Source organism: Panicum virgatum, chromosome 3K (assembly GCF_016808335.1).
Source record: "Panicum virgatum strain AP13 chromosome 3K, P.virgatum_v5, whole genome shotgun sequence".
NCBI classification, from domain to species: Eukaryota; Viridiplantae; Streptophyta; class Magnoliopsida; order Poales; family Poaceae; genus Panicum; species Panicum virgatum.
The window spans coordinates 6,537,997-6,609,204 of NC_053138.1; the positions used below are offsets into that span (position 1 = coordinate 6,537,997).

Here is a 71,208-nt window from a genome sequence, read left to right on the forward strand (position 1 = left end):
TTAGATCTATGGGCTAATACCCACCCTTTCTCTCCCATTTTCTTGTTTAGGTGTGTCTACCCATATTTTTTATAGAGATCATACAAAATTAGCCCCATTATCACCCCTTGGAGGGCTAAATATTTTGGGAGGAATAATTCACTTTAGCCCAAAATTATCCCACATGTTTAGATGCATGAGGAATAATTTAAACCTAAAAGATGAGGGATAATCATTATCCCCATATATCCAAACAGACCCTAGATATTCTAGGTCCGCCACTTCATCAAAAGCCAGCGATATCACCTCCCTTTGGAAGAGGCCTAATAGGTAGAGATTCACTGGGTGGATCTGCTCCTGTGTGGCCAGGATATACGGGTCCAGGCTCGAGCCAAAGGATATTCCCTGTTTAGGGTCCAGTCCAAGCTCGCAAGGGATACTCTCTGGCCTTGTTTGGTCTCTGCCAGTGAATGTTAGAAAATTTTAACAGCTAATTACGGTGTTAAATAAAATCAATTTACAAAACAAATTTCAGAACTCCTGCGCTAGAAACCCTGAAGAATCTAATGAGGCTTTTAACCGCGCGATTAGAGAATAGTTACTACAGCATCACTGTAATCAATAATCAATTAATTACCATCATTAGATTCGTCGCGAAAAATTATACCCATTTCTAAAAAAATTTGCAAATAGATTTCATTTAACACTCTATGCATGCGAAAATCTTTTCTCGGCTTGTGTGCCAAGCCCTAGAAGAACCAAACAAGACCCGTATTTAGGGTCCAGGCTCGCAAGCCAAGGGATATTCCCTGTTTCCACAAGGCCGTAGCCGATTCTGAATCGGCGACATAGGCCAAACAAGCACGCTCATCCCTCCTTGTTGAGAGTTTTGAGAGTGTTTCAGCAAATCAGCATACCAGTCTCAAGCAAAGCATAGAAGATTTTGTGGTACCCTATCGGAAACGACCTGCGACCAGAGGGAATATCATGTCAAACGGGTGCCAAACGGGAACACAAGACTCCCTGCCGATTCTTTGCCATTAATCATTTTCATCACAGAAAAAATGACTCAAATGCAGTATACTAGGTTAAAAGGCTTAACAAAAGCTTGACAGCCGGGGAAAATATCTGTATAAAACATGGTCCAGTTCCATTCAATGGCACGACTAGGTTGTATCCCATTCCCCTCTTCTTGTGGCTGCATCCCAGCCAACTAAAGCATCCCCCCACCCCCCAAAAAAATGCCCCCAATACAACAAATATTACGATTATTGCAGCAATAATAATTGGCATGTAAGCTAAGGTAAAAATTGGTCCCAGACTTGTCCCTACCAAAACCAACTACTACAGTGTCAAAGCAGCTGGAATGTTATTATGATAGGATGGAGTGATCAACCCCATTTTGATATGTTTGTCTTGTTAAGTCATATGCCAATCTTCTTCTCGAACTTCTGGATCTGATTCAAGAATATCCAGGTCATCTGCACAAACATCATCATTCTATGAGTATACCACAAGTCAACAGACTAGTAGATAGAAGACAATGTAAAACATGGACTGTCCAACAGAGCATCACCAAGCATTTTCGCTTACCATGACATGGGGCGCAATCCTGACACAGTACACCGGGAAGCCAGTGTAGAACTTGAATGGCCCACCACTCTTGAAGGTCTTCATGGCACAGTCCAAAGAACCTGCGTACGGGTACTTGCCATTGGCATCAGGTTGCATCTTCTGAATCTGTGTCTTCACGTAGTCAAAAGGCAAACTGCATGCTGAGGCGAAGAATCCAGAAACAGCACTGGCTCCTGTAAACAAATTCAATGATTGTATCAGGAAACTGACTGGCCTAACATATAGAAATGGATGGAAACAAACAAACATAAGTATTGTAAAGTGAGTAACATCAAAAGATTTTTGGGTAAAATATCATACGTGTAGGGCAAAATGTCAGTTGCATAAGGTAAGAAAATGGGCATTAGATTTCAGCAGCATAGCACAAAATGCACAAAGAATCAAGGATAGCAGGCACAAGAATCTTACCAATGACAGTCGAAATTTCTCCTGCACCGAATTTGTCCCTGAATAGCTCGACACTCTGGTCATAGGAAGCAAGCATACCCATGTTCAGTGCCATAGCTCTCACAACAGTAGGTCCTGCACCCTTCCAAAGGGCAAGGATTCCCTCATCAGCTGTAATACGGTACAGAGCATGGAAAGCATTCTTGTAGTTGCGCCTTTGTGCGGCAGGCAGGGTTGAATCAGCTTGCATCCTAATCAGTGCCAAATCAGCAGGGCTACCAACGCAAGCACCAATTGCTCCAGCAGTCAGACCAATAAAAGCTTTCTGAATTAGAGGCAACGGCTTTCCCTCATTCTTTTCAACTGCTTTGTTCGTTAGAACCCTGAAAAAGTGTATGTACAAGGTTCATAATCAAATATAGAACATTTGTTGCAAAGAAGGTAAAATTGTACTTCAAAACCAAGCTAAAAGAGCTCAAAAAATTCATAGCTGGTCTTAGATGTGCATGCATGACCTTTGGAGGAGGAGGAGGGGGGGGGGGGGGCTGGATGTGTTTGTTCACACTATATTGTATAGTGATCATATCCACACAATACAAACAATAGAGAAAAAAGTGAATTCATAGGCCTTTTTGTGGAAAAAAGAAATTTATATTAACATCAGGCAAAAAAATTTAATAGCACTATGCAAATTAACAAAAACCAACAATCTCACGGCACTCTACAAGGTCAAGTCAGATTTGACAACTGCACAGCTCATCAGACAAAGTTATATTTGCAATTATATATCTGATTAACCACAAAATGCTAGCAATATCTAGATGCAATCCCAATTGCAACTAGAGGCCGCTCTTCACATTCAAATGGGAATCATATGCAATAACAAGCAGATCTCGGTTCACGGATTTATGTCCAAGAAATAAAAAAGGATACCAAAGAACACAATATACAAACCTGAAGGATCCAAGACGAGCAGTCGTGTATGTCGCTTGCCTTAGCAAACCAGCGGACAGACCCTGCGAAGAAAAATATATAAGCAATTTAGCAATATGGCAATGAAAGGTACCAATTAATTGAAAATGTCAGATGGAACACAACCACACTTGCTCGATGTTCCATACTGTGCAAGATAGAATGCAATTGCCACATCTCGGATGCATATAAGGTCAAGCAAAAAATCCTAATCTTAAAGCATGCAACATCATGCACTGGACTAAAAATGTGCATTTGCATTATGAATATTTAAAATAAAGAAAAACATAATTTTCTAAAACCATAGGGTCAAATACTCAGATATAATACATTCTTTGGCTTCTCTTGAATAAACTATGCCAATTGTAGAAGCATTGGAACAGTAACCAAGAACATATACAAGGACTTTGTAAAAAGGAAAAGATAAAAAGCATCCAGAGAAACAAACCTTGTAGAAGGAACGGACCCCCTCATTAGCAAGCATGTTCTTCGTGACCTGACCAGCAGAGCCCTCACCCAACTGGATCCTGACCTGAAACAAGAAAAACAATAAGAATTACATGTTGGGCTGAATAGGACTCCACGTCCCAAGGGTGATATAGTATAAAGCTCCAAAAGACATGCCACCAAGACTTTGACAGTGACATGTACTAAGCCAATTTCAAGTTGAAATAGAAGTTGAAATATGTGGTTCCCTTTCATCATGACCTAAGGTTCTTTTTAGGTGCCAGTAACCATAAAACATGGCAGTGAATTGAAAGAATTTCAACAGGAGCGGATCTTCACGAATAAATTAATTGCCAATCACATTATGGTTCTATTTGATCAACCAAAGATCACAGGGAATCTAATAAACAACAAACTACTGATATCGCATTGGATGGTTAGTTAACCACTTCCATAGATACCCAGATCTTACCAAATGAGAATCGAGCAGGCATGCCCACCTCACATCAGTTCAGTCAGAGTACACTCGATCTCCATGGATCTAAGCGACCGGAGGAAGCTAATTCTACCATTTATTACCAACAGATCGCGCGGCCAACAAAACAAAACGTATAGCTTCAATCCCACCAACCAACCCACGCACCCACGATCCATTTCCGGCAATTCGTGCGGATCTAAGGCTAGCCGCACCGAAACACCCAGCAGCGAGGTCAGTTCCACTGCGCTGGCCGCAAGGCCACCACTCCGATCACCAGATCCGACCTCCAGAGCGCAAATTCCGCAGGCACGCGACCGACCCATGACTCCGAGCAGCAAGCATCCGCCGCCCCGGCAGATCTACGCCCGCTAACCCCCGATCCCGCCACCCCAGCTCACAGACACACTCACAACACCACTAGGAGGACGCCGAACGGGGGAGGGGCTAGGGAGCGGCGTAGTGCGGTGCGGTGCGGTACCTTGACCATGTCGATGGGCTGGATGACGCAGGTGGCGAGCATCCCGGAGGCGCCGCCGTTGACGAAGGGCTTGATCGTCTTCCAGACGCCGGTGGCCGCCACCGCCGTCTGCTGCTGCTGCTGCTTCGCGTCCGCCATCTCTCTCCCGGATCGGGGCTTGCGCTGCGCTCGGCTAGGCTCGGGGAGGAAGCGGAGCGGACGAGGCGGCGGGAGCGAGGGGAAGATGGGGGGAGCAGGGGAGGCGGCGGCCTAGATCACTGGGTGGCGTCGCGCTTTATTAACTCGATGGGGGAAAAAATAAAAAGAAAAATGGTTGCGGGTTGCGGCGAGCCAGCCAGCCGGGGGCCTCCGGCCTCCTGAGCGACGTCGCGTGTGGGATCGCCCGGTTCGGCGTGTGGGCGCGGCGCACGGACGGTGCGGGGTCGCTCGGTTGCCGCGTGTGGGGTCGGGAGTGGGTGGTGTGAGGTAGAGGCGTACAGGGCTCGGTCTATGGAGCAAGTGAGGTGCGATAGTGGGGGCCCAGTGGCAGATCCAACTTGCGGCTGCGGTGCGAGGCGAAGTCGGGGGTGGGCCAGGGAGGGCGCCCGTGTGGTACTCGTGCCCCAGGTTTACGCCTCCGGGGAAAGCGTATTTGTGCTTGCGCCGCTGTGGTTGGTTAGCGCGCTAGTACTCCCAATGCAGACTCTATTTATGAAAGCGTATTTAAGCCTTCTATTTATTGTGTTTTGCTAATGTGATAATATATTTATGAAAAAGAGATAAACCAAGACTCCAAGTCTTATTTAGACTCTAATTCTTCACACAAATCAAGAATGAATGTGAGAGAGACAAATATGCCATATAAACCAAAGTACTCCCGCCTTTCTCGTTTATAAGGCATGGTGGAACATGATACGGTCTTCTAAACAACACTTTGACTATTTATTTATCATATATTATATCACTTTTGATTATAAACTTATAATCATTGTAAACTATATTTGATTATGAATCCAATCATATGAAATTTGCATTATAAAAACAAAAAATTAATAGTCAAATTAAAGATGAGAAGATTTGAATCTTGATATACGTGTATGTCTTATAAACGGGGAAGGATGGAGTAATACATATAGTTTCTTATGATAGAGTCTTTGAGATTTAAGACTCTATAAGTGGAGTTTGCAATTAGGACTGCCCTAATAAAAAATGGTGTGCTTCGCTTTGGTTGGTCAGTATGTTTTGGGCCGGTAATCGAAGTCGTGTCTGTACAATGTTGAAAAGGCTACTTTTGATCCTTCAGGCTCCAAAAGACCAAATAGCCCCCTGATGTTAATACTTTGGCAAAAAAGAACCACACGCTTTTTGTATCACATGGTGTTTACCACTCCTTTAGTGTTGTTGCTCGTTAATCTTAGTCCGCATATTCCAGATCTGGTCCCTGGCACAGGTGACCACATCCCTCCACAACCCCCTATACCTTCGTTCCAAAAATAATACAACTCTCGTCCGAGTACTCAAATAAATTCAACTTTAATTAAATTTATACCAAATAATATTATATTATAAATAAGTATTATTAATAGCGAAATGACTTGTAGTCCAGTGGTTATAAAAGCCTCGGTAGCACCTGAGGTCCTGAGTTCGACTCCCATGGGAGCAAATATTTTGAAATTTAACGGTGTTTGCTCAATCTTGAAAGATTTGCCGGCTCAATCTTCGAAGATGCTCATAGGGATATGGTTGCTTATGTGTGTTCATAGGGGTGTGAGTTTGCGTGCGTTATAAGTGTCTCATATAATATATTTTTAGGCAACAATGTTTCGACACCCTTTTTATCTATCTACTGCTCATATCAGTCTTTTTAGTTATTTATATCTATATTAATCGAGCAACCACACGGTATATGCAGTAACTAGTTTAAAATATAGGGCGTTTGGAAAAAAGGATAATCATACAATATCAGATGAACCAAAGACATCATTAAACCCACAAATTAGTGTAAATGAATCTCAATTCATGTTTGGAAAAGCCTCACATGACTTAGTCCCAATAGTAAAGGTGTACACTTCTTTTGTTCCTAGATCATCGTTGAAGAAAAGTGACGGCAAGTTTTTCTTTTTGTTATGAGAGGATTGCATGCGAGATTATTACATTGCCTTTTGCGTAAAGAAAACTATGATCAATGTTTAAGCAAAGGAAAGACCTAATCTAGTAGAAACTAGGTGTATTTTCATTAAGAAAGAAAACTAGGTATAAAATTTGAGTTAAAGAATCTGTCTAACTGGCAAAGCCTTACCCTTAAAAAGAGCATGGTGGCTGGGGTATTCCTGATATTGGTAATATGAATCTTTGTTTGTTAGCCTCCTGGATTAATAGATATCATTTGAATGATAATGTGATTTGGAAAAAGATAGTTGATTACAAATATAATAACAACCCAAACATTTTCTGTTGCCCTGTGATTGGTGCTTCCCCTTTCTGGAAGGGAGTTCTTTGGACCTGCAAGGCTACCCAATTAGGTGTGAGGTGGAACGTAGGTGATGGGAAGTCTATTAGATTTTGGGAAGATTGCTGGTTTGGTAACTGTAGCCTAGCTAGCCAATTTTGGAATTTATATATCATTGCTGATCAAAAAAATGTGTGCATAGCAGATGTCTCTGGGATGGGTCAGATCTGAAAATCTCCTTTAGGAGAGGAGTTAACAATACTGTGATGCAAAGAATGGCTGAGCTTGGTTGCCATTGCAGAATCTATCACTTACACAAATGACTGCGATGCCATTGTCTGGACCTTTAACTCCAGTAGCAAGTTTTCTGTGCAATCTATGTACAACACAGTGAGTTTTAGAGGTATCCAACCTGTCTACACACTTGTGGTCTGGAACTTACATGTGCCACCAAGGATACACATTTTTCTTTGGCTTCTGGCCAACAATAAAACTTTGACTAGATATAACCTAGACAAGAGGCAAAATGTAGAAGATCTTTCTTTTCTTTCTTGTTCTATTCTGAACCTGAGACTGTTCAGCATTTATTCTTTGATTGCTGTGTGGCTAAAGTAAGTTAGAACCACCTATCTGAGATACTTGGCACTCAGATTGGAACAGATTTTGAATCTGTTGCTAGGTGGTGGGTGAGTGAGAAGAAATTTTAAACACTTGTAGTGCTGCTGTTCTTTGGAGCTTATGGAAACTGAGAAATGATCTATGTTTTCAGGGAAGGAAATGGAGGGACGAGAGAGTGGTGCTGAGCAAATTGGTGCAAACACTGAAGAATTGGCTGCCGTTGTGTCAGGCGGGAGGAGAAGAGAAACTCAAGTGGGTGGTCGGCGAGATGCTGACGAAAAGTCTTCAACCGCTACGTCCGATGGGAGAAAGCTGGGAGACGCCGAGAACTCATACACAATCAGCATCGGCTCCAATGTCGTCAGAATTGGACACATCGCGGGAGGTCTCCAGAGGCACTTCTGAAGCTGTTGAGCTGCTTCCTGTTTCTACTATGGCGTTTAGCTTAACTGATCTCTGTTCATTTAGCGGACGGGCTTCGAATACGTACCTTTGAACTGTAATAATTTTGAACCTCTGAATCTTGTATGCTTTGTTCTATGAAATAAAGCGGGGAAATCTTTCTTCAAAAAAAAAAATGAGTTAAAGAGGACCGGAGGTACAGTGCACAACCGTAACTTCTTGAGTTAACTCACTTCCTAACTTTGTGCCATCTGGATCTGCTGATCCACTAGATACATTGTTCAAGTATACAGAGAATATTATTCATACTTGAGCACTACCAACTTTAATTTTTACTACCAAACACACCAGGATCACGAGCTTTTTATTTGCCCCCTTTGCTTTTATGTCCACTAAAAAATGCCCACGAGAGCAGATTCCTCATCGAAATGTCGTTTTCTTTGTATAAACTAAAGCTGATGCTTTTTCCTGCCGACCTTTTAGATTTAGAGGGCCATACGAGGTCAAAAGTATCGCGCAAATACTGCAGCCACTCGTCATGTGAAGACAAATTAATGTGGAGACAAATCAAGTCCAGGCACTTGCAAGGTTTCGTCAGCTGACTCAAACACTTGAGCTATGGATTTTGTCACCTGTGCCTCTTCTGTTTTTGTCGCTTTGGGTGCATTTTCAATTCAGGGACTGAAGCCGCCAAGACGAGCTGAAAGAGGACGGGAATCGTGAGATACAATCTTTGTTGTGACCAAAAAGACATTTTGAACATGCATTAAGAGCGTGATACATCACGCAGCATATGCCTTGTTTTGACCCTTGCAAATTGATATTTTCAATGCATGCTGAGCTAATGAAAACGTACTGCGCCGTTAATAAGCATGCATGGTCACCACAAAATTGACCAAAACTAATTAGGCAGCAAACTAGCTGGCAGAAACCAGATGAGAAAGAAGTTTATCTTTTTATATAAAATAATCTTAGTACTACTATGCACCAAAATCAAGTTCTTACAAAAGTGCAGTCTACATCAATTCTTTCTCACTACAGATGAAGTTCAAAGCAATTGCCCAGAGTTCTCTTTGAGTGGCTGAAGGGGATTCCACCCACTATTTTTACCCCCCTCTAACTGCCGACAATATTTTAGCATCATAGGACTATTTCTCAAGAGTAAAGAGATAAACTGAATGCCCACAACCTGAGAAATGTTTTACATCTTGCTGTGACCTATACGTCTATATCACTTACAGAGAGTACAAAAATAGTACTGGGAAAGATTTACCTATTTAGCGTCCTGTATTATATAAGAGCAACGGGTAATAGAGTGTGGTACAACTGCAGTTAGTGCATAGCAGAGTTATACTAGACGCCAGAAATTCAGCTTTGCTTTTGATTTAATCCAGGTTTGTCAACCAACCTTTTTGGTCATTTGCCGTGCAAGCAATAGAGATGTCAGATTGCAAGGCACATCGCCAAACTGACATACGTAAGTAATCTTGGAGAAATAAAGTTGTTTGAGGCTTTGAGCCGTGCAGGTTGAGAAACCGTTGCTTTGCCTCATGAGCTGTGGACCATCTCCTTTTCGTTCATCAGAAAACGTGATACGAAAAGAGTGTGTCGATCACGGGATTTCGACAGGGCCAAGTCGTCACACATCGGATCTAGTATGTGTGTTGCCCTGAAGATGCTGGTTTGGTTTTGACTTTTGAGACTTTCAAGTTTTTACCATTTATTATTCTTTTGACTGTTAGATGCAATGCAACAGTTCAAATGCTCCAGCACACATTTCAAACGATTTAAGTAACAAAGAGGTTTTGTTTTTGACTTTCTTTTTCTGGTCGAAGTTTTTTCTTTGAAAAATTCAGGAGGAATAGGCTCTGTCGAACTTCAGGTATTCCTTTCTGCTCTGCTTCTGGTTCCCACCCGCTGACCGGTGGGCTCACTCTACTCCTCGCTGTCCTCGACCTCGGGTTCCGCGCGTAGAAAATGAGAGTCACCCCCCTGCGCCGGCAGTGATGAGCCCACTCCCAAACCCACCCAAAAACCCTCGTCGTCTTCCTCCAAATCACCCGCTTGATCTCCCCTTCCCCCCGCTCCCCGTCCCCGTCCCCAATCCCTCGACCCTAGGGTTCCGGCGACCGCCCGCAGCAAATGTCGGACGCCGGCGGCGGCGGCGGCGGCGAAGAGTACAAGCGCGAGGAGTCGGTGGCCCTGCTGGTCATCGTCTCCCTCGCCGCGCTCTCCCTCCTCTCCCTCATCGCCGCCTTCGCCTACTACTGCTACATCACCCGGAAGGTCTCCCGCCGCCTGCACTCGCTCCAGCCCCCCAAGCGCTCCGGCTCTCCTCCCACGCTGCCTCCGCCGCCGCCGCCGCCGCCGCCGCCGCCGCCGCTGCCGCAGCAGCAGCAGGGGAAGGAGAGCCCGTCCAGCAACTCCGCCAGCGATGGGGCTGGGGCAGCGGCGGCGGGGATGGCACTGGTGGTCGCCGGGGAGAGGGGCGTGCAGGTGTTCAGCTACCGACAGCTGCACGCGGCGACCGGCGGGTTCGGGAGGGCGCACATGGTCGGCCAGGGCAGCTTCGGGGCCGTGTACCGCGGGGTGCTCCCCGACGGGAGGAAGGTCGCGGTCAAGCTCATGGATCGCCCCGGGAAGCAGGGCGAGGAGGAGTTCGAGATGGAGGTAAAAAATAATTTTTTTGCGTTTCGATCGAGTCCTTGCTCCCCAGCGGCGAATGCGGGTGTTCCCTTGTGCTGGGATTGGGGCCAGGATAGAATCCAAATCCACCAAGTCTTCTAGTGTGCTTCCCCAGTTGGCAGATGCTGGATCTGGGCATTGCGCCTTGGTGAAGTTTCTGCGGTCCAAGCGGACGCATTGCGGGGTTTCCTTGGTGGAAATGGGGTCACTGTGCGTTGGGGCTTTCTGGGGTTGGTCGCATGTTTTAAAGATCATATTCGCTTTCTAAAAATGGAGCAGCCGGCCGTGAGTAAGTGCGAGTTAGTACTCTAGTTTCACTAATCGTGAAAAAATTTGGCGTGTTTCGGCCGGGTTACTTAGGATCTCGATTGTGACTTTCAGCACTTTGTGGCTTGTTTATTTAGTTAATAGTTTGTAAGTGACTAAGGTGGTGTCTCTTGCAGTATTTTTACGGAGCTGGTGGTATAAATCTTTTTTATTTCATATGGAGGTTGGTGAAATTGAAATAATTTTGGTATGGTGCGGGTAATATTGAAACTGCTGAGTCCTGAATCCTGATTCTGCCCCTGCTGGTTTGTTAGTGATACCTAACTGTACAATCACTTCGAGATCTTCATGTACACTGGACATTTGTCAGTGAACTGGGAATATGAACAGAAGGAACCACTCCCTGTTTGGTTCCACCAATGCTTCAAATGCCCCTGTTTTTTTCATGGGGATAGTAGTAAACCAACAACTATAGAAGAAGGAACTTACTGGGATAGTACACAGGCTCGACATCTGTTAAAAATAGCAGATTTGCCAAGAAGCAGCGTATTGAACTCAGTCACCAGCAATGAATACTTGCCAAGTAGGAAGGCGAACACATTTTTGATGTGCTAGCAGCTAGCTGACTATAGGAACAAAACTATATGTATAATTAGCATTAGAGAAATTTATGGATGTAATGCTGTTGTTTAGTCAGCTATGCTAACTAGGTAATGGAGTGAGAGGAGCTTTCGTGTATGACTGAAATGTGATTCATTGATTCTTCCATTTCGGATGGTTCACATATAGCTCGTGGACCGGAAATATTCCCTGTAAGTCTTGCAATATTTTCTGAACATTTGATGTTTTTGTAGGTGGAGCTGCTGAGTAGGCTCCGATCGCCATATCTGTTGGGCCTGATTGGCCATTGTTCTGAAGGTGGACAACGGCTACTTGTGTATGAGTTCATGGCCAATGGGGGTCTCCAGGAGCATCTCTATCCAAACAGAGGTAAACCCATTTTGTATCCGCCAGTTATATCTATGTTTTTGTCTGTTTGGTGTTGTGTACAGATCATTGGGAGCATTTCACTGCTTGTTCAGTCAATTAAGACTCCAAATTTACCTGGCTGATGATGCCCAAAAGCTGCATGCTTTAACAAACTGGTACAAGGCAACTGAATGCTAACTGCATTTATTGTATTGATGTGTTACTTCCTTGAGATTTGCACTATGGTCATTAAACTGCTTAGCATTTTGTGCGTATGGCTTAGCAAAAAAGAGAACACTTCGAGGTGTCATGATTTAGAAAATATCCAAAGTGAAATTCATTACTGGTGCTGACCCTGAACTTCTCGTGGCATGGCGGTATAGCGATGCCAGACCCTGGTTCAAAGCCGAGGGATATCTCTCCCTCTGGTCGATGACACTTAGCTTACATTTAGTTGGCATATCATAAAAGTGATTCAAGATAACTGTTACATTCAATTCTAGCTGTAGATAATATTCTTGTTTAGGATACTAGTCTATCAACCCGTGCTCCCGCACGGGCTAGTTAGAGATATCTAATAATTATCTATCTCACGCTCTTTTTAACCAATTAAATATTCTAATCCAGTATTATAAAGATACATATTTATCATTATATAACTGTAATAAATGTGATAGGTTTAGTTATTAACAATTTTTTCTCACTTTGCATTATACCTCCATATATATTTGATATGTATTTAATTGAACACTTTGTTTGAGCTATGTGAAGAACATGAAAATTGGTATTCTTATCTCTTCTCTTATACATGATTATATGGTTACACACACATTATGGTTAGTATTTTATATAAATAATAGCATAAATAATATACTAATAATGGTAGAAATAGTAATTTAGAATTTTTTATCGATGCACTTTAATATTTTATTATAATAATATAATTTTGATTCGGATTTGGGGTTTATTTTAATTTTTTTATTATGATACCATTGGATAATATATACGAAAATTAGGGGGTTATTTGATATTATTTTATAATGGCATAAGTAGGTGATTTACATGAAGATTAGGGGATTACTTTAGATTATTTTTTATAATGGCAGATGTGGGTAATTTAGATACATGTGTAGGGGATTACTTTAGTTTATTTTCATAATGGCAAAGTGGATAATTTATTAGAAAAAAAATAACAGATCCAATGGCTATTATGATTAGAGTTGCCGAATTGATGGCCAGATGTTTTTGATTTTTGTGAGAATTTGTAGAATTTCTCTATTTTTTAGACTGTCCACCTAGGATCCTAGGTGGCATCACCTGGAGACTTCAAAAGATATATAAATAATAACATAAATAATATACTAATAATGATAGAAATAGTAATTTAGAATTTTATATTGATGCGCTTTAAGATTTTATTATAATAATATAATTTTGATTCAGATTTGGGGTTTATTTTAATTTTTTATTATGATATCATTGGATAATATATACGGAAATTTAGGGGGTTATCTGATATTATTTTATAATGGCATTAGTAGGTAATTTACATGAAGATTAGGGGGTTACTTTCGATTATTTTTTATAATGGCAGATGTGAGTAATTTAGATACATGTGTAGGGTGTTACTTTAATTTATTTTTATAATGGCAAAAGTGGGTAATTTATTGGAAAAGATAACAGATCCGATGGCTATTATTATTAGAGTTGCCGAATTGATGACCAGATGTTTCTGATTTTTGTGAGAATTTATAGGATTTCTCTATTTTTTTAGACTGTCCACCTCGGAAATTAGGTGGCATCATCTGGAGGCTTCAAAAGGAGCCTCCAATTAGTAATAGTAAGATAAGATGGAAACCTGAAGTTGACTAAAATCACGGTTCAAAAAGGCGGAAGTAGGCGGGCGCCTAGGCGCGACTAGGCTCTAGGCGAGGGGTTCCCGCCTGGCCTATGGGGTAGGCGGACCCCTAGGCGGCGCCGGCGAGGGAGGAGGCAGAGCAGAGAGCGCCGCCGGCGGTGGCGGCGGAGGAGGAAGCAGGGACGAGCACCGGCGGTGGAGGAGAAAGCAGGCGGCGGGCGGCGGCGGCGACGGCGGCGGCGGCAGAGGCAGGGGCAGGCGCGGAGGAGGAGGAGGAAGGGCGGAAGCGAGGCAGGGGCGGCGGCGTCGGGAAGGAGAGGAGAGGCAGCCGGCAGGGGCGTCGGGAAGGGGAACAGAGGAGAGGAGGGAGGAGATAAGGTGGTTGTTGGGCTGTTGGGCCGCTTTGATGGGCCTATTTTTCAACTCAAGGCTTAGTGGGCCTCTATTTTTCTTTTCTTTTAGAGGTATATGATGTATATGACAAGGTATACGTGTGCATATGGCACCGCCTAGCAAATCGCCTTGAAACGCCTAATCCCGCTTAATCCCGCTTAGGCTCTAGGCGGTGGGTCACCGCCTAGATACCGCCTAGCGCTTTTTTTGAACATTGACTAAAATATTTGCCTACCACTTAAGACTGATAACTTTGGTCTTAACACTGTTAATTAATACAGCTTCTTTATGCGAACTGAGAGTTCTGAAACGTTGTTGCTTTAGGTTCATGTGGTGGGATCTCAAAATTGGACTGGGATACAAGAATGAGAATTGCACTTGAAGCAGCAAAAGGTTTGGAATATCTTCATGAGCGTGTTAATCCACCTGTCATACACAGAGACTTCAAGAGCAGCAATATTCTTCTGGACAAGGACTTCCATGCAAGAGTCTCAGACTTTGGTCTAGCCAAACTTGGATCTGATAGAGCTGGTGGTCATGTCTCAACTCGAGTTTTAGGAACACAAGGCTATGTTGCGCCCGAGTAAGACTAGTCTAATGCTCATTTAGCATTTTTTTAAACTTAACTATTTGCTAACCAGTTGTGCAAGATCATAAGTTTGATACTGGTTTACCATTTGTGCAATCACTTTCTTGTTCTAACTTCTAACCAACTCATTATACTGTCTCTAATATGATGCACATGCTACAAATCTATGTAGGTACGCATTGACTGGGCATTTGACTACCAAATCAGATGTGTACAGTTATGGTGTAGTCCTTTTGGAATTGCTTACTGGTAGGGTACCAGTTGATATGAAGAGGCCTCCAGGAGAAGGTGTTTTAGTGAATTGGGTAAGTATAAACATTAGATAATCAACCGAGTTACTGATTGATGTAGCTTTGCTTTGAGCTGTTTCTTCTTCCATCTCGGAGCATAATATTGATGCAGTACTGTTAAGTTAATCTAAAATGAGTATCAATGTACAACATTGTACCCTTAAACTGTAAAAGTTTAATGTTGTTCCCAAAGCAAATCGGGTGAACACACGTACTTCAATTTCTTTTAAGGAGTTTAGCTCATGGTTTTCTGTTCCTCAAGGCCAGTGGCTTCAAATCGTCTCTGCTCCTATACTTGACTTTTATGTACATTTCATGGTATGTCTTAATTAGAATCCACCTGTCTCTCATCCTTGTACCTGCCAGGTAGGAAAACGTCAGCTTTCATGGTTTATTTTTCAAGTACCAAGAGTGGTATTCAAATACTACATATATCTAACCTGTCACTTGTTGAATTAATGCAGGCATTGCCTATGCTCACTGACCGAGAGAAAGTTGTGCGGATCTTGGATCCAGCATTGGAAGGTCAATACTCCTTGAAAGATGCTGTCCAAGTTGCTGCCATTGCTGCAATGTGTGTTCAACCAGAGGCTGACTATAGGCCACTAATGGCCGATGTAGTGCAGTCATTGGTCCCTCTTGTCAAGAACCGTTCTGCTCAGAAAGTTTGCAACACCAACGTGCAAGCATCGAAGCCACTTGACTAGAAAAGCAAGTCTTTAATCTGCAGTTTGGTGCTCGTCTCTCTGGAACTCCTCTCGTCTATAACTAACTACCGCTGCTGAAACAATGGGACCAGCACCTTTCTTGACGTGGTCCTCTTGCTCTGCTGGTGATCTCCTGATTTTGTAAGGTGCGTCATGGGCTGGTAGGTTTCGAATTGAAAGGAATTTGGTTGGAGAGACCTGAGAGCTTATTTGAGTTTCAAGGGAGGTTCAGTCATGTGTAATTTAGTAGCCATGTTAGGTGGTTGGGAATTTGGGATCGGTACGTGTGGTTGTGGAGAGTTCATCATTAGATGGTAGTATTTGGTATGAGCTTGCAGTACTGTGTTGTAGAGTACTGCTTGACTTTCGTTTGGCCTGTCAGTTATTTTAGGAAATTAGCTTAGAAGATCCTTGTCCACTTGTACAGGGTCTGTTAAGCTAAATGCACTGTAATCGTCGTAACTATGAACTATTGTCCTTGGAGTTCATATATATGTAATGTATAGTATGTCTCTGCCACTCTGGAATTGGTTTCAAAATCTTTTGCTGTTTCATTACCTACTTTTTACCTAATCCTGGCGTATCTTTTTTTTACACTCTCTACTGATTCAGAGATTAGAACATAGGCAAAACAAAAAAAGGAAAAGAGTGGCGGAGCCGGGATTTTAGAGTTGGGTATTCTCGCTTTCCAAGCAAATGAACTCAAAGGTGAATCCGAATAATAAACACCGTTGATAAAAGTTGGATTAATCCATATCCGATAGAGTGGCACGGATATCATTAGGGATGTCGATCATGGCGACAGTTTTGGTATTGTGCGTTGAAGATCTAGGGTCAGAGGAGGAAGATTGTGACACTATGATCATCAAACAAAGAAAAAACAGTGGAAGGAGGGATCAAAGAATCTGTTTTGTCTGTTACTATATAGAAGCATATGCTAATAAGATGCAATTTTATTCATTTAAAGGATGTGTACATAAATGTACCAGAGGCCGTAGGTTGGATTATCGTGAGCAGTAGCAGATCACGCTCTTGTAATAGGAGTACATAGTTTTAAGAAGCCAGTAGAATGGGTAACTATAGCTAACCAACATGTTAACATTCATGAGTACCTAAACTTGTTCTCTTACAAAGGGGAGTGTGTCTCACATTGGGATGAAGCTCTGAGCTGCTGATCGAGAGCGTTTCTTTTATATAGTATAAAATATATATACATGTATGCAGCTCATATATGTCTAAGGTATTGCCCAGTGGCGAAGCTACAGCTTGCAATCGGGGTCAGCCGACCCCGACGGAATTCCGGCAGCTCTATATAAATTTACTGTTCATCCCTGTTTTCTACGTTGCTGACTCCGTTGCAAAAAGATGAAGACTCCGGTGACCATCATTGCTGGCTTCGCCCCTGGTATTGCCAAATTTGTTGGGTATTCCTGGGAATACCCAGGAATCTAGCTGGCTCCGCCCATCCGCCTGTACAGGAGAACATCACAATGTCGTTTAGGTTACCTGGGTTCAAGTGTGTTCAGTCACCAAACACTTTCCCTGCCAAGTGTGCTATGGACACTTTTGGTCTTTCCCTGCCAAGTGTGCTAAACTATAGGGTTAATTTGTTCTATGCTATTGTTAAATGTTAATATGCAAGTTCAGACTTCTAGCATTAAACTTCACCTAATTGAAATCGTGCTATTACAATTTGTGAGTACACAGAAGTAGCCATTTTCTACCATGCATGCAAAGGTGCCGTCTCCATCGCCCTTGGCCTCCGGTCCAAGAACCCAGAAATTAAGTTGGGCACTCCAACTTGGATGACAAAGAACAATTGGAAGAGAACGCGACCATTTGCAAATCTGCTAATGCATGTCCACACGAATAGAAAAGAGGTCATCGGTCCACCTCAAAAGTACAGAACCAAAGTGATCCAGTACTAATTCTAGCATCAGTACTGAGTCATCTTAGTTCTGATACTTTTGAGGTGGATCATGGAAAGCTCCAGGAACTCTTAAGTACCGGGTCGTAACATCATTCGGGTGGAAACACCACCCAGTACCATCGTCTATTCTTTTTGGTACCGGATACTCTACGAGTTACTTCAAAAGGAAAATATATCTCTCCCAATCACAATTGCTATGTGTAGGTGAGATGGTAAGGGAGCTACACACAAGGCAAGAGGTCGTGGGTTTGAATCCCAGCCACTATGCGCGCGTATTTCGTGACTTGCGACATGCGTGTGTGCGAGCCTCTTTTCGGATTTAATATATTTTTTTGACGAAAAATTCTTTGGTATCGGGTGGAACCTTCACCAGGTACTAAAGAGGATCTTACACGCCTGTTCTTTTACCCGTTGCTGAAGACCGAGATTTTTAGTCTCGATTTCAAATACCGGTTGGAAAACCAGTACCTGAATACCTTATCAACCGGTGCTTATAGCCTATTTTTTAGTAGTGCCATGTTCATGTGTAATACACACACGGGTGTTTCAGGGTTTGAGTAACTTGACCGCGGCTAAACTCATGTGGAGGAACTGGAATGTTTCGCCATTGCACTCACCTCCATGGTATATATATGTCTATCCTTTCTTATATTGAGCTCTCAATAGTGGACACCTCCTTTACACAGCAAGCTACTAGCACATGGCGAAGCCATCCTTACAAATAGTTGTGCACATTAGTGTGCCAGTGATGGAGGTATTTGAATCCTTACAAATAGCAAGCTACTCGTCAGACTTGAATCCTTGTAATATCTTGATCTATCGGCCTATCCGCCTCTGTCCTAGGAGAAAGTGAAAGGCAAAACTGAATTGAAGTATCATTTGTGGCTCCCTTTGATGAGAATAGCTCATTGGATGGATCAATCTTGATCTCATGCTCCTCAGCCTATGACGATACATTGGGTGGATCAAACATTCAAAAGTAAGGCTGTGTTTAGTTCGCGGAAAAGTTTAAATTTTGACACCGTAGAACATTTCATTGTTATTTAATAAATAATGTCCAATCAGAGACTAATTAGACTTAAAGGATTCATCTCGTATGAAATAATTAGTGCTGAGCGAGAGCGGCAACCGAAATTGATTGTGCTTGCTGCATTTTTTTTTGAAAGAGATACTCCAAGGGAGACCCCTGAAGTTTAAGGTGCCGCACCCAGAGTTCGAACCCTGGGCGGGAGCCTCCGGCCCAGTGGCCTTTGCCACTGCGCCATGAGTTCCTTGGCGCTTGTTGCATTGTCGGATCAACAAAGAAGATTGGTACTACCCAAACATGAATTACTATAAAGTGTTATACCCACACATGTATCACTCATAGTGTTTTACCCACAAATTACTGTAAATTAAAGTATTACACTATATATATGACTTAAATTATCTCGAGCTTCCCAAATTCATCCTTTTGGAGATAATCATTGACACAGAATTGTGTTCAAGCCGACCTTTTGTCCTCATAACAAAATGGGAATCTACAGGAAACAATCTACTACTACCTCTGTTCAAAATTGTAGTTCGTTTAACTTTTTGATCCTAAGTTTGACCACTCGTCTTATTCAAAAAATTTGGATGAGAGCATGGCAGCATGGGCAGAGTCTTTGCCTGTTTGGCATCAAACACAGTACTTGTTGGCTGCTAAAATTGGCAAACACCGAGGCCGATTGGTCTGACCGGTCGGGCCGACCAGTCAAGTCGGTCTAGGCCTGTTTAGTCCGAGTATGGTTAGAATTTGTAATTTACAGTTCTTTTGTAACCCGGTTTGGAAGGGGTACGACCTCCATGGCATATAAATATAAAGGCCGATCGAGGGTTTTTAACTACAATCGAATCAATACAATTTCTTTTACCCTTTTTTCCAAATCTTAACTTTTTCAACCTCTTTGTTGTTGTTCTTGCGTCTTCACGGCGTCTGAGGGCGTTCTAGGTAGCCTGCCGACCCTAAAACAACCTTAGATCATTGAGCTCAGACGGGGCCCTCCCGAGCTAGAGGTTTTTAGGTCTTCGCGTGCTCCTGCATCCAATCGGTCTGACCGGTTGGTTCGACCAGTCTGACCAGTCATCGTCTGAAGCCCGCTGGTGATTTGATCGTTGCGATCCGTGCGTTCTAGTGCTTGTGTGTTGACCAGTTTTGCGTCAACAGTACTACCTCTAATCACACTTTTGCAAATCTCTCTCCCACTCCCCCTACACATCCCTTGGATGTTGATCCGGTGGCCCTAGGGGTGGTAATAGGCCATGGCCCTAGTAGCCTCTTTACAGCCCAACAAGACCCTTAAATTATTTAGCTCAAAATTGTATAAGATTAGAGCCTGACCTTTTAGGGTCCGGCCCTTAGATTTTGTATTTCAAAATCTTGAGCCCTTTACCACCCCTAGGTGGTCCAGATTGAAGTTTGCACAATTTGCACGGAGGGGTTAGTTTGCACCTGCATATATATTACTATAAAGTGTTATACCCACACATGACACATGTATAACACATAGTGCTTTACCCACAAATTACTGTAACTTGTATCATATGACTTAAATTATCTTGTGCTTTCCAAATTCATCGATTAGGAGATAATAATTTCACTGACATGGGATTGTGCATGTTCACTCCAACATTTTGGTCCTACCAAAATGGGATTATACAGGGAAACAATCTATCAAACGAGCTTGGAATGCTTGAAGTTTCATTCATGTTCGTAAATGGGAATGCTTGGACAATCTTGAATTTGTGTTCCTTGGGTGACAATAATAGTTCAATGGATGGATCAGTGTAGTCTTGGTCTCATGCTCCTCGGCTGATGACGGTTTATTGTGTGGATCAAACACAATTCCTAATACCGAGTTATCCCCATCCTGGATTAGGTGCCAAGTAGCAACAGGAAATTGGTTGTGCTTGCTGCATTGCCGGGCTAACAAGAAGGATGGTACTACACTCTTCAAGGAGTGTATAGTGGGGATGCATTGTCGGGTCAACTTTTATTAGTTAAACCAGAGCGATGTGCTAAGATGCTTATCACGAACTTCACTTCCTTTTCTGTGGGTTTATCAACACAAATGTCACTTTCTTACCATCTGAATGGACGGCCGAAAAAACTCGTGACGTGCGTGAGAAAGTCTGACATCGTAGCATTTTTTATAGGACCGGCTATATTATGGCCGGCCGTAAAACTAGTCTTCCGTACGGCCGCACTATTTTTGGAAAAAAAAAGTAAAACTGTTGCTTTCCCACCTAGGCCCGGCCCCGCCAGGGACTCGCTAACTTGCGTGCTCTGTTTCTTCCCCTCGGAATCAGCCTGCCCTGAGATAAATTAGCTGGCTCCCTGGCACCCGCCGATGCCGGAAGGAAAATGAAGACAGTGTTATAAAATTGACTGTCTACACCAGGAGTAAGTACATTTTCACTACTTCCTAAAGAGAAAAATGCTTCTGCAGATCTAGTTTTTGTGTTCATCTGCAGTGGTTTTAGGATTCCTCCCCTGTCCCGAGCAACACCCCCTTCTCCCAAGAGAAATAGAATCCGAACCGCTACAATGTTGCAACAAATAGTTGTCATCTATCCAACTAGAACTTGCTTGATCATGCGCCCATACTCCATCTCCAAGCTGCCGGTCCGTGTCCACCACCAATCACCCCACCAAAAGGTCCTTTGTGTTGAAGCTGCATTGCCCAGATAAAATACACCGAGTTTGCCATATTCTTAACCATTATTATCTAGATAAATGCATTGAGTTGCCTACTGGAAAAATGCTGAAATGCTTCTAGTAATACTAGTGAGATGTCCATTTCATTTGTAGAAATATACACATGGAAAATGCTAAATCATAACACAAAAAATGCTAAACTAAAATGAATAATTTGCATGTTCTTTTAGAATAAGTTGCTTACATAATATCCAATAAATGATGAGGTTGTCTGCATGGAAAATGCTTCTACTTATTGACAAAAATACCTATTGCAAAATACTGAAATGCTTATGATGATGTGAAAAAGAACAAGATAACCATTTCACGTTCAGGGGGGCAAACTAAAGCTCTATTCATGAAACCCAAATTAACAAATTACTTAATGAATTGTACTGTTATACCTAGATAGAACAATATTATTGCTTACTGGAAAATTGTGAGATACTCAACAAAATTGCTTAATAAACTCTATTATGTCAAGTAGTACTGCTTACAGGAGACGAGGCGGAGGATGAGGACGAGCGCGACGCCGCAGGGGTCACCGCATTCGCGGAAGCCTGCTCCTCGCCGTCGGCAGCCTGCTCCACTCCGGATGCGGCCGCGCTCGTCGGGCACGGCATTGAGGCCGCTGTCGCCGACGTCGTCCGCCTCCCTGGCAGCGGTGATAGGGCCGGGCACCGCCGCTGCGTCCCCGTTGGGCTGCTGTGGCCGGAGCAATGCAGTGGCGAGGCGAACCGCGTGCGGATCTGGCCGTTGTAGAAGAACTCGTCGGTGTATGACATGGCGGCGCCGAGGTCAACGGGAAGTCCAAGGAGAAGTCGAAGTCGAGGAGGCTAGCCGCTAGCCAAAATCCCCAAATCCCCAAAATCGTAACCCAAATCAGGCAGCCATAGCTTAATCGGAGAGAAAATGTGGAGCAGGAGGAGGGGGAGGAGGAGGAAAACTCACGTTGTCCAAGAACTGCGATGCCCGACGGCGGCCCATGAGGCGGCGTTGAGTGGCCGAGCAGAAGCCGCCTGCCAAGCCCTGGCACAGAGGAGCTGCCACTGCCCGCTGCGCCCATGGCCCAGGCCCAAGGTGTACTGTGTCGAGCCCCGGGAGTTCCGGCTGACGAGCGAGCATGTAGGAGGAGGAGCACGGGCACCACCCAGTGGCGGCCAGCAATGGCAGGTCAGGGTCCTTGTCGCGGTCGTCGTCCATGGAGGTCGGCGTTGCATTGGGGAAAATGTTGGTGGGTGAGGGGAGAAGAACGAGGAGGTGAGCAGTTAAGGTTTCGTGGGACCCACACATGGGCTGAGCGGTGATAAAAAAAGAAGTCTCTCAACAGAGGAACAGGTGTACACCGTACGGTTCAATAAAATTACAGCCGGCCACGTAGAAGTCATTACCTTTTTATACGGGGCAACATCATCCGTAGTGGTAGTAGTAGTAAAAAAGTCTCTTTTTTTTCATATTTCTATTTTAAGTGAATTGTGTGTTGCACACAACTTTGTAGATCCGAGTAGTGGTTTGGTGATGGAAATCCATTGACCTTCAAACCATGAGTATCTATTAATCTTAATAATACTACTTGGAGGCTCTTTTTGAAGCCTTTACGTGAAGCCACCTAGAATCCTAGGTGGATGCCTAAAAAAGAAAATCTAGAAATCATCTAAAAACCCAAAATAGGTGGATGCCATCAATCAATGTATAGAACTCATCATTGATAATAATAGCTGTTGGATTTACTGCATTTCTAAAAAATACTCGGCTATACTAGTACGAAGAATTAGCCTAAAATAACCCCTGTATCTATATATTAATTACCCACATCTATCACTACATAAAAAATTAGATCCAACCTAGTTTAGATCTCTCAAGATTTAAATCTACAAAATAGTACCGGTCACATCTACCCTAACTATCCTTCTTAATCTCTTCTCCTTATTTAAATCAGAGTCTATCTCGAAGGGCTAATCAAATATGTGTGCATTTGTCTATGTATATAGAGAGCTGTCGTCCTTTCCAAAAACAAAGTTTGATGCTTTTGTGATGAGAAGCATGTCGTGATGTTGACCTATATGACTAGCACTAAGATAGAGCTAGGTTTACCAACACATTAGTTAAAAGTATATTTACTCACAAAAGAGTAGAAATATATTAAAATTCTATATATGTATTATGGTGCATAAATAAAAACACTATTTTCCTAATCCCTTCACTCCAAACAATAAATCATTTTAGTTTTGTTCTAAGTTAAACTTCTCTATGTCTGCTCAAGTTTATAGAAATTAAATAAGGTTCGCTAGAGAGACTAAAATATATTTTTCGGTCTATATTTTTCGTAAACTTAGTCAAAATTAGATGAATTTTTAGGATAAAGATAAAACAAACAATAACTATAAATTGTTTGCCTGTGAAGTTGCACGGGTTGATAGACTAGTTTATAGTAAACTAATTTGGCTACGCCGGGAAATGGAGATGGGTGCCAAATACTACCTTCGAACATGGAGGAGAGGATCGGAGGAAAATGTCGGCCGCCCAACGCAAATGAAGGAGCAAATTCTCTGTATGACATTAAAAAATATAGCTCATCCTTTATGTGCCATCGAAAATTAGTATATCCCTTCTATGCTATCGTTTATAATTTCTCATCCCCTTATATGTCGGTGTTTTACCAGCAAGCTCTCCGAGGTATACCCCGAGGAGATTGATTGTAGGCAGGGACTCGCCGAGATCAGAATGCGATGGTGCAAGGAACACAAAGATTTAGAAGGTTCAGGCCGCCGGAGCGTAATACCCTATGTGTAAGCATTTAGGCCCTCCTGGTATGTTTCGGTAATTAATGACAACCATTATTGTGACTAATGAGTTTGTGCAGCTTAATGAAATATTATCGCTCATTGGATCATATGTTAAAGAGGCCCCTAAATTCCATCATTCAAAAAGGCGATCTTGGTATTCAACTCAAGTATATAACAAGACTAAGGATCTTTCTAGTCCTAAGTGTCGCAAAGTTGAGAAGGACACTTAGGTTAGTATAGGTTTTATAGTTTTGTAGAGATCGCACTATTAAGAGGGGTTAAGGCCAAGTAACTTGAGCATGGACATGGTTAATCAAAAATGGATGCACACTATGGTCACTCAGGTTCTTAGAAGTTCAAATAAGTGGTTTTCAACTTATATCTCAAGAATATTTGGACTTCATTGAAGACTCAAATCAGAAAAGGCAAAATTAGAAAAAGTCTATACACCGGTTTAACCGACGACTCCAATTTTCCTTACGTCGGTCAAACGCAGTTATTAGAGTCTGGACAAGTGCATACACCAGATCAACCGACGATATTTGAAATTAACGTCGGTGCAGTTGTCCAGAATGTTGGTTTTCCAGGGTTTTTCAAGCTTATACTCACCGGTTAAACCGACGATATTTGAAAATTAACGTCGGTGCAGTTGTCCAGAACGTTGGTTTTTCCAGGGATTTCTAAGGTTATACTCACCGGTTAAACCGATGATGAATTTGAGTTAGCGTCGGTGCAATTGTCCAGAGAGTTGGTTTTTCAGTTGATCAGTGGACAACTACACTCACCGGTTAAACCGATGATATGTCGGTTAAATTGCCCGAGTTGTAACGGCTAGTTTTCCAAATGGGCAGTTTACATTCATCGGTTAAACCGACGATGACTTTTGGAGGACCGTCGGATTAACCGGCGTTGCGTTATTTTCTGGCAGCTTTTCTCCAATGGCTCTATCCGCATGAGCTGCCTATATATACCCCTCCAATGGGTCATTTTGAAGTCTCTTGACACCAGGCAACATTCATACACTCATAATATTGTTGAGAGCCACCTTGAGCTTCATATTCAACTCATTTGATCATTCAATCATCCAAGAAGCAAGACTAAGGACTTGAGTAGAGAGAAGCTTGTGTGCATCCATTCTTGGTGATCGGTTCTTGCTCAAGTGAAGGCCCTAGCTTGTTACTCTTGGTGATTGGCAGCACCTAGGCGATCTTGGTGATTGAGGTGTTTCTTCCGGAGCTTGCCAAGTTGATTGTGGGAGCCCGAAGAAGTTTGTACGTGGCTTGAGCTCCACCACGCCGGGATGGTGAACGGAGACTCTTAGTGAGCACCCTCTTCTCGGTGATTTGGGAGGTGACAAGACTCTTAGTGAGTGTCACAACGTGGATTAGGGGTGTGTGCCAACACATCGACACCACGGAAAAAAAATCCGGTCGTCTCTTACCCACTCTTTACTCTCAAGCACTTATTTTCATGCAATTATTCATGTGCTTGACCTTAGAGATCATAACTTAGCTCTACCTTGCTTAATTTCATATCTTGTTGTATCCTTTATAGCTTGTGTAGTTTGCTTAGTTAGCCGGTTGGTGAATTGAGCCTTACTAGTATTGCATAGGTTAAGGTTGCTTTATTTTATTTTAGAAATTTGAAAAAGTCCAATTCACCCCCCCTCTTGGTCCATCGATACTTACAATTGGTATCAGAGTCTCGTTGCTCATTTGGATCATTAGGCTTCACCGCCTAGAGCTATGACCAAAATGGGTGGATCGCCTCCTCACTTTGAGGGCAAGAACTTTGCTTATTGGAAAGTTCACATGGCCGTATATCTTGATGCGATTGCCCCCGAAGTGTGGTTAGCGACTAAGACCGGGTTCACCGGAAATCCCACCCCCGAACAACTAAAGTGGAATGTTAAGGCTAGAAATGCAATTTTCGAAGTCATTAGTGAGGAAGTCTTTGCTAGAGTTAATGGCATAGATTTGGCAAGTGATATTTGGAAGGAGCTCATTAAAATTCATGAAGGCTCCACCAAGGTTCGTAAGCAAAAATATCACTTGTTTAGAGCTAAGTATGATTCTTTTAAAATGCTAGCTCATGAAAATTGTAATGATATGTATTCTCGCTTGAATGTCATTGTCAAGGACATTAATGCTCTTGAAGTATCTAAAATTGACAGTGGCTCCATCAACCGCAAGATACTCATGCTCCTTCCGAAGCCCAAGTACAACATCATCAATGCTATGCTTCAAAAGGAGAATCTTGATACGATGGAAGTGGGAGAGCTTGTGGGTAAAATTCGCGCTCATGAAATGGGTATTCTTGGTATGTCCGAAGAGCCAACTACAAGCAAATCAATCGCTCTCAAAACCAAGGCCAACAAGCACCGCAAGCTAAAGATGATCAAGCAAGAATCAAGCTCAAGCAATGAAGAAGATGATCATCATGAAATCTCATCCGAAGATGAAGATGATGGAGAACTTGCTCTCATGATGAGAAAGTTCACACGCTTGAGTGACAAGTCAACAAGAAGGGTTACAATTTTGACCCTAAAAGAAGAATGTTCCGGCCAAGGGAAGATGTCAAGAACAAAACATGCTACAATTGTGGACAAAAATGTCACATCTCTCCGGATTGCCCCACGCCGGACAAGAGAAAGAAGGATAACAAGAGCAAGCATCGCCATGATTCAAGCGATGATGATGAAGATGAAAAGAAGAATAAAAATAAGAAACTTGGGAAGAAGAAGAGCCATGACAAGAAGATGAAGCTCTTCCCAAAGAAGAAAGACAACACCAAGAGAAGCTTCTTGGTGAAAAAATAAGAATGGGTGACCGATGTCTCATCAAGTGAAGAATCAATTGATGAAGAAGACATCGTCACCATTGCCCTCACCAATAAAGAACCATCGCTACCTCCTATGTGACTCATGGCAAAAGGTAACACAAAGGTATGTGAGGAGGATAGTGATAGTGATAGTGATGATGAGCTTGATCCTAATGAATTTGCTAACCTCATCAATGAGTATACATCCGTCATCAAGAGGGAAAAGGGCAAGGTCAAGCTTCTTGAGAGCACTCATGCCAAGCTAGAGCTAGCTCACTCCGATTTGCTTGGTAAGTACAATGACTTGCTCAAAAAGCACCATGAGTCACTTGTACTTGCTAAGCAAGTTGAAGAGAGTCACAAAAAACTCAAGCAAGAGCATAGGGAGTTAGCTCACAAATATCAAGAGCTTGAGTTTGCCTATGAAACAATTGACCCGAGTTTTGAGAACTCTATCAATGAAAATATTAAAAAGGTCAATGGTTTTACTTCATGTGATGACCTACTCAATGATGCACATGCTGCTAATGTTGTGCCCGAGCTTTCTCCTTCTAGGGAAAAGGAATTGATGGATCAAGTGGCAAGCCTCAAGAGTAGTGTGGAGAAGCTCTCACGAGGAGAATACATCCACAAGGAAATTCTCTTCAACAATGCTCGTGACTATGGCAAGAGAGGTCTTGGTTTATTTCCGGAGCCAAATCAAGGCACTACTCCTTCTCCGAAGATCAAGACTAACTTCATAAAAGAAGTTGGGTCATATTGTCAACATTGCCAAGTCACCGGGCACCACACTAGGGAGTGTCCCTTGCCATCACGTCCTTTCCCTACTTTACCTAAAAATTACTCATCTATGCATCAAAATAACCATTTTCTTTTGAGTAAAGTAAAGGGCAAGGTGAAGGCCAAATTCATTGGCAAAATCACAAAGGAAGCAAAGAAGAAGCTCTCCAAGCAACTTTGGGTTCCCAAAACTCTTGTCACACATGTGCAAGGCCCAAAGCTCGTTTGGGTTCCAAAAACTCAAAAATGATTCTTATTTGTGTAGGTGAACTACAAAGCCGTTGGAAAACATTGGGTACTTGATAGCGGTTGCTCTCAACACATGACCGGCAATGATAGCATGTTCACCTCTCTTGAGGACCCCGGCGATCATGAACATGTCACCTATGGTGATAACTCAAGGGGGAAAGTTTTAGGTTTGGGTAGAATAGCAATTTCTAAAGATTTATCCATTTCTAATGTCTTGTTTGTAGAATCACTTAGTTTTAATCTTATTTCAATTGCTCAATTATGTGATCTTGGGCTAATGTGTACCTTTGACAAGAATGGTGTTGTAGTAACCTTTGAAGAAGACAAGTCATTGGTATTCACGGGGTTTAGGCATGGCAACATTTACTTTGTGGATTTCTCTTCAAAGCAAACAGGCTCCATGACATGCCTCTTCACCAAGTCGTCTCTTGGGTGGCTTTGGCATAGAAGAATTGCTCATATTGGCATGAGCAACCTCAAGAAAGCCCACAAGATAGGGATGATCACCGGCTTGAAGGATGTCACCTTTGACAAGAACAAACTATGTAGTGCATGTTAAGCTGGAAAGCAAGTTGCAACACATCATCCCATGAAGATGATGTTGTCGACCTCCAAGCCGCTCGAGCTACTTCACATGGATCTTTTTGGTCCAACCACATACAAGAGCATTGGTGGTAACCTCTATTGCCTAGTAATCGTTGATGATTTTTCACGTTATACTTGGGTCATGTTTCTAGGCGATAAGAGTGAAACTCCGGAAGTCTTCAAGATATTTGCAAGAAGAGCTCAAAGGGAGTGCAACTCCCCAATTGTGTAGATCCGGAGTGACAATGGCACCGAGTTCAAGAATATGAAGATTGAAGAATGGTGCGATGAAGAGGGTATCAAACATGAGTTCTCCGCCACCTACACGCCTCAACAAAATGGAGTGGTGGAATGAAAGAACAAAACACTAATCACTCTAGCAAGAGCAATGTTGGATGATTATGGCATGTCCGAGAGGTTTTGGCCGGAAGCAATCAATACGGCGTGCCATGCATCCAACCGGGTGTATCCCCACCGACTCCTCAAGAAAACGCCATATGAACTCATCACCGAGAAGAGACCAAACATATCATACTTTCGAGTCTTTGGTTGCAAATGCTTCATTTATAAGAAGAAAAGGCTCGGTAAGTTTGAGAGTAGATGTGATGAAGGATTCTTTCTTGGTTATGCATCAAACTCCAAAGTATATAGAGTATTCAATGAAACCTCCGGAGTTGAAGAAACATGTGATGTAGAGTTTGTTGAATCTAATGGCTCTCAAGAGGAGGTTGTTGGCTATGACAATGTAGGTGATGAGGAGATTGAAGAAGCGTTGAAGAAGATGTCCATTGGGGATATCAAGCCGGAAGAGGTGCATGAAGACAATGATCAAGGGGGAGGACCTTCCTCGTCTACACCAAGCACCTCCATGGCACCCCAAGTGGATGAAGATAAAGAAAAAGATGATCCACAATCTCAAGAAAATATTCCAACGCCAACACCCTAAGTCCAAGAACAAGAAGAGCAAAATGTTCCACCACAAGCACAAGTCATCTATGATCCACCTCAACAAACATCCACGCATGGACCGCTAGTGAAGCATGGTCGTGTCTCCAAGGATCATCCAATTGATCAAATCATTGGTAGTCTTTCCAAGGGAGTAAGAACTCGTTCTAAGCATGCTTCATTTTGCGAACATTACTCATTTGTTTCTTGTATTGAACCCACTAGCATAGAGGAAGCACTTGAGGACTCGGATTGGGTGATGGCCATGCAAGAAGAATTGAACAACTTCACCCGCAATAAAGTTTGGGTCATCGAAGCTAAGCCGAAAAACAAGAACATCATCGGCACTAAGTGGGTCTTCCGAAACAAGCAAGATGAACATGGGGTGGTGGTACACAATAAAGCAAGACTTGTGGCAAAAGGGTTTTCTCAGGTCGAAGGTTTTGATTTTGGTAAAACTTTTGCTCCGGTCGCAAGACTTGAAGCTATCCGCATCCTTCTTGCTTACTCTTCTCATCATAATATCAAGTTATATCAAATGGATGTGAAAAGTGCATTCTTAAATGGCGTTATTAACGAACTTGTTTATGTTGAGCAACCTCCCAGGTTTGAAGATCTGAGAAATCCTAACCATGTTTATAGGTTGCACAAGACACTCTATGGGCTCAAGCAAACTCCAAGGGCTTGGTATGAGAGGCTTCGTGACCTCCTAATCATGCAAGGCTTCAAGATCGGGAGGGTGGACACCACATTGTTCACAAAAGACGTCAACGGGGATCTTTTCATTTGTCAAATTTATGTTGACGATATTATCTTTGGCTCAACTAATGATTTACTAAGCCATGAGTTTGCTACCATGATGTCTAGGGAATTCGAAATGTCCATGATCGGCGAATTGACCTTCTTCCTTGGTTTTCAAGTCAAACAATTGAAGGAAGGAACATTCATCTATCAAGAAAAATATACTAAAGATATCTTGAAGAGGTTCAAGATGGATGAATGCAAGCCGATCAAGACACCCATGGCAACCAATGGGCATCTCGACTTGGATGTGGACGGTAAACCGGTTGATCAATCCCTCTATCGTTCTATGACAGGGTCTTTGCTTTACCTTACCGCATCTAGGCCCGATATAATGTTTAGTGTGTGCTTGTGTGCCCGCTTTCAAGCAAACCCAAAGGAGTCACACCTCTCGGCTGTGAACAGGATCCTTCGGTATCTCAAGCACACCCCAAGCATAGGCTTGTGGTACCCCAAAGGCGCTAGCTTAGATCTCTTGGGATACTCGGACTCGGATTTTGCCGGAAGCCGTGTGGATCGCAAGAGTACCTCCGGGGGTTGCCACTTGCTTGGGCGTTCTCTAGTTTCTTGGTCGAGTAAGAAGCAAAATTCCTTGACTTTGTCCACCGCGGAAGCAGAATATATAGCGGCCGGTGCATGTTGTGCCCAAATCTTATATATGAAGCAAACCCTTTTGGACTTTGGTGTGAAACTAGATAGGATTCCACTCCTTTGTGACAATGAAAGTGCCGTAAAAATTGCCAAAAATACGGTTCAACACTCTCGCACAAAGCACATTGTATTCGCCATCACTTCTTGCGTGATCACGAAGCTAAAGGAGACAAATCTCTTCAATGTGTGAGATCCGAGGAGCAATTGGCGGATATATTCACAAAACCATTAGACGAGAGTACATTTGTTAGACTAAGGAATGAGCTTAATATATTAGATGCGGCAAACGTCATGTAAGTTGCCATGTCATATAGAAAAATGCATACATATAGGACACTTGTCTAACCATGGTAAGATAGTGATGAGCATGAGTTTAGCTAGAGGTGGTGGTCCACTTGTTTTTCTCTAGGCTTGTAGAAAGGCTCATCATGAAGAAGCTTCCCATGGGTTCAAACTTGACAAGTAGAACTTAAATTCTTGTTATGTATTTCTTATCATATAGATGCGCACTTCATGTTTACCCTTCTCTCGCATGTGGTTATAGCTTGCACCATCATTGCATGCGTAAGGGTCACAAAGGAGATCACTTGATGAAAATGAGACTTGTTTCATATGCAAGATCCTAATTCATGAGAAGTGAATAGAGCAAAGTGTCAGGTGCGTTATTGCCTAGTGAGTCATGTCATGATGAGTTTGAACCTCTCTATCTTCAATATTCCTATGACATGGCTCATACATTTTATTTGGCGTTTTGTCTCGCTTTGCGGCTTTTCCTTGTGTTTAAAAAGAAAACTATTAAGCAAGTATGCTATCCTAATTATTTTGAGGGGTGAAGTTGCCTATGCAAGTCCATTAACTTGAGTTTAGTTGATTTTTATAAGATTATTGGACTTAGCTTAGAAGAGTGAGCTGAGTGAAGGTTTTTCGGGTTCACCGGTTAAACCGACGCTTAATGGATTTACACCATCGGTTTAACCGGCATTACTAAGTTCTGTCTCAGCTCAGTCAATTCCAGGCGTTCAACCGGCGTATGCAAATGTCAGAGCATCGGATCAACCGGTGAATGTAACACAGATCTGACCTAGCAATCAACCGATGATTTCTGTGTTCAACCGACAAGTTCAAACTTCACATCATCGGTTCAACCGGCGTTCAGAAGAGTTTTTGCTGGAGTCTTGGGTGAACTGAACGATGCATTTAACCGGCGCTCTAAACCAAAGCATCGGATCAACCGGCGTTAAGGAAAAATGCGGGGCCCACATGTCATATATGTCTCTTGCGCGCGCCGCCGGATTCTCTTCCTCAGTCATTTCCCAGCCTTTCGCCGCCGCCGCCGCTCGCTCACGCAGCCGCCGGCCTGAGCCGCCACCACCGCGCCTCGCATCACTGCCGGCCCGCACCACCGCCTGCGCTCTGTCCGACCACCGCTCACGCTCCGCGCCACTACACCGCCTCTCCACCCACACGCAGTCCACACACCGTCGCCCGCCTGCGCCACCCGCCTATGCCGCTCGTGTGCGCCACTGCCCGTGCGCCACCGCGCCGCCCGTGTGCGCTACCGCGCCGCCCGTGTGCGCCACTGCCCATGCACCACCGCGCTGCCATCACGCACAGAGCTGCCGCTGCCGCACCTCACGCCGTTCACCACGCAGCCACAGCCCACTCAGTGCTCGCAAGGTGTTCGACAGTTTGCCTGAACCGAGATGGGTCGCGAGAAGAGGTAGGGGAAGGAGGTCGTGGTCGAGAAGCCGGTTCGCAAGTGGACCCGTGCAGAGAGGGAGGCCGAGAGGGCCGAGATGGTGGCCAAGGCCGCCGAGGAGCAGGTTACGGGGCGTGCTCGTCCGTTCAGTATCAGAGAGCAGTCCAGCAGGGGCAGAGGCAGAGGTATGGGCAGGGTCCGAGGTGCCAGGGCCACCAGGGCCATATCTGAGGCAGCAGCAGAGTCAGATCGCTCAGATTCAGATGCAGCGCAGTCAGAGCAGTCTTAGGAGCAGAGTACTCAGGGGTCACCGACTCCACGACGTTCTGGCCGCACTCGGCAGACGTCCCCAGCAGCAGAGTCTCCAGCGACTGAGCGTCGCACTGGACCGAGGACACGAGGAGGTCACTAGCCACAGGAGCCTCGCAGGTCCACAGCTGCAGCAGCAGCAGCTCGCAGAGCCGAGGCCCTAGAGGCCGAGCGCACAGTGTTCAGGATGGATACTGTTGTGCGTCTGGAGCCAGGTGTACTACTCCAGAACTTGACCAAGGCCAATGCAGCGAAGGTCAAGAGGCTTAGGTGGAGCATGTCAGAGGAGGACTGGTTCCCCATGACCCGTGACAGCAGGGTTGACCGTAGGTTCTGGACGCTTCTTCAGGCCAGTTTCTACGAGACCTATCAAAGGCGGGGACATCGGATCTTTCCGCACAGAGTGCTCGACTGGGTTTCACTGAGGACAGCCGCAGGGGGAGCGGACATTAGAGAGCACTTTGCACACTTCAGAGGTCTGCCCAGGCTACTTGAGATGGAGCAGAACAGATACATTGAGTACTGGGTCAGAGTGTTCTATGCCACAACCTGGATTGTTCCTGAGCGCAGAGCCGTGCACTTCATGTTTGGAGGCCAGGTCTTTGGTTTGTCAAGGGCGATGATTGCAGGGATCCTTGGAGTCGACTTGGTCGATGTCTCCCTGCACGAGAGGGTATACGGAGACGCAGATCCACCTCGCAATGCGATGATTGGCAGGATTGCACCTTCTCACGAGGTGATCTCTCAGTGCTTCCGCCAGCCATTTCCAGCCTCGTATGCCAGAGTTCCCAGCTTGCTGACCCCAGAGGCGTACATAGTTCACATGGCCCTCCGGAGGACCTTGTTACCGAGGAGTGGCTACCCAGAGGGGTTCACAGGTCTGCAGCAGTTACTGCTTCTACACATCCTCACTCACGAGCCATTTGACATAGTGGATTTTATTCTGGCTGAGATAGAGGATGTGATCACTGACGGGATGGGTGTTGTGCGCCAGTTTCCTTATGCTCACTGGATCAGTTTCATCTGCTCTATGATTGTGCTAGCTGAGTCACCCATCAGCGGTGTCTACCGTCAGGATGAGGCTCCCAGGTTTCCAGTCTACCATCCCACTGCACCACAGGACCGGAGGAGGGGCAGACAGAGCTGCTATGGCACGACTGTCAGTTGAGGTGCATGCCCGAGTGGCAGAGGAGGACGAGGCACTACTAGCAGCAGAGGCACAGCTTCCCGGAGGAGATGATGAGATTCACTGGTCTGAGCTTGAGACAGACTCCTCCGAGGATGACGAGTACTTTCCTGCAGCACCAGCCAGTCACGATCACGAGGCAGGAGGGTCCAGAGAGCCACCTCCATCGTCACTAGCAGCTGCTACTATCTCAGAGTCCCAGGTGACTCAGCCGTCCGAGCTCACCTCTCTCCTTCAGCAGCTTGTCACTCAGCAGAGAAAGGATCGGATCGCACAGGAGGAGGCCAGGAGAGCCCATGAGGCTCAGCTTGCAGCTATTCAGAGGGAGGCTGCCCGAGAGCGTGCTGCAGCCGAGGAGCATTTTGTCGGGCTCATTGACTGAGTCTCTCAGAGGACAGACGCTCAGTTCCAGCAGATGCAACAGGGCATGATGGCGATGTTCGGGATGATCACACAGCTTTACACTCACACCGGACTCGCCCCGCAGCAGCCAGGACTTCAGGGTGTTGGAGCACCTCAGCTTGCAGTCACTCCAGCTCCAGCCCCTACTGCAGCTCCAGCTTCTTCGACGGCACCGGAGACCACGTTCTCGATGTCCGCACTTCTTGGGTCTGCCAGTCGTCCGCTCTTCTCGCCACTGCCAGCGACTATGCTTTTTCAGGACTCACCGTCAGTGGTTCAGTCAGTCGCCCTCCCCGTCGTACCACAGGCACTACCTTCAGGGGGAGGAGGAGGAGGAGGAGGAGAGGAGTCTATACTTCCGCAGTCGACGCAGCTAGCAGCCTCAGCAGTCACGACTTCAGATGTTGACACCTCTTCTGCTGACCTGGTTACCACTTCTACGGACCCTCTCCCAGGCAGTGCCAGCACGAGAGCCTCCACGACAGCTACACCTCCAGTCAGCTCGGACCCGCAGCTCCCGTCCGTCACCAAGGGTTCTCCGTCCGATGACGACGACGACCTAGACCGCTTCCTCGCCGTGCCGCGACAGCAGGACCCGTAGCTCGCCTTTTTGGTGCTTTGATGCCAAAGGGGGAGAGAGTTAGGGGAAGTCACAGAGGAGTTGGAGTCAGGGGGAGGGTAGAGCTAGAGAGAGCTCGTAGTTGCAGGACTTTGATGTTTTATATCTCATTTGATGTTAGTTCATGGATATGTACATTTGACTCTTGCGTATGCTGTGTTTTGAGACATATCTATGGATTCCGTTTGAGCCATTGAGCTCTTTGGTTCTTTTTCGAGTTTGCTTGAGTTTCTCCTATTTATCTTTCTCGCTCTCTCGTTATTTTTTTTACGTTTGTATTGTCATCAATCACCAAAAGGGGGAGATTATAAGCATCTAGGCCTTCCAGGTATGTTTCGGTGATTAATGACAACCATTATTGTGACTAATGAGTTTGTGCAGCTTAATGAAATATTATCGCCCATTGGATCATATGTTAAAGAGGCCCCTAAATTCCATCATTCAAAAAGGCGATCTTGGTATTCAACTCGAGTATATAACAAGACTAAGGATCTTTCTAGTCCTAAGTGTCGCAAGGATCTTGGTATTCAACTCAAATCAAAAAAGGCAAAATCAGAAAAAGTCTATACACCGGTTTAACCGACGACTCCAATTTTCCTTACGTCGGTCAAACGCAGTTATTAGAGTCTGGACAAGTGCATACACCAGATCAACCGACGATATTTGAAATTAACGTCGGTGCAGTTGTCCAGAACGTTGGTTTTCCAGGGTTTTTCAAGCTTATACTCACCGGTTAAACCGACGATATTTGAAAATTAACGTCGGTGCAGTTGTCCAGAACGTTGGTTTTTCCAGGGATTTCTAAGGTTATACTCACCGGTTAAACCGATGATGAATTTGAGTTAGCGTCGGTGCAATTGTCCAGAGAGTTGGTTTTTCAGTTGATCAGTGGACAACTACACTCACCGGTTAAACCGATGATATGTCGGTTAAATTGCCCGAGTTGTAACGGCTAGTTTTCCAAATGGGCAGTTTACATTCATCGGTTAAACCGACGATGACTTTTGGAGGACCGTCGGATTAACCAGCGTTGCGTTATTTTCTGGCAGCTTTTCTCCAATGGCTCTATCCGCATGAGCTGCCTATATATACCCCTCCAATGGGTCATTTTGAAGTCTCTTGACACCAGGCAACATTCATACACTCATAATATTGTTGAGAGCCACCTTGAGCTTCATATTCAACTCATTTGATCATTCAATCATCCAAGAAGCAAGACTAAGGACTTGAGTAGAGAGAAGCTTGTGTGCATCCATTCTTGGTGATCGGTTCTTGCTCAAGTGAAGGCCCTAGCTTGTTACTCTTGGTGATTGGCATCACCTAGGCGATCTTGGTTATTGAGGTGTTTCTTCCGGAGCTTGCCAAATTGATTGTTGGAGCCCGAAGAAGTTTGTACATGGCTTGAGCTCCACCACGCCGGGATGGTGAACGGAGACTCTTAGTGAGCACCCTCGTCTCGGTGACTTGGGAGGTGACAAGACTCTTAGTGAGTGTCACAACGTGGATTAGGGGTGTGTGCCAATACATCGACACCACGGAAAAAAAAATCCGGTCGTCTCTTGCTCACTCTTTACTTTCAAGCACTTACTTTCATGCAATTATTCATGTGCTTGACCTTAGAGATCATAACTTAGCTCTACCTTGCTTAGTTTCATATCTTGTTGTATCCTTTATAGCTTGTGTAGTTTGCTTAGTTAGCCGGTTGGTGAATTGAGTCTTACTAGTATTGCATAGGTTAAGGTTGCTTTATTTTGTTTTAGAAATTTAAAAAAGGCCCAATTCACCTCCTCCTCTTGGTCCATCAATCCTTACACTATTTCCTGTGTGGCGGTTTGTATTGCCTTAGGTATTGTTCGTTATGTGTCGTCCTATTCTGGAGGGGTCCCTGTCCGCCCTTATATAATCTGGGGGAACATGGTTACATGGAAAATCCTAGTCGAGTACTACTGGAGTTCTAGTCCGAAGAGGTCGGCTAGTTTCCTTGTACATCAACTAGTCCTATTGCTATTCGAGTAGTTACAATAGATGTAGGGCATATCCATGTGTTACTTCCTACTCAAGAAAATTCCACGCCTGTGAGTAGTCCCGCTGCCCCAGGTCTGACACTATATGCCATTACTGTTAAATTCCACTAACTGGGCAGCATCGATGTCCGCACGGTGGGCAGCAAAGGGCCAGCACGCGGCGGCGACGCCAAGGATCCACTGGCGGACCTATAGGGTGGCCAGGGTATGCCGTGGCATACCCTAAACTAGCCCTCCTCTACACTTGTGACTTCTTTAACTCGAATTTGGTTAAATTTGAATTGTAATTTGATAATTATATTGATGACATTAGACATGAGAACAACTTCAAAGATCTAACCAATCTTGTTGACCTATCAGTTAAGCTAGCTCAAACTGGGAGACATAAGGTTTATGATATGATTTATAATCTTCTAAAATTGGTCTTTCTTCTACCGATGGCAACGGCAAGTGTTGAAAGAGTCATTCACTTTAGTGAAAAGTAAGCTAATAAATAAGATGAGAGATAATTTTTTGGATGATTGTCTACACACATTCATCGAGCGAAATATCTTCGAGTGGATGAAGATGATATAATTAATACTTTTGTAAACTTTAATGTTGAAGTATAAGTAAATTGTCCATATCTTTCCATCAGCTTAAGCTTTTGGATTAAATTGGTTGGTACATGCAACTCAATATGGTATCGGACTCAGAGGTCTCGTGTTCGAATCCTAGCAGATGTGATTAAATAAAATAATTGTAACCGACTCATATTTTCACGTTTGAGGCCTAATAGAGCGCTCCTTGAACTATTGTAGGTTTGTAAGCTTATTTATACTTTTCTAGAATTTAATGTGCTTCTACTACTTTATGTTGTAATATGCAAGTATTGAATGTAATTACTTATATATCGAATTGCTCGTGGAACTTTTTGTTGTGTACTGAATTTTTAAAAAATTGTATCGAATACCGTATGTTAAAATTTTGACATGACATACCCTAAATTTCAATTGTCCGCCACCGCAAGGACCATCAAACTCACCTAACGAGGAGTTCGACCAGCGGCGGGAGGCTCGGCCGGGGCGCGGGGCGCGCGCAGCACCGCCCGGCGCGCAGTCGCCAGTCAACCTTGGCGCGCCGTTCGAGATGGAGCGGCACGTGCGCGGGCGCCGCCGGCGCCGCCGCGCACGGTCGTCGGAGGACGACGGCAGGGGAGCCGGAGAAGTGGCGGTTCCAGGCGGAGATGCTCCGGGCCGAGTGCAACGTCCTCTTGATGGAGCGGGAGGTCGCACTCCGCAAGCTCGACCGCCACCGCGGCAAGATGGAGGCCGCGCTCAAGTCTGCCGTCGAGACGCTCGTTTCGGTAAATACAAAACACGTATCTTTGTACTACGTTGCACTTGCACCATCCTGATGATGCTCGTATGGGCGGCCCGGACGGTGACTGTGCCAGTGAGCAGCACAACCGAAGATAGCACAACGCCACCGGGAGGAAGCTAGCACACACATCCTAACCAGGGTATTATTATTTTTTCACCCTATACTTTAACAGCTCAGTTAGTGGAATTTGACAGTAATGATGCGTAAGGAATGAGAAATTATAAACGATGACATAGATGGAGTGCACTAATTTTCGATGACATATAGATGATAAGTTATATTTCTCAATGTCATATAAGGAATTTGCTCTCAATGAAGCGGCACGGACACAATTGTGTAGCTGAACACTCCAAGCCTATCTCTATATACGATTTCCGCAACAAAAGCGGGCACCCGATAAAGCCACGTCACCCACTAACTCTCTAGCCGTCGGATCAAGCTATCCAGCGACATGAACCATCCGATCGGGATCCTCGCGGGTCTCGCGCCCGTTAAGCCGAACCGGGCACTCGCGAATGCTCTGGAGCCCGGGCCACCTCCGCCTAGCGCGCCTCTCTCCACCCGTTGGCCGCTAGCCTCCGTCGTGCCCACCGGGCTCTGGCGCTCAAGTCGGCCGCACCATCTCTGCTCCGTTCCATCGCTCCCGTCGTCTGCGTCGCCCTTGCGCCACCACTGCTTGAGCCGGTTGTGCCGTCCCGGCTCCGCTCCGCCAGTCGGCCATGGAAGTGGTTGACGTTCTCGCGCACCAGGCAGATCCGACGCATCGTCTTCCTGAGCCACCTCGGCCCGTTCGCATCCTCCTCCCGCGCAATGCTCTGGTGATGGTGAAGCTCGGAGCAGCAAGGCGGCCACCCCTTCGTGATGCTGTTCCAGGTTGGATTGTGGGAATGCAAGGCACCGACGCGGATTCTTCAAGACAAAGGCCGTGCAACAGCTTCCCAGCAACCTCCGCCGCGTGCTCACCTACTCGTTCAGCCTCTCTCAGAGTAAAGTGCCTGCCTCTCACATCCTCCCTAATTTTGTCTCCGATTGAATCAAATGACTAAGATTCTGGGATTCCAATCCCTGTTTTGGAGGAATCCGTGCCATTTAGTTTAGCTGTGCTTATCCCTGTTTGACGTACTTCTCCACCCCCGATGATTTCTAGGCGCACACCTGATTTCCCAAGTTGTACGTTCCTATTCCTTGTATGTTGCTCACCTTGCGACAATGCTGCTTACCTAATGCTCGACAAAATGGTTGGGAGTGAGCTTCCGTTGAGTTTGCAATGCTATTTAAGATTGAGTGATATTGATTTTAGTATCGGCAATGCATTTGAGATTCATGTTCTGCACCAATTCATAGTTTTGATCTTACCTTTTTAGAATTTCTCTGAATATGTTGTTTAATTAGATACTGAACATCTTTTCTGCAAATTTAAGTCCAGCACCGTTGAGGTCATCTAGACACTAATTAACAAATTATGTTTTCAATGAGAAGAATGCTAGAAGTATGACATTTGACTATCGGTTTATAGTTTTAGAAGAATGGCAAAAAATGTAGAAACTGAAAGGACTTTTTCCCACGTTAGCACTAAACCTTATAAAGAACTCATTGATATGTCCATGGAATACCTTTTGAAGAATAGATAAATAAACAACTCAACATCTTAATATAAAATTATAAACACAGGACAAATTGGGCTTGACAACAAGATATAGGATTATCAACTCAGTATCTCAACCATAGATCATTTTCCACTTCAATTTCTTATTTCTTCCTCTCTCTTGGTATCTGGAGGGGGCGAGGGCTGCTGAGAAGCTCTTTCAGACTTATGCACATCTCTTTTAGGTTTAATTCCTCTACCTCTCCTGTTCCCGTTATCCTATTTTTTCACAATATTAGTATAGTATCAGACTTCTTAATACTGAGTTTAGAAGGAATGCATCTACTACTACATAAGAATATAATAAAATTATCTACAAGACTGTTTGCTTCAATCCTTTTATTACCATTTTGCATCCCTTCACAAACTTGAATAATCTCTATGTCCTTAAGTTATTGCAGTTAAGTAACAAAGAGAACCTATGCGAACTGCACCACTTCCTACATTTATAGATCTTTACAAGGTTAGTTCTTAAGCAAAAGTTGCATTTCATTATTCCTTATTCTTTAAGTAGAAGGTTCGCTCTTAATCAGAAGTTGGCTTCCTTCTTTATTTTAAGGATACAAATTTCTTTGTTTATTTCATCACAGAAGTTCCTCTGCTAGCTAAAGTTGAATTTGGCAGCCTGTTTACTTTATTGACCCTAGAGATGTTCAATTTATTATCTATCTAACTTCAACAAAGAGAAGTCCATCATCCCTTTATCTGTGAACCATAACTATCACCTGAACAATATGACTTGCATTTTTAGGGAGCACTGAATATATGTCCTATACAGCCATGGAGCATATGGGGGTTGTATTATAGTTTGTCATTCATCATCAGGTGTCACATTGTCCTATTTGTATCCCCCTTTGCACTATCCCCCTTTCCAGGTTGTGCATGGGGAGTTCACATCATTTACTGGAGTACCAAATTCCGGCAAGAGCGAGTGGATTGCTGTGCTGTTGTGCAATATAAGAACACAATGTTGGTGGAAATTTGTCCTGTGCCCAATGGAAAATATTAAAAAATCATGGTCTTCTCCAAAATTGTTTATCAAGAACCGCATATTGCCAAGTACTAATATAATTTACATTTCTCCTTAACTATGACTTGGTGATTAATCCAAAACATGCTAAACCCGATGCACGGCTCAAATAAGAGGGTCTTCTTCACTATGGCTAGAATTTGGAGAAAATGTTTTACAACATCATTTCATTAAAAAAGCTATTAATAGCTTTGTTTATAAGGCTGGTTCTAAAGCTTCTCAACAATTATGCTAGCCAAATTGCTACACTGAAACAACTGCATAACTCCATTGGACCAACCCAAGCCGCCGCGCCCGAGCTTTTCTAGTTATATACATGATTGTAGCATGCGGAGTCAACGTCGCATGATCGCCTGTGCCGCCGTCATCTCCGCGCTCATACACTCGAACACCTCCTCGTCGACGTCGTGGTCCCGACCGTTGATACCGACCTGCCCTCAGGCAGCCGCCCGCCTCTCGCTGTCGCAGGTCAACTCGCCCCGCCCCACCCCGCCCCGTTCGCAGTCCCGAGGCGATAGTTAAGAATCCGTCCGCCATTCCCTCAATCATTCCCTCCGAAAACCAAGATTCCTGCGGATGCGAGCGCCGGCCATGGGAACAGGCCGAGACCTGGCCGTCCCGGCCGGCGTGAGATGCTGGTGAGGCGGCCATGGTAGTGATGATGATCGTCGCCGGAGAGGTCGCCAGGGCCGGCCGCGGCGGGGAACGGCCGGTGGCGCCGGACGGGGAGGCGGTGGCGCAAGACGTCGTGGTCGACGTTGCCGACGGGTGCGCTGCGGCCGGTCGGGAGCCCGGGTGCAGGATCTGCCACCTGCCGGGCGGGGACGGCGACGGCGAGCTGCCCCAGCGGCTGAGCGGACGGCTGGTGAGGCTCGGCTGCGGCTGCCGCGGCGAGCTGGCGGCGGCGCACCGGCGATGCGCCGAGGCGTGGTTCTCCGTCCGGGGCAACAGGTACGTGCTCTGTTCAACCTCTTCTCGCTTGCTCGCAGCTTCAGCCTTAGCTTTCCATTTTACCATTACGACCGCTTCGTACTAGCTATGAGGGTAATTTCCATGACCAAATTAGTTTCATAGCTCATCGCTAATTCTCGATTCTGGAATTAATTCTAGCATGATATATATATGTTGAACTGTTCCTAATAAAAAATGGGTTGAATCAATTACCAAAATTGACTTCGCGTAGAAATGGAATGGGTATGCATGCACTTCTGAGTCTCGACAGACTATTACAGTACAGTACTTGATAATTGCAAGGCTCTGCCATTCTCTATGAGCTTGTGCTTTCTTTTACATTCAGGGCCCTTTTTGAGCCTTTGCTTAGAAACTGGATGATGGATTTTCGCAAACCTTTTGAAATTTTCTTACGTGATACATCAGTACTAGCTAGTGTTCCAAACAAGGCCTTATGTTTTTCACATAAAGAACTAATTATACAATGTACTACATGCTTTTCGAAACATATGACCAATATGTAAAGTAGTACATGATAGTAGTACATGACAGTGAGTCATGGCAACATAAAAGTAAAACAGACTGGGAGAGGAATCTTTGCTGGGTAACGAAAAGGAATAAAGCTAGGCAATCATGGTGGAATAATCCGTGACAATTCCTAGTAGGGAGCACTGCAGGATCAGGATGTGTTGTCATTAGGCAGGTCCTCTCTGCATCTCTGATTGGTGAACAATGCCAACGGCCAGCAGTTCCTTTCTATACCGTGTGCAATGCCCATGGATGAAGACTGCACGCACCTGAATTATTGCTGCCACCAATCACTTCAGAATCAGCCGCCACCACATATTTGTTGTGCCAAACAGTATGCATCGGTTTTTATTTATTGGGAACATATCAGAAATCTATCCTGTGTGTTTGCCTGAACCTGAAATTTTCTGTACCATGGCTGCATGCAGGCGTTGCGAGATTTGCGGTGAGGACGCGGTGAACATCACCGGAGGCGGCGGCAAGGAGTTCATACGGCAGTGGCACGACACGGAGGCGGCCGCGGACGCCGGAGGCCTGTCCAAGGCGTGCGGTGGCTTCTGCCGGAGCCAGTCGTTCTGCAACCTGCTAGTCCTGTTGCTCATCATCGCGTCCCTCTTGACGTGGTTCTTCCATAACCACATGATATAAAGTCATTTATTTTCAGAATGATTTGGAACCTTTAAAGAGTTTCATGTAAACTACTGTCTTTAATTAGATTGTGATCTTGGAGGCACCGGCGTTTTGCGAAGGAAATTTCGTATAGATTCTAAGCAAACCTTGAGGGAAAAAAAAGAGGAAAAGTTTGATTTACACAATCGAACTATCGGCAAAGTCTGATTTTCAACCTTCAATTATAAAATCGGACAACATAAGTCACCCAACTATCGAAATAGGATAAATGTGACCCTTGAGGTGGTTTTGAAGACGGTTTGCATTTTTTTAAGAAAAAAAACTAATTAGATCTAAAAAATCAAAACTACTTCATATGAAACTAGTACCAAAATATTTTCTGAAATGTAACATATCTATTATTGCTCCATTTGAATCTTAGTTATTCAAAAATAATAGATATAATTGTAAGCAACCAAATACTATGAACATAAAAAAATGGATATGAACTAACAAGTATTGTACAAATTGATAGGTTACATTTTTAGAAAACTTTTGATACCCATTTCGTAATTTTTTTATTTAAAATAAATTTTTTAGTTTAAATTGAATATTTTTAATTATCACAAAATGGAAAATCACCTTTAAAACCACCCGAGAGGCTAAATTTGTCCAGTTTGAACAGTTGGGTGGCATGGGTTATCCAGTTTCGTAGTTGAAGATTGAAAATCAAACTTTTGTGATAGTTCAAGGATGTAAACTGATTTTTTTTCTAAAAAAAGTAAAAAGTATCTGAATTCCAAATATTGAGAGGCACGGCAGAACTCGATAAGCGCTGTAGTCGCTCACCAGCTGGTAGTGCAGTCATTCCCTCACTGTCTAGCAGCTCGCGAACGACAATGAAATCACGGTGACCATTCTCAAGGCCAAAACGCAAGATATGTTTTCTATTTTTTTAGGGTATTGTTACGGCTACTGATCAGTGATATCCGACAACCAATCTGGTAGACTAATCATCATTGATATAAAACAATAACCATTGATGCAAGCCAAGTAATATATGATATAGAAATAGAACAGCAGATAGCTCCTATGCAGCTATGCTCAGCCGCCGTCTTGGCTAGCGACTGGTTAGGAAGGGCTCAAGGACTCAACACCACCGCCTCCTGCACCTCCTCCATCACGTAGTCATCGAAATCTGTCCACACATCGTCGAAACACATGATATCAGCTGAAGGAAAACCTGGGTGCACACCAACAGCATTTCTCATCGCAGACAGTGCAGCACTTCGATTGGATTCCTTGGCACCTCTGCCCCCAATACGCGCAGAGAACTCCCTGAGGCCTGCTAGATGCTCGATGCCAGCGGGTGCAGCGCCATGCCTGTCCCATCCTGACGCGTTGAAATACATCTCCAGCACTTGAAGCCCGGGCATTGCCCCTTCCTCAAAGATTAGATGTGAGACTCTGCTACACCCGATCTCGAAGTGCTTCAGTACAGAGAATCCAGTTCTGCAGATGACCATGTCCTCTCTGGGAGTTGCTTGAATCTTCACCCGGAGGCTGGCGAGGGAGGGTAGCTGTGCAAGCATTCTGATGTCCTCTCTAAGCATCTCCTTGACCAAGAGTTCAAGGCTGTGGAGGCTATGGAGTTGTCCAATCCACTTGGGAACCCTCGAATGCCAGCCCCAGTTTGTCACGAATCTCTGGAGGAGGAGGGGAGCAGTAGAGAGTGAACTTAATTCATCCAAGCAACCATCATGCTTGATGCGTAGGTGTCTGAGATCGCAGAGCTTTTCAAGGGAAGAGCCCAAAGCATCCATTGACTGTCTTGCTGCCGCCTCACCTGACTCTGAAGAGGACTGTCTTATATGGTTGAACTGTAGCTGAAGATCCCTCAAATTGGTGAGGTCACCGATTTCTGTGATGGTGTCTGTTGAGCTCATGAGCAATTGGCAAAATCTCAGCGTGCGTATGGATTTCATGCTACCAATGCCTCGGGGCAAACTTATCCCACCATTAACGATCAGGTGCAGCAACCGGTGCAGATGAACCACATCCGCTGGAAGTTGAACCTTATATGCTTCGATTTCAAATGTTTCCAACTGTTGGAATCCTGAAATCTTGCTTGATAGCTCTATTCTACCATTATTCACAACTTTTAGATACCTTAGTTGGAACAAAGAACACATTCCTGTGAGGTCCATCGTCATCCGCTCAGGGCTTGAAAATTCCAGATTCAAAACCCGCAAATGCTTGAACTCCGCTAAAGGAGGTATGTAAGTCGATGTGCCAAATCTGGTGAATGCTCTTACATGTGAGAGTGGAATGGATCCAAGTGATTTTCCATCTATGGCACCATTCAAATGAAGGGATAGTCGACGAACTTTGTTAAGCATTCCACTAATGTCTTGTATGTCATCACTTGCAGTGACAAAATTCTCTTCTCTACACCTGTGTATAATGAGATCAAGCATCATATCATGCACCCTACAGGACAGTACATCGTTGTTACTATCTGTATGTGCTGGTTGAATAATGCTCCTGTTGACAATCTCATTGAAATAGCCCACTGCAATATCCTCTGGATCTTGCCCAGGTGCTTTGCTTATGAAACCTTGAGCAACCCATTGTCTGATTAAATCATTCTTGCTGATTGTGTGATCCTCTGGATACATGCCCAAATATAGCACGCATGTCTTCAAGCAATGAGGAAGATTTGTGTAGCTCAGACTCAGTATCTGTCGCATTCCTTCCAAGGTGGGATTCAGTTCAAGGCTGCAACCCAAAGAATTTAGTGTGTGCTCCCATTGCTCCTTGTTCAGTTTGTTCTGTTGAGTAGCCAAATGGCTAGATAGAGTGATAATTGCAAGGGGCAAGCCACCGCATCTTTTCAAAATACTAGTTGAAACTTCTTCCAAATACGAAGGACACGTATCCTCTGAACCAAATATCCTTTTGAAAAACAACCTCCTAGCGTCTTCAGTGCCAAGTGCCTTCATCTTATAAACATATTCGTAGTCATTGGAGCAGCATGCTGTAGCGACTGCCTCGATTCGTGTAGTTGCAATCACTCTGCTACCATTCTTGTTTTGTGGAAGGGCGCATCTAATAATACTCCTTGCTGTTGCATCCCATATATCATCAATTACAATGAAGTATCTGTCCAATAATTTCATTCACAGCATGACAAGAATTAGCCAAACATAGACTACATAAAAGCATCTCACTTTCTACTAGTAGATTTTAGAATGTCAAGACTGCTAGAAAGACTATCGTGCAAACTCTTGAAGTGTTGTACCTGAAGTTCGCATGCAAAGACTGGATCCTAAATTAAATAGTCTATCAACTCGTGCTCCCACACGGACTAGTTAGAGATATCTAATAATTATCTATCTCACGTTCTCTTTAACCAATTAAATATTCTAATATAATATTGTAAAGATACATATTTATCATTATGTAATTGAAATAAATATGATAGGTTTAGTTACTAACAATTTTTTTCTCACTTTGCATCACACCTCCATATATGTTTGATATGTATTTAATTGAACACTTTTTTGAGCTATGCGAACAACATAAAAATTGATATTCTTATATCTTCTCTTATACAATATATGATGACACACACATTATGGTTAGTATTTTTACATAAATAATATATTAATAATGATAGAAATAGTAATTTAGAATTTTATATTGATGCATTTTACGATTTTATTATAATAATATAATTTTGATTCAGATTTGGGGTTTGTTTTAAATTTTTATTATGACATCATTGCATAATATATACAAAAATTTAGGGTGTTATTTGATATTATTTTATAATGGCATAAGTAGGCAATTTACATGAAGATTAGATGGTTACTTTAGATTATTTTTTATAACGGCAGAGGTGGGTAATTTAGATACATGTTTAGGGGTTACTTTAGTCTATTTTCATAATGGAAAATATTAATAATTTATTAGAAAAAGATAACAGATTCAATGGCTATTATGATTAGAGTTGATGAATTGTTGGCCGGATGTTTCTGATTTTTATGAGAATTTATAGAATTTCTTTATTTTTTTAGACTGTCCACCTAGGATTCTAAGTGGCTTCACCTGTAAGATTCAAAAGGAGCCTCCAATTAGTTATAGTAAGATAAAATTAGCGCCTAAGTAAATTGCGATGCAACTATAACCGAACAATGAGCTACTAGCATCAACATGATAGATTTTTTCCCTACACAATATTAGTAGCAATTACTCTAGAGCAAACTCATTTAAAGATTAGCATACCTCTTTTCTTTAAGGAAATTGTTAAGTGTGTTGATGAGTTCATCCACATCCCATATTTCCATGTCGGTGTTCTCTGGGGCTGCATATCCAACTTGAGAGAGTACCTTCCTCAAAACCTTCCATATGTTTGGCTTCTGGGACACAGGAACAAAGCTCCGACACTGGTACTGCCCCTCTAACTTGAGAAAAATCTCGTTTGCAAGAGTAGTTTTACCAAGACCTCCAAATCCCATGATAGAGATCACCTTAAGTGGATCATCGTCTTCGCCCATCATCAACTGAATGAGCTCATCCCTTGGCCCTTCGATGCCTACCAGGCGCGCTAGTCTCCGTGTAGAGCGCCAGCATGCGAGGATCTATGCTTGCGCCGTCCTGTTGCTTGGAGGTGGCGTCGTCGTCAACCTTGTACCTCTTACGGCGCTCGCTCACCTCCTCAGCAAGTCTCTTGAGGCCTCGGAACTCCCTTGTGATCTGATGGCGAGCCTTGATCGATGTCAGCAAACTCAGGCACCTGTCGATGAGCCCCTTAAAGCCTTGTGTCTTGCTGCAGCTGCTGGACTGATCCTGCTCCACCCGAAGCATGAACTCGTCAACGCTATCGTCGATGTCGTAGGACAGCTCGCGCACCTCCTTCATCCAGCACTTGGCTTGCTCGTTGGGATTCTGCGTGCCTGACATGTCCTTGAGGAACGCGTACATGTTGTCGAGCTCGGATCGAAGGGATCTGACCTCCCTCTTGGCTTCTTTGAGTAGCTTGTACTTGTCGGTCAGCAAATCACCCAGCTTCCCAAGGAGGGACTCCATGGCGCCATGGGATGCGCTCACCATCGCTGCCTTTCCTTGATTCTGACGTACTGTTGCTCTCGATCAATCGAGCTACAGGCCACGCCCAATTCAGAGATCAAGGAAAGACCATCTCTTACCATGTGTCTGTGTTCAAAGGAGATAAGGTGTGGAATGGAGCAGCTACAAAGCGTGCAGCTTTTCTTTGGAGTGCATTATTTGACGCCACGCACTCGGACCGGATTCGCATTTGTGTGTGCGGTTGACGCTAGCAAACAGAACTTGACATGACAGGTCACTTGCGATTAACACATCTGGGTTTGGTTTAACAAATCGTTTCTTTAATGCAATCGTTGTAGGAATAGACAGGAACATACAATGGACAACCGCACCTTCTTCTTACCGGGTCGAGTTGGTAGTGTACCATGAATAATCTAAGAAAATTTGATAATAAAAAAATTACTTACTGGTAGCGACATATAGTTTCACACCTATTCTCCGGTCCACACTTACTACTAAAACAAGTACACTCTTTATTCTCGATATCAATATTGTTTTTTTAAGGCACTCGATAGCAATATCATGGGGCACGTACTTAAAAGAATAAAAGTAATTAACAAACTCTCATGGTCCTATTTACTTACATGCACCAGCTACAACAATGACGAAGTTAGCCGAGCAGAGCACGGCGTTCGGAAGAAAAGGACAGGTGTGGCAGAACAAGTTTGAATTATACTAGTTCGAGTCCACTAAACATCTAAAAGCATCTCAACCAGTATAATTATTGGTTCTTCGGGTAACATCCCGATATAGCCACTGAATATCGAATCGTAACTCAAGTATACATTCCGTACGAAATCGAGTCAGAGATACAACAATCCCACAATATTTTACATCATATAGATAAAGATGTAATTTACATTAGAGGTTTTACAGAAATTAAGTGTAAAAGAGAAGTTCTGCAGCGGAAAGGTAAAATACTACTGTACACAAACGTCGTAGGGTAGATATTATGATAAGCCCAAACATGACACCATTCAGCAAAGTCATCGCTGGTCGAAGATGGTTCCCATTCCATAGACCAGCCAATAGGTAAAGCACTAGACCAAGTCAAATTAGAGTTTGGCTCTTTAGAAGTCATACCTGAAAACTAGGGCTGGAAAAAAAGCTCGCGGCTCGTGAGCCGGCTCGGGCTCGGAGCGGCTCAGCTCGGCTCGAAGCGGCTCGCAAGCCTGGAACGAGCCGAGCCGAGTCTCTTTTCTCGGCTCGCTAAAATGCCGAGCCGAGCTAGCTCGCTCTGGCTCGCGAGCTGAGCCACCTATGGACCACTTGTTAATTGTCATGTAATTTAAGATGTTTTCTCTTGATTTTACCTTGTTGTGGCTATGGTTCTGTTAAAATCTTGATATGGTACTGTTAAAATCTTTATGTGGTACTGTTAAAATCTTGATGTGGTTGCACTCTTGTATGTGATCTGTGAACTGTGATGCAAATATGCAATAACTAGCTGCGGCTCGCGAGCCGGCTCGCTAGCCGATAACGAGCCGAGCCGAGCCTCTTTCAACGGCTCGTGAAATTACCGAGCCGAGCCAGGCTCGGCTCGCTGGATGACCGAGCCGCGGCGAGCCGAGCCTTGTTTCCAGCCCTACTGAAAACATTATCACAAGCAAGACTGAGTATACTAATACTCAGCAAGGCTGACCCGACTAAGGGTATAGCATAACCCTTTAATTAGACATGCAAGGTCTGTGAAGGCTCTGGAGTTTATTTTGCTGAAAAGCAAAAAAGAGTAAGTCCTTAGTTTCAAATTTTAGCTTTTAAATTCTAGTTGGATTAACCAGTCTAAGTTTGCACCTAACTATACAAGCAAGGTCGAGAAATTATTTGCATCCAACAAGATTGAGTATCATTTTTGTTTCACTTTTACTCTATGTGGCAAAGAGATTAAGCAGTCTCAAAATCCGTGAGAGGCGGAACAGTTCGAACCGAATTTCAATCCTTGCAAGATAAACCTAACACACACGCTTGAAGCACTGTTGAGTCACTCATAAGCAACCGTTGGCTTCTCATTCCGGTTCATGGATCAGAACCACTCTCCCCGAGTACAGCGAACAGTCCACATCCTGTACTCTCGTAGTGATGCATCATAATTTAACTTCCAACATAAATTAACTTCCTATCTCTAAGAGAGAGTGGGAGGTATGTCCATTTGCCAAGCTGATCAGTTACTAGGCTTGCCGCTTACCCATAATTCACGACATGTGGCTAGTACTTTCAAACGCTTAATCAACACTACCACACACTGCGGCCTTATCAAAATTAATCAACACAGACTGATTTCAAATGAAGCTTGTAACCAAATCCATCCATGATCCTTATAGTGATTGCAGAAAGTAAACAATCAATTCCTATAAGCTCGCGAGTGACAGACTCGACTTTTACCGGTCCTATTAGCATAGCAACTATTCCGACTCAGATCTAGTGTTCAATCAATAGGTACCTAGAATTATGTATCTAAGGTTTTCATTCAACTTCAATAACTTAAATGCACAAATAAATAATAACTATAAGTTGCGTAATTTAAAATAATAGGATTATACACCGAGGCTTGCCTGTAGTAGCGTCTATAAAGTCAATGGACTTTGGGTCTTCCGAATCAAAGTTCGGGGCTTCACTTAATTTAACAACGTTGATCTGAGCTTCGAAGAAATTCCCGTCTGATTCTTGGATGAGCTCGTATGTTCCATCGGTTAATGAGGTTGTTTCTATATGCAATGCAATAATTTGAATTTAGTGAAGTGCTTGAGTATAGCTTTTCTTCACTAAAGAGTTGAAAACCAATAAAGATTAAACTTAATAGTTTTATTTTACTGGGTAATGGTTTATGGAGTAAAAAGGAACACAAAGAATTACATAAATTAACATGAAAAAGGGGTTTTTGTTTTAAAGAAAATAAACCACATAAAGGTTTGTAATTAAATTTTTTAAGTTATAAACAAAACATTGAGAAGAAAAATTTTAAAAGCATGGGTTAAAATCCACTAATGGTTTTTGAAAATATTTTGCAAAACTTGACATGTTTTAAAGCATACATGGTTCAAGGTTCATTTAAAACATAACTTTAGAACAAAGGATACAAAAGAAAAGAGCTAAATCTAATCATATTTTTAAAATTAAATACACAAAGATTTAGCAAAACTTCATAACATCAAACTTGTAAAGCTAATTACAAGGAAAACAACAAAATTGGTTTGGCATTTTTTTAATTTTTTTTATACATTTTTTTAGGAATTTTTGAAGTTCACTGAAAAAGAAAAGAAAAGGAAATGGATCTTTTACATAAAGGACCCTGGAAAGAATTTGGGGCTTGCAATCAGGCCCTTGGCCCGAGTCAGAACAGGGAAAGGGATTGTCCGGCCGATTCCGGCAGCATGGGTCGCCAGCGGCGAGGGGGAAATGGCCAGGGAGCATTAGGGAACCGAGGCGAACCTCTTGACGTGCCTTGGTGGGGTGTGGAGTGGCCGGAGAGGCTTGTCGGCGACGAGGCAGGTCGCGGCGGCGGGTGAGCTCGACGACGATGGTGCTCGGGTAGAGGGACGGCGGGATTGAAGGGCTAGCGAGCTTCACTAGGGCACGGTGAAGCTTGCTGAGGGGTCAGGGTGGCTGGGTTAACACTGTGGTGGTGGATCGACGACGGGCAGAGGTCGCCGGCGATGATGAAGAGGTGGTGGTCGTGTACACCGGTGATAGAGCTCGACTGGGCCTTTTATAGGCCGAGGATGGGAAAGATAAGCCTGAGGAGGAGCTCATGGATGAGCTCGACGGAAGAATTGGCGAATTTGGTGACGGCGGCGTGTTCTGGTGGGCAGCCGGCGGTGTGGCATGAGGGGAAAAGCTCGGGTCGATGTGGCACAAGACAATGGTGACCGCAGAGGCGGTTCAGGGTGCGGTGGTGCGTGTTCACGACGCGTGGGGCGGCTGGATAGAAGAAATCAGAGTGGCGAAGTGTTTTTCCATGGCGGTGTGCTCGCCGGTGAAGGAAAATCAGGGGCGGGGTTTGGCGGCATGGCGTGGCGAGGGGAGGAAGGGCCAGCAGAGGAGGGGAGTGGGGCCAGGGGAAGCAGGGAGGGGCGGGTGGCAGGCCAGAGGCGGCGCAGTCGGCCGGTGGGCAGAGAAATCCGGTGGCGATAGCGGTCTGCCCTGTTTCCAAGCCGTCGGGAGGTTGAAGATGGACTGGGGGACTTGGTTGTAAATGCAGAAAAGTTCAGGGGGCTATCTGTAAAATAAAAATTCCGTTGATTTAGGGCTCAAATGAAAAAGTGCCCAAAATGAAAATTGTTCAGTTTTTCAAGAAAACCCTTCAAAATTTTGAAATTACTCCCTAAGTTAAAACTTTTTGCAAAAAGAGGCTAGTAATTTTGTATAATTACAAATATGCCCTTAATTTGCATTGATAATTTTTTACTATCAAACAAAGCTAGACACACAATTGCTCATATGACCTTCTGTTCTAATAGGTAGACACCTGAGGTGTCACAACAGGGGGGATGGGGAGGAAGCTTGCTAACAGTACACGGAGAGTTACACAAGACACAAATTGCCAGTGGCACCAGGTGACAGGTGAGGAGCAGCCTGACGACCAGCTGGGTTGGGGGGGGGGGGGGGGCTGTGATCCCGAAGGGACATGTGATCGAGCAAGAGGGGAGGGGAGGGCAGAGCCGGATCGCGTCCAACGCCATGCGATTCTGTGCCTTCAAAATGACCCAGATCATGGCAACTGAACACTAGTTTCAAACGCACAGAAATTGGCAATTGTCCGACTCTTATTTCTCTGCTCTCTCTTTACTGTGCGCACTTGCTATTTTGTAATTAGCTCCCTCAGTAGTGTATGGTAACATAACTTTATGGTATTCTCAAAAGGAAAAACTGCTATTGACGCCTTCTCCTGTTCTAAACTCATTAAAATGGAGTTATGTACAGAAGAGACTGGAGACAAAGCATGTAGAAAACGTTAACAAGTAGTATAAGTATTGAAAACAACACAGCAAGATTGTGGTCAACAAGGGAACAAAGTCAAAATGCAATATCTTCATAAACATACCAGAAAAATCTAAAATATAGATATTTGCCAGCGTGAAGATTCTTATTGTGATAGATCCAGCCTGCATCAAAACTTATGTCTACTTAGCTTAGCATCACTCAAATAGTTCATCCACCTTAGATTCCATCTTGATTTTTCGCAGTTTTCTATAATATTAGCATAAATGTACAGCGAGGAACTAACCTGAATTGGGTAACGCGACCTGGATGGTAGCCTTGTACAGCAGAAGAATGAATTGGTAGTTAAAAATCAAGCTTGTCATTTTTCGCAACAACACTGTATTGATCAAATCCCCTATGATGTCAAATCAAGCAGTTCTTAAAGAATCTAGCTGCTTCTCTAGCCTCAACTTTGTGGGATCATTCAGCGCACCGCTCACAGCTTTCTCCCATCCACTTGACTCCAAAGCATTCACCTTCGCTAGCTGGCACAACACTAACTCCACTAATGTCTTGTATGTCACAGTGACAAAATTCTCTTCTCTGCACTTGTGTATAATGAGATCAAACATCATATCATGCACCCTACAGGACAGTACATCGTTGTTACTCTCTGTATGTGCTGGTTGAATAATGCTCCTGTTGACAATCTCATTGAAATCACCCACTGCAATATCGTTTGGATCTTGCCCAGGTGCTTTCTTTATGAAACCTTGAGCCAACCCATTGTCTGGTTAAATCATTCTTGCTGACTGTGTGATCCTCTGGATACATGCCCAAATATAGTACGCATGTCTTCAAGCAATGAGGAAGATTTGTGTAACTCAGACTCAGTATCGGTCGCATTCCTTCCAAGGTGGGATTCAGTTCAAGTCTGCAAACCAAAGAATTTAGTGTGTGCTCCCATTGCTCCTTGTTCAGTTTGTTCTGATGAGTAGCCAAATGGCTGGATACAGTGATAATTGCAAGAGGCAAGCCACCACATATTCTCAAAATACTAGTTGAAACTTCTTCCAAATACGAAGGACACGTATCCTCTGAACCAAATATCCTTTTGAAAAACAACCTCCTAGCGTCTTCAGTGCCAAGTGCCTTCATCTTATGTACAGCGAGGAACTAACCTGAATCGGGCCAGGTCGCCTTGTACAGCTGATGAATGAATTGGTAGTTAAGAACCAAGCTTGTCATTTTTCGCAACAACTCTGTATTGATGTCAAATCAAGCAGTTCTTAAAGAATCTAGCTGCTTCTCTAGCCTCAACTTTGTGGGATCATTCAGCGCACCGCTCACAGCTTTCTCCCATCCACTTGATTCCAAAGCATTCACCTTCGCTAGCCGGCACAACACTGACTCCAGCAATGCCGCATCTCCTTCCCTCTCAATCCCCTGAACAAACTTGCTCACACCATCCTTGCTTGGTGCAAAACCCTTGAAAACCATCTCATTCAAAACCTGATCTGCCTCAAGAAACTCCCCAGCAGCACACATTCCATCGAAGAGCATTCTGTAGGTAACCACATCCGGAGGGCACCCCCGCCTCGGCATATCCTCGACCAATTCAGCAGCATCATGCCACCGCCCCAACTTGCACAGACCCGCAACCAGCGTATTATAGGTCACCGCATCTGCCTTGCACCCACTCTTCTTCATGTCGTCAAGCACTGCAAATGCAGCACTTGGATCCCTCTCATCCTCCCAGAAGCCTGCGACCATTGCATTGTACACCACTGTATCAGCCACAATCCCCCTCCCCCTCATCTCCTCCAGCAAGCCATTTACCTCACCCTTCCTCCCCACCCGGAACAATGCCCGCACAAGTGTCGCATATGCACCTGAATCCAACACAGGTTCTGCATTCCCCGCCATCTCTTCCTTGAGCCTCACCGCGGCATCCACATCTCCTTTCTCACAGAGCCCCTTCATCAGACTCGCATACACAAAAGCATTTGGCGACACGTTGTGCCGCCTGACCATCACCTCCTTCACCTCGAATGCGTCTTCCAGCTGCCCGGCGTCGCACAACGCGGCGACAACGGTGCCGAACGTGACGACGGTCGGCGCGATGCCCCGGTGCAGCATTTCATCGAACAGGTGTCGCGCGTGCTCGAGGGAGCCCGAGGCGGCGGCGACTCGCATGAGGATGTTATAGGTGCACGCGTCGGGCGGGATCCTGGCGTCGCGGCAGACCGCGAGGAGGTCGCGGAGCGGGGCGCGGCAGGCGACCAGGGCGTGGAGGAGGGTGTTGAGCGCCCGGGCGGTGCGGGGCTCGGGGAAGGCCGGGTGCGCGAAGGCGCGGCGCGCGGCGGCGGGGAGGCGGGCGCGGCCGTAGGCGGAGATGACGCGGCAGAGGAGCAGCTCGCGGGGACGGGGGCCCGGGGATGAGGAGGCGAGGCGGGAGAGGACGGACTCCATGGCCGGGAAGAGGCGCGCGGCGGCGAGCTTGGAGATGATGAGGTCGTAGCAGCGGAGGGAGTAGCGGAACGGCGCCGAGGACGGTGGGGCGGCGGAGGTAGGGGGTTGAGGAAGAGGCGCAGCGCGGCCGCGGGGTCCGGCTCGCGGCGGAGGGCGGCGGCGAGGTGGTAGGACGAGAACTTCTTCATCTTCCCAGTCCCAGCCATGGCGGCCTGGAACGGGGAACACGTGACGTCATCTTTGCCGTCGCAGAATAGTAACTCACTAGCCCTGGGCCCTGGCCTGGCCCAGATAAAGATACAGGGTATCGAGGGGAGGCCCATCCTGATTTCCATTCAATTGGGCCATCTCCAGTTTTCACCACTTCGGCCTGCTTGCCTTGGGGGGTCGTCGTCGCATTGGGGGCGATTCGATTGGAGTCGAGTCGTCGGAGAGGGAGCTGCGGCGGCGCGTGCGCGGAGGAGGAGGAGGGATGGAGGCGACTGTGGAGGACCTGAGCGCGGCGTACGACGAGTTCGTGGCGGCGGCGGCGGCGGCGGCGGTGGTGGAGGCCCGCGCGCAGACGGGCGGGGAGAAGACGGCGGCCACGGACGCCGCGCTCGAGGCCTTCAAGCAGCGCTGGGAGCTCTTCCGCGTCGCCTGCGACCACGCCGAGGAGCTCGTCGAGTCCATCCGCCAGCGCATCGGCTCCGAGTGCCTCGTCGACGAGGCCACGGGATCCGCCTCCTCCGGATCCGGGCCCGCCGCCCCCGGCATCAAGCCCATCAGCGCCGTCCGCCTCGAGCAGATGAGCAAGGCCGTCCGCTGGCTCGTCATCGAGCTCCAGCACGGAGCAGGAGGCGCCTCCGCCCCGGGGGCCGCCGGCAGTGGCGGTGCCGCCACCCCCAACGCCGGCGCCGGCCCGGGCCCCGGTGGGCAGCACCCCGAGGATGGAGGCCAGTAGTAGGTATGGGGTTGCTGAGTTAACCAGTTGTGTAGTCCTTCAGGAATGAACTCGTAGCATCTCTCCTCCTTCTAAGAGAAGACAATGTGTTTAGATCTCCTGAGTTACAGGCGTTAGAGCTTGCGATCACTAGCATGGGACCTGATAATGCCCTGCGGTGTTCATATTTTGAAGAACTGAACCAAGTTGCTTGTACTTTGCTGGCTGTTTTTCCCTTCCCATTATGAGATAATACAGTATGAACTAGTCACACATAGTGTGCATGGTGACTAATTCTTGCCCAGGTTGATTTCGCTTAGGGCACGTTTAGTTTCTTGGGTTTCTTTGCCTACTAGCTTGGTATAAGACAAACACCGTGTTCGGCTGTTCGGCTGCTGCTCAAGCCATTTCTTCCTCACATTATTTCAGCTCCAGCTCCAGCCAGGTAACAGTGTTTTTCTCTCATACCATTCCAGCTCCAGCCTGCCGGCCGAACGCAGTGAAATTTTGTGAGGAGAGAACCAATTGGTCACTCCCTTAGTTAAAAGCAGGTAAATTCTTGCTTGCTTGGCTCAAATTCAGACTACTGGCTTGTCCTCCAGCCTTGCTAGGCAAGACTATACAAGCAGACATGGATGGCAAGAGGACCAAGCACGACCTTTACAATCAGAAACTCTGCTGGGGGATTCTGTTATTTCGAATTTTAACGAGCCCCAAATGTTCTGGGTATCACCCTGTGGGCTGTGTGGTCTGTGCAAAGTTTACGAGAGATGTAGGAACTTGTTATGTTTTTTCAATCCGAACCGTCTTTCATTTATGAATAAATTGCGTGTAAATCTATTTAAGCATCATGTCAAGGTGTATATTTTGATAGCCAAGTACCCTGTTTATGTACATTAGCCCCTAGATGGCTAGATCGCAATTCAACATTGTGAGTCCATCACATACATGAGACATGCAGTACTCAAATAACTTTGATGTCCTGCAAATAGTTGGAACGTGGAACTTAGCTGTCCAACATCTTGCCCTACGTATTGCAGCCTACAGAATTGAGATATTGTGGCGGAACCGCCAAATTAAAACTCTAATTAAGCGTAATGGCCGTCATTTGAACACATCGGGTGCATTAGGTTAACGGCTTAATTTGGCGATCCTTTCTCAACCCACGGCCCGATCGAAACATCACATGTAGTCCCACGCGAAGGTGGGCGCAGATGGTACAAGCACGGCATAATACTTGAAAATATAAACTCCATGAAACGAAACAATAAGTTTTACAATCCGAGTTCAATTATATGCAATTAATTTACAAAACTTTACAATAGATGGTCTGAAATTCGAAATCAAAAGATCCTACATCTATTCTAACTATCACCAGTTCTGAGCCTTCTCGACCGGTCGGACCGGTTCACCCAACCGGTCGGACCGGTCGGCTCCATGCTGCCGACTCCACCGGTCAGACCGGTCCCACGGACCGGTCGGACCGGTCTACGCAAAACAGAACAGCTGCACACTCAGCCCACAAGTGTACAACTCGACAGCACCCTAACATAAGGGTCTCTCTCCACCACTTCCCATCCCTCTGCATCTCTGCGGATGAATTTAATGCAGCAGGGGCAGAAATCGACGTCCGGGTGTCCTGAAATAATAATTGTGGTAACAAACCCTGAGTGTACTAATTTTCAGCAAGGCTTACCCGATCAGTGGGTATAACTTAGCCCACATATCTAGACATGCAAATCTTTCTGGCTGGTGGTTATTTTTGCAGAAAGAGCGACTAAAGTAATTCCTTACTTCCCTTATTTAGCTCCAGGTTCTATATAAATGAACTCTCATCTAATATTTGCATAGACCCACTATAGCAATCATGGTGATGCAAGCAAAAATAATTCAATGTGCTCAATATTTTATATAAATATACATAACTCACATTCTAACATTTTGCTACGATGCAGCAAAGAGATCAAGACCCTCATGACCGCGAGACACGGCGAATCGATCCGATTTAACCATGCAAGGTGGACCTAACCAACACGGCACGTAAAAGCCCCATCGGACTCCACGCACCAACCATTCCCCTCCCCGCCTCGAACTACAGGAATCAGCCCAACGACATATGGTCAGCCGAGCTCAACGTAAGACCACCAAAAGTAAACATATGCATCCCAATTCTCCGCGACTACTCGACTCGCCCCAGGAGTTGGGTGCGGGTTCCTGTACTTTCGAAGCAAAGCAGTACTCGGCTTACCGGTTTCGACTACCTCCTACTCCCGGCATGCGGTTAGTATAATTCAATCCCCGATCAGCACTGCCACAACGACCGGTCCTTAATCGACACGGACGGGGCTAAGACACCCAGGAACCCTGTCCTGCTGTCAAACCTAATACCATCATCCCCGCCCGGTCTCACATCTCCATAACCATTTCAATCCATTTCTCAAATACTGAAGTACAAAGATAATAATGTATCTCGCGAGTAACCAGCAATTACTCGGCTTCTAAAGTTTCTTGTATCTCGCGAGTGACACGAAGCCACCCGACTTCTACCGGACTTATTTAGCCTAGCACCGCTATCGACCTAGACTTACTAGTAAACTCAAGGAAACCTAGGGATCATGCAGCTAGGACATGCACAATCCCTAATACGTAATGCACAAGTAATAGATAAAATAGATACATAGTGAATCATAATTTAAAATAGTAGGACATGCACCGGAGCTTGCCTTGCGTCTGCTGCTCAACACTGGGGTGAGTTGGGCCTTGGGCCGACTCCCCGCGAACCTCCTCCTGTGGGGCTTGCCCTTGCGGCTCTTGTGGCTCCGCAACCACCTCGTATACGACCTCCTCCGCCGCGGCTGCTACACGTATGCATATGCATATGACATGAGAATGCGTGCATGACTTATAAAAATTACTAGCAACTAATAGCCAAAATAATTTCTAACCGATTGTACCCACTACCCCGACTTTACACCCTCTCAGCCAACCCCCACCGGTCAGACCGGTCCATCCGACCGGTTAGACCGGTCACACTAACCCAGCCGCATCATCGGTCAGACCGGTCCCAACCATAACAGAAGCTAGAATCCATGACGCGACGAAAATCGTCCACCAATTCTAAACACCTTCTAGGACCTAGTTCAGTGATACACTAGGACGTATTTGACCGGAGGGAATCGATTACAACCATTTAGAACGAGAGATCGAGCCAAACCCTTGTTTACCTTGAGGTGAGCCCTCCCCTACACCAAGAACTTGAATCCAAGTGACTCAAGGAAGGAACACAGGGAGTTGATGATCCTCCACGCCGATTTGATGCTTCCCCGGCCTTGGAATCCGATGGAGAGGAAGGATTTGGGTTCTAGGGTTTGGGTGAGAGTGAGAGGGGGAGCTCGGGCAGGAGCCGAGCTAGGCACGGGGAGGGTGAGGGAAAGGGTGGGGAGAAGAGAGAGTGTGATTTAAATGCTGTGAGGCCCAACCCGACCAACTCGGGTTAGACCGGTCAGACCGGTCGCCCGTACCGGTCAGACCGGTCCGGGTTGAACTGGCCCAGGGCTGACAGAAACAAGTTTTGGTGCTTCGTCGCGTGATTTGAAACTAATGACCGGAGATTAATTTAACTACTAGTGGATTAACATCTGAGTGTTACAGATATCTTCCTACATAACTCTTACACAGAGGCAGCAGGATGCACACGACCAAGGGTTAATAGGGGGAGCACAAAATGTTTGACACAATGATGCGTCAGAAAGCATGCTAGAAAATTCAGTAACTACAATTATACTGCATATCTTCTCCTACGCATAAAGACCAAATTTAAACAGATGGATCCATGATCCGAATGTGTCCCCTCCAGCAATGAAACTAACCGATACTTGTAGAATGGTATTTACCATTGATTAGGTCCTTGAGGAAATCTAATCAAGCAAATCTTGTAGAAGCTACTCCCTCCGTTTCAAATTATAAGTCATTCCAAGAATCTTGGAGAGTCAAACCATCTCAAAGTTTGACCAAAATTATAGAGAGAAATATAAAGATTTATGACATCAAATAGATGCATTATGAAAATATAGCTAACAAAAAATCTAATGATACTTAATTGATATCATAAATGTTATTATTTTGTCATATAAATTTGGTCAAACTTGAAAAACTTTAACTCTCCAAGATTCTTAGAATGACTTATAATTTGGAACGGAGGGAGTAGCTGCTTCTCAATACTCAGCTCTGCAGGATCATCCAGCGCACCACTCACAGCTTTCTCCCATCCACTTGACTCCAAAGCACTCACCTTTGCCAGTTGGCACAGCACCGACTCCAGCAATACTGCATCTCCTTCCTTCTGAATCCCCTCAACAAACTTGCTCGCACCATCCTTGCTCGGTGCAAAACCCTTGGAAACCATCTAAGACAGAACCCGGTTTGCCTCGTGAAACTCACCCGCAGAACACAATCCATCAAAGAGCATTCTGTAGGTCACCACATCCGGAGGGCGGCATGTCTTCAACCAATTCCTTCGCGTCCCGCCACTGCCCCGACTTGCACAGACCCGCAACCAACGTATTGTAGGTCACCGCAACCGGCTTGCACCCACACTTCTGCATTTCATCAAGCACAGCAAATGCAGCACTGGGATCCCTCTCGTCCTCGCAAAAGCCTGCGATCATCGCATTGTACACCACCCTGTCCCTATGAGGCACAATCCCCCTCCCCTTCATCTCTTCCAGCAATCCATCCACCTCACCTTTGCGCCCTGCCCGGAACAATGCTCGTACAAGTGCCCCATACACGGCTGAATTTTGCAAGAGTTCTGGTTTGCCCGCCATCTCATCCTTGAGCCTCACCGCGGCATCCACCTCCCCTCTCTGGCATAGCCCCTTGACGAGGCTGGCGTAGACATGGGCATTTGGAGACACCTCGTGCTGCCTGACCATGGCATCCTTCACCTTGAATGCCTCTTCCAGGTGTCCGGCGTCGCACAGCGCGGCGACAATGGTGCCGAACGTGTCGACAGTCGGCGCGATGCCCAGGCGCAGCATTTCGTCGAACAGGCGGCGCGTGTGCTCGAGGGAGCCCGACGCCGCCGCCGCGCGCATGAGGATGTTGTAGGTGCCCGCGTTGGCCGGGATCCCGGCGTCGCGGCAGACGGCGAGGAGGTCGGGGAGCGGGGAGCGGCAGTCGAGCAGGGCGTGGAGGAGGGTGTTGAGGGCGTGCGCGCTGCGGGGCTCGGGGAAGGCCGGGTGCGCGAAGGCGCGGCGCGCGGCGGCGGGGAGGCGGGCGCGGCCGTAGGCGGAGACGACGCGGCAGAGGAGGTTCTCGCGGGGCCCGGCGCCGTGGGAGGCGTCGGGGGGCGGGAGGCGGGAGAGGACGGACTCCATGGCGGGGAAGAGTCGCGCGGCGGCGAGCTTGGAGATGATGAGGTCGTAGCAGCGGAAGCATTGGCGGAATAGGGAGGACCGCGTGGCGCTCGGCGGGTTGAGGAAGAGGCGGAGCGCGGCGTCCGGGTCCGGCTCCTGGCGGAGGGCGGCGGTGAGGTTGCACGAGCACGACGACAACTTCTTGCCGGCCATGGCGGCGGCCTCCGGCGCTAGGGTGTACGCCGTACGCGTGCCCGGTTCTGCACGACGTGTCTCCAAATGCGAGCAGCTTTTTTATTTTTATATTTTTAAATAACATTTTTTCAAAAATATATTTCCGGTTTCACATTTTACAGTTTTATACCCCTACCGGGCCGCCCGGCAGGGGGCCTACCGCCCGGCAGGGGTGGCAGGGACCTACATGTAAATAAACATACTTTTTTTTGCGCGGAGGCCCCTGGCGGGAGCCTGCCGCCCTCCTGCTGGGCCGCAGGCAGCCCGCCCGCCCGCCCGGCAAGGGGGCGGCAGGCTCCCCCCAAATATAAAAGCTGAGCCCCTTCCCTCGCACACTTATTTCCTGTCCACGAGATCCAGAGAGGGGAGAGGGAGAGAGGAGGGGTGAGGGAGGTAATTTCACCAGTGAAGCCTTGCCGGATTTTGAATCCGAACCGCAGTTAACCAATATTTCTCAACTATTATAGACTTGTTTCTAAAATAATTATGAATTAGAATAGATTTAGTTTTTGGATAGTGAAATATAGAATAGTAAACTTAGAATGACAGTATTTTATTGCTATTGCAGCATAAGGCAATGGCTGCCTCCAATTCTGTTGGATTTTCATGGATCGAAGAAAAATCTAGTATAATTCTTGAGATCATGACACATCTTGTAATCAGTAAGAAGTTGGATCCATTAGCGGATGGTACGATAGAGATGGTGTTGTCCAAATTAGTAGAGTCTAAAGATTTCACATTGTTTCGAGGTATTACAACGCAAGATGTAAAGGGACACCTGCTAGAACGCCGTAAGATGTATATGAGGGTTTGTGAACTAGCTAATCATCCTAATGTTATTGGTTTCGCACAAAGTACTTCAACGATATGGATGCGGTCAGAGGTGTATGAGATGCACATCAAGGTAACTATCATTCGGATCTAATATCTATAGTCATTTGTAATTCATATTCCGTAAATTTTAAAATTATTGTGTAATTATATGCAAGGATTACCCCGAGGACACGGAGGTGATTAACAAATCAATACCAAATTTTCGTAAATTGGTATGTATCTTTGGTGGACTCATGCCGCAAACAAGACGAAGGAGGCGTGGAAGATCTTCGGGTGATAGTACTTGGCCTCCGCAATCACATAGAACCGGAGGTTCGTCAAGTCAAACTGCACCACCTCCAGCACCAAGTTCTGTTAACTGGGATGACGACCTAGATGACTTCATGCCCCCCCAAACCATGGTCTCCAAGACCTGATGTTCCTCCCATTGTACATAAAAGTAGAACCATAAAAGAGAGAAAGGAAAAGTCAAGAGGTTCATCAAGTCAAACTGCACCACCTCCAGCACCAAGTTCTGTTAACTGGGATGACGACCTAGATGACTATAGCCTCCAAAAAATGACATGATGTGTATCATATGGTGTTATGGTGTTGATCGATCTAGATTGTGAAGTAAATTGATCGGTCTAGATTGGTTACCTGCGGTTCGGATCCAAAATCCGGCAGGGCTTCGCCGGTGGAATTACCTCCGTCACCCCTCCTCTCTACCTCTCCCCTCTATGGATCTCGTGGGCAGGAAATGAGGGTGTGAGGAAAGAGACTCAGCTTTTATATCGGGGGGCTGCCTGCCACCCCTCCACCGGGCGGGCGGGCTGCCTGCCACCTCTCCACCGGGCGGCAGGCTCCCGCCAGGGGACTCCGCGCAAAAAAAAATTATATTTATTTACATGTAGGTTCCTGCCTCCCCCTGCCGGGCGGTAGAGATATAAAACTGTAAAATGTGAAACCGAAAATATATTTCTGTAAAAAATATTTTTAAAAATATAAAAATAAAAAAGCCGCCCAAATGCGATACACGGAAATTGGGCTCCTCATGCATGGCGGAGCCCTCAATTTGGGCCAGCTCGATTGATTGAGCCCAGTTTACTGGGCTGAAAAGAAGATATCTCATACTTGGCCCGTTTGGATGTTGGCGATTTCATCCCGGATGTCAACGATTTTTTGGGGTAAAAATGTCGTCGTGGATAGTAATTAAGAGAGCAAACAAAGGAAGAGTAAACTGTAAGAAAAGTAGTAGGGATTATGTGCTCAACGTTATCCAGCTCCTAATCATCACATGGCATGGTTTAACCTTTACGAGACTACTCATGTTTTGTGATCTTGCAGCGGTGTGTTTATTTACTCAATTGATGGCACTTATGCAGGCCTTGTCGACCAAATCATGCCAACAAAATTATTGCTTTTCACAGACCGCAGGTGGTAACAAAGGCATCCGGATCTTGACACTACTATGTACTACTGTTTACGGCAACTGGCCACCCCGACCTGATTTCACTAGAGAATTTGTTTGCTCTCATGATATGTATTTTCTATAAGATAGAATCGATATTCGAGTGGGACTCTCTACAAATCGAAATTAAAAAAAATATTTATTTTTTAGGGAATTTCACTGAACAATGAGGCTATTTATAAGAAACAACCTGGTGCCGCACTTATTTCCGATAAAAATGATCAAGATAGCATTTTTCATCATTAATATTCCTTTTAACATTTGCAATCTCATAACTTGAATATGCTATTTTCCGGTTATTATATCCAGAAATACGGTTTTTGAAGTGCAAAAACAAAAGCTTGCACAATAAAAATCCTGTTCTGTTCAATCACGATCTGAGATGGACCCATCCAAAGGCACGCCATTACGCTCCACGCATGCATACATCATGTCAATTGTTGTTGTAGGAAAAAGAATAAACAATAATAAAAAAAATTACCACGAAATATTATGGGAAAAATATTCAGAAAGGTACAAAAATATCCTAAGAAAATATTATATTGAAAGTGTCTCGATTACTGAGAACATGTGAATGTCATGTTCCGAAAGGTAGAATTAAAGGAAATTAAAGCAAAACAAATTAAAAGGGTGGCGGTGCCACTCCCAAAGCCCAAGTGCCCAACAACTCCTGTCCATGGAGTTGATATGGAGATGACAGAGAGCAGATAACAAGTTTACATCCACTCCACGCAAATCAGGAGGCCACTCACCATCACCGGCTGCTTTTTATCTTTTCTTTTCTTTTCTTTTCACGTGGATTATATATACTACTAGTATTTGTATAAATTACACACAATCTTTATCGACGTCGATGACTTCGAAGTACTTGCCGCTGTCGAAAGGAAGCCCCGAGCGACGGGGGAGCGGAGGCGGTCGTCGGCGGCAGCGGTCGGGTGGACGGGGGAGCGAACGCAGCAAATCATCGAATCGATCAGGAAACGAATGGTCATCTTTTTCTTTTTCTTTAAACAGATATTCATCTCACTATTTTAAAATTATGAATTTACCCTTTTACCCTTGATTAAAAAATAACTACAAAAAAGAAATTGTCATGGAATTTCTAATTCTCTAAACTTTGGAGGTATTGGGAACCGCGGGGAGGCAATACGACATCTATGGGCCCATCGACCATAGACACAACCAACGCCTCCCGACGCCTCCCAATGCTTACCTTCAATTGGGCCCACAAATCATAGACATATGAAATATCTCCCAACACCTCCCCAAGCATTGTAAAAAAATTCTATGAATTTATGTATATACTTATCTGTACCGCGGATATGATTGATGTATGCAAATGCTTGCCACGCGCTTGTATACTACAACACATGTGCATGCCCTCGAATTCATGTTCCATTTCCAAAAGGTCCCCCCGAGGAGCCGTGATTTGCCAGCAAAAAGGGTGGTGCGCGATCGAGGCACAAGTCGCACAACGCACGAACACGTACGTGCGACAGTATGTGCACTGCGTCATAAAAGCATGGTTGTGCGAAGGAATCGTGGAGTCTTTGGATCCAGATCGCCTTCTACATTTTTCTCCCTTTCATTTCTTGCTAGCCGTGCACAGTGCCCACCATGGCAGCAAATGCAGCCGTGGACATGGAGGTGTATGATGAGCTGATGAGCACCAATGGCGATGAAGGCACGGTGAAATGTACAGGCGGCAGCGGTACCAACCCTAAACGATCAGATCTCGTGGGGTTCGGTCGGTTTTACCGTCCGCAAGCAGAAACGTACTGTGAAGGACTTGCATTATTGTTAATTTTTGGTTTAGCAACAAACCGTACGTTTGTTCAGAAAAGAAAACCCATCAATGGCAAATTGGCAATAGTTCCTGCGGCACGGGTTCGCTGAACCTGTGGCAGAAAGAGAGCAGACATTATTGTGCGGCTGTCATGGGTGTTGCCCATCGTCCAGTCAGGTCGCCGGCGATGCCCTCGCCAATCGGTATGTATGAACATGAGGAGCATGGGCGGTGGCCGGAGACGCCGCAATGTGGACTGTGGATGGACAGACGACGAGCTGTTACTGAGAGGCGCCGTGCACAGCGCATGACTGCGATGCTGATCCGATTCCGATCCTTCACCATGAACACGATGATGACTGCAGCATGCACGACACCAGCCCAGGAGGAACAGGATCCCGCGACGAAGAATGACGACGATGTGGTAAAATACTAAAATGACATTTCTAAAAAAAAATGGTAAAATGGCATAAAAAATCCAGTGAGGATGCTGCCATCGCACGTGATTTCTGATCGTCCCGCCCTGCGTTTTCAGCAGCAGCATGCACTGCAGAAGTGCAGATGCAGAGGGAGGCCAGTGCTATGTTTAGATTCGAAAAATGGTGGTAAAAAGAATCACATCGGACACTGTAACACTTTTCGTTTGTTTGTGATAATTGTTGTCCTATTGTGATCTAATTAGGCTCAAAAGATTCGTCTCGTCGTGTACATCAAAACTATGCAATTAGTTTTTTTATTTACCTACATTTGATGCTTCATACATGGGGTAAAAGATTTGATGTGATAGATAAATAGTAAAGTTTGGAGAAAAAAAAATTGAATCTAAACACAGGCCAGGCCAGGCCAGGCGCCGCGCGAAAGGAAGAGAAAGAGATGCGTCAAAGGTGGGCCACGGTCTGAGGAATAAACAGTGGCACTGGCCACTGGGTCATACGGGTGGGTCCATGGGAGGCATCTTTCTCGGCAGCACGTACGGCCCGGCGACTTTTCTATCGCGTGCCTCGTGCGCCCATATCTTGCCCGTCGTTTCCGAGAGGATCCAAGAGCCTGCCCAAGAGGTGTGTTGTGATGGTGAAGCTTGAGATCCCATTAGTCATTAGCCGACCCGACCGACGAGTGCTTGGAGTTGGTCCATCCAAAGCTCCGAGCTCTTCGAGTTCCAACCCCTGGAACGAGTGTGGTCTGTATTCAAATCCTGTTGGACAGAGCTCAAAGATTCAGAAACACCGGACCCGAGAACGCTCCCTCCCAGGAAGAAGGCATCGACTTTCATAGTGGCTTGTCTTCATATGAGCTGGCGAGAAGCCAGATTTCATGTCTACTTCAACCACGCTCCAGTTTACTAGTTGTGCTTCGAGCTTGGATCAGCGCACCAAACCCAAGCCCAAAACCTAACCCTGGCTCACCTAAGCTCAGATCGAGCTCGAACCAACCCTAATTGGGCTCGCGCTCACGGTAAACCACCTATTGATCGAGTAGCATATATAATCATATTTGCATGGGAGCAAAGCCTAAAATAATAAAAGAGCACAAGTGACGACCATGCATGATAACCCGGCCGGGCTCGTGACTTAACTATACACAATCTACAATAGGAGATGTCGGCCTACTTTATATACGTCCCTAGCTAGCAGCATTGGGGCAATCAAACAAACCGAGACACTCCCCGGGAATGGGGGCAAACAGCAAGCTTTTGCACTCATTTTCCTATGGGGTGTGTGGTAGACCTACCACACATACAGATCGTCGTCTAGCAAGGCTCCAAAGCCAACAATTGCTGTCAATGTACATTCGCCCCTTTTGTTAGGTGATGGTCATGTAACAAAAGCCAAAGAGTCCCTGTCTTGCTTATCTTACCGCCCTGTTAGTACATACTCTCTTCTGTGTAGGTTCTCCAATTGATAGTGATGGTCTGATGGAAAAGGAGATATAGGTGAGTACTATAGCTTTACTTGTCAACTTTTCCTTTCAGTGATTTGACTACACTAAAAATCTCGACACAGAAAAGAAAGACCACTAAAAACCAATGTTTGAATGGCAATATTTTGCCTATGTATCATCATTGCTCACCGCGGTTTGAACTCCTGCGGTCCTGCCACACCACGGCCTCCGGTTGATTGGTTTTGTTAGCCTAAATAAATAGTTAAACGATGGGTGACCGATTATTTGCATTTAGATGAATACTTACGGACAGATACCAACACTGGCCATTTTCATCTCCCTACACCTACTGATGGTTTGGCAGTAATTATCATGTGCCTCTAAGAGACGCCATGCTCGTACCTCGTAGTAGGCGACAACCCACCTACTGCAAACGCCATTTCCCAATCGGATTGGATACCTAATGTGAGAACCGCCCAATTTGATACTATTTTAAACGAACCGCCGGTCATTATCATCCAGATGAGAGTTAACACGTGCTTGCCGGAGAGCGTGCCACGTGTTATCCCACATCTAGAAACACGAATAACCGACACGTCATTCATCTAAAATAATATCAAATCCGGTAGTCCCGGTATGTGCTCCAACATACGCCCAGAATCAGTATATACACATACCGTACACAATCGAATACATAGCCAACAATCCACAAAGAGCAGTTATATAAAACCAAAGTTCGAGACTTAATATTACAAGTTCAATATATGTGGGTTTCAAGCTTCACTTTACAAGCCTTGGGCTCACGCAAGTCATATTAAACAGAGATTTAGAGCTTATTGAAAATACATGCTCTCCCGAAGCTCAGCTACGATAAAACTTACTTAAGATGATGATGCCTTGCTCAAGGACATCACCACAGCAGCAACAGCCTACTCTTCCCCCGCATTAGGATCAGCGGGGTAGAAATGGCCGAACACCACTTCTGGCTCACCTGCAACTAGGTTTAGAAAGCACCCTGAGTACAAAAGGTACTCCGCAAGACTTACGCGATTAAATAAACAAGGATCATGCAAAGGCTCAAGGAGAAGCTTTAAGTTTAAGTACTTATTGCATAAGCATAAGCTGCCTAGACTATCACCTAGCAAACTTAATTAATCTTGCCCAACCCCCAGAATTTTAGTTGATTAAGAGAGTAACACAAAATACATAACAGATCCTCAACATGACATGAAACCAAAGCCAACAAAACCGAAACTCTCTATGAAGAATTCGACGAACCAAGAGCTTGCTCATATCCGAGAGCGCGGCAATTCAAATTGATTATAACCTTGCAAGGGTGTACTACTTTACCCACACGACATGAGGACCATGCGACTCACCCAACCGATCACGCCGGGCAAGGGGGTACTCACGTCAACCGTTCCCAACCCGGCTCAACCGTTGAGGGTACGCCCAGCTTGCGCGTGGAGACTTAGTTCCACCGAGGACATCTCTAAATTTTCCTACACATAGTTCCACTCGGGGACCTGCTAAGCCTCCCTGCATAGCCCGATGGCCACGCATCTGGGACCGGGCCCCAATGATCAAGTCAAAGAAGGTATTTGGCTCATCCGTTCCATTATATTGGATATGTGGTAGCACGGAAAGGTGCTCAAGGCCGATGGCATCAACTCGGTCCTTAATCGATCCAAGCGGACTATGCCCATGTGACTTCATTCTCTAGGCCCTACTATTCCGCTCGAATCTCGATACTACCAAACCCATACCACTAAACCAAACCAGTGCGATCAAGGGTAACCAGTAAGTGTGATCCTCCAGACTATTCCTGTCTAGCGAGCAAAAGAAGTACTCTAAGCCAGGCTAAGCATCTAGTCAGATTAAGTTATTGCTGACTAACAAGTGACAAGGACATGGTTAACAATTCAAGGAAGATAATGCAGGAAATTAGGTATAAAAATGCAATACATACATACTATAAATAACCCAACATTACCCGGTGGGATAACTAACTCAGATTAAGTAGGAGCAAGGAATCATGCTTAGCTGCTTGCCTGGGTTAACTTCAGACTCGACCACGAACGGGACTCCGGGTTCAGGCTCCACGGGCTTGGCGGGTTCCACGGGTTCGACTTCCGGCGGTTCGGTCACTAAAATGCATGAATGCGATGCAAGAATTAAGAAATGATCTTAACAACATGCAAAAATCATGAAACAATTTGAGCATGCAGAGGACAATGCAAAGAACTCATGAAAATTGGTTTTGCAGTAAAAGTATTTTCCTAAAAAATAACCATAAATATTTTAGCTTTCAGCCACTCTAAACAAAGTAAAACAGAAAAGGCATGCAACCTAAACTAAACAAATCCAAGAAAATTATCTTGGATACGGGGCATGAAAACAAAGCTAACAAAACTGGTTTTGCCATTTTCTCACTTTCCAGCAAAAAGTTCTATATTAAACTATATTTTGGACAGCAAGCACGAAATCGAAATGAAACCCTAACCAACAGCAAGGAAACATGTGAAAAAGCTGCTCCACTAAAAACTACACCTCACAAGGAGTCTAACAAAATTTGGTTTGGCATTTTTCTAGCAATACACAAATAACTAAGCCATAAACTCACTTTTGCAATATAAAACAATAGATAAATATACAGCAAAGTAACATCCAAAGCAATATTTTTCCTAATTAGATCTCAGCTAGAGGAATCCAACAAAACAAGTTTCATAATTTTTGGAGCTATACATGAATTTCTAGGGATTTTACAAGGTTGCTGCTTAAATGGGACCTAAGAAACCCTAGCGAAAATTGCTAGGTCTACCCGAGTATAGCCACCCCGGCCACCAACAGGTGGGCCCAGGGGGCCGGGCGGCACCACCAGGCCGGGTCAAGGCCAAGGGCTGCCTTGACCCCGCGCCTGGGCGCGCCCACGCGCGCGGCGCGCACACGCAGCGGCGCCGACGGATGGCGGCGCGGCGGGGCGAGGCCGGAGGGGCTCGGGGCGCGCGCGC

General features: G+C 45.2%; 5 protein-coding genes and 3 pseudogenes across 5 annotated transcripts; 3 read left to right on the forward strand and 5 right to left on the reverse strand.

Moving 5' to 3' along the window:
• Positions 1 to 1,026: 1,026 nt before the first annotated feature.
• Positions 1,027 to 4,673, reverse strand: LOC120697124 (mitochondrial dicarboxylate/tricarboxylate transporter DTC-like). The gene is made up of 6 exons (XM_039980254.1): positions 4,377 to 4,673; positions 3,422 to 3,505; positions 2,956 to 3,017; positions 2,023 to 2,384; positions 1,573 to 1,787; positions 1,027 to 1,460 (listed from the first exon to the last, which is right to left on the reverse strand). The coding sequence occupies exons 1-6, from the start codon at positions 4,512 to 4,514 to the stop codon at positions 1,404 to 1,406; spliced, it is 918 nt and encodes a 305-aa protein (XP_039836188.1). The 5' UTR covers positions 4,515 to 4,673; the 3' UTR covers positions 1,027 to 1,403.
• A 5,148-nt stretch (positions 4,674 to 9,821) lies between these two features.
• On the forward strand, positions 9,822 to 16,104 carry LOC120697125 (probable serine/threonine-protein kinase PBL23). The gene is made up of 5 exons (XM_039980255.1): positions 9,822 to 10,494; positions 11,631 to 11,766; positions 14,321 to 14,579; positions 14,758 to 14,890; positions 15,340 to 16,104. Exons 1-5 carry the CDS (start codon positions 9,967 to 9,969, stop codon positions 15,580 to 15,582), a joined length of 1,299 nt encoding a protein of 432 aa, XP_039836189.1. The 5' UTR covers positions 9,822 to 9,966; the 3' UTR covers positions 15,583 to 16,104.
• Positions 16,105 to 41,587: 25,483 nt separating this feature from the next.
• LOC120697126 lies at positions 41,588 to 43,355 on the forward strand. The gene is made up of 2 exons (XM_039980256.1): positions 41,588 to 42,074; positions 43,031 to 43,355. Exons 1-2 carry the CDS (start codon positions 41,773 to 41,775, stop codon positions 43,248 to 43,250), a joined length of 522 nt encoding a protein of 173 aa, XP_039836190.1. The 5' UTR covers positions 41,588 to 41,772; the 3' UTR covers positions 43,251 to 43,355.
• Positions 43,356 to 44,197: 842 nt separating this feature from the next.
• LOC120697127 (disease resistance protein RGA5-like) lies at positions 44,198 to 47,127 on the reverse strand. Its single transcript, XM_039980257.1, has one exon. The coding sequence runs from the start codon at positions 46,388 to 46,390 to the stop codon at positions 44,354 to 44,356; it is 2,037 nt and encodes a 678-aa protein (XP_039836191.1). The 5' UTR covers positions 46,391 to 47,127; the 3' UTR covers positions 44,198 to 44,353.
• LOC120697128 lies at positions 44,198 to 56,101 on the reverse strand (annotated as a pseudogene).
• On the reverse strand, positions 47,201 to 48,365 carry LOC120700535 (annotated as a pseudogene).
• Positions 56,102 to 56,141: 40 nt separating the features above from the next.
• On the forward strand, positions 56,142 to 56,949 carry LOC120697130 (mediator of RNA polymerase II transcription subunit 32-like). The gene has a single exon (XM_039980258.1). The coding sequence runs from the start codon at positions 56,206 to 56,208 to the stop codon at positions 56,674 to 56,676; it is 471 nt and encodes a 156-aa protein (XP_039836192.1). The 5' UTR covers positions 56,142 to 56,205; the 3' UTR covers positions 56,677 to 56,949.
• Positions 56,950 to 60,745: 3,796 nt separating this feature from the next.
• On the reverse strand, positions 60,746 to 62,273 carry LOC120697131 (annotated as a pseudogene).
• Positions 62,274 to 71,208: the final 8,935 nt, after the last annotated feature.

Bases quoted from the DNA above. Each gene is read 5' to 3' on its own strand.
- LOC120697124 (XM_039980254.1), bottom strand. From the start codon at position 4,514: ATGGCGGACGCGAAGCAGCAGCAGCAGCAGACGGCGGTGGCGGCCACC. The intron at 3,506-4,376 runs GTACCGCACCGC...TTCTTGTTTCAG, and splicing joins AGCCCATCGACATGGTCAAG to GTCAGGATCCAGTTGGGTGA. The intron at 3,018-3,421 runs GTTTGTTTCTCT...TTTTCTTCGCAG, and splicing joins GGGTCCGTTCCTTCTACAAG to GGTCTGTCCGCTGGTTTGCT.
- LOC120697125 (XM_039980255.1), top strand. From the start codon at position 9,967: ATGTCGGACGCCGGCGGCGGCGGCGGCGGCGAAGAGTACAAGCGCGAG. The intron at 10,495-11,630 runs GTAAAAAATAAT...ATGTTTTTGTAG, and splicing joins AGGAGGAGTTCGAGATGGAG to GTGGAGCTGCTGAGTAGGCT. The intron at 11,767-14,320 runs GTAAACCCATTT...TTGTTGCTTTAG, and splicing joins GCATCTCTATCCAAACAGAG to GTTCATGTGGTGGGATCTCA.
- LOC120697126 (XM_039980256.1), top strand. From the start codon at position 41,773: ATGGTAGTGATGATGATCGTCGCCGGAGAGGTCGCCAGGGCCGGCCGC. The intron at 42,075-43,030 runs GTACGTGCTCTG...GGCTGCATGCAG, and splicing joins TTCTCCGTCCGGGGCAACAG to GCGTTGCGAGATTTGCGGTG.
- LOC120697127 (XM_039980257.1), bottom strand. From the start codon at position 46,390: ATGAAATTATTGGACAGATACTTCATTGTAATTGATGATATATGGGAT.
- LOC120697130 (XM_039980258.1), top strand. From the start codon at position 56,206: ATGGAGGCGACTGTGGAGGACCTGAGCGCGGCGTACGACGAGTTCGTG.